At 37.5% G+C, this 72,089-nt stretch overlaps 2 protein-coding genes across 2 annotated transcripts in view; one reads left to right on the forward strand and one right to left on the reverse strand.

The window, feature by feature from the left end:
- Positions 1 to 1,843: 1,843 nt before the first annotated feature.
- Positions 1,844 to 54,037, forward strand: LOC373178 (kinesin heavy chain; the record flags this gene model as incomplete). Its single annotated transcript, NM_214463.1, is given in 27 exon segments — positions 1,844 to 1,931; positions 18,739 to 18,812; positions 19,135 to 19,239; positions 23,504 to 23,552; positions 26,837 to 26,980; positions 27,837 to 27,961; positions 29,050 to 29,154; positions 29,995 to 30,143; positions 30,595 to 30,743; positions 31,944 to 32,098; positions 32,651 to 32,824; positions 33,555 to 33,656; positions 34,712 to 34,861; positions 36,667 to 36,858; positions 38,380 to 38,497; positions 40,132 to 40,208; positions 40,808 to 40,917; positions 41,765 to 41,866; positions 42,649 to 42,709; positions 43,528 to 43,599; positions 44,683 to 44,793; positions 45,246 to 45,382; positions 49,145 to 49,224; positions 49,680 to 49,842; positions 50,324 to 50,394; positions 51,128 to 51,214; positions 51,943 to 54,037. Coding segments are annotated over 27 exon segments (2,973 nt in total), but the record flags the coding sequence as incomplete, so codon positions are not given.
- An 11,168-nt stretch (positions 54,038 to 65,205) lies between these two features.
- Positions 65,206 to 72,089, reverse strand: part of LOC588773 (endoribonuclease YbeY) — an 8,641-nt gene continuing 1,757 nt past the window's right edge. The window contains exons 2-4 of the mRNA XM_030990202.1: positions 69,703 to 69,831; positions 68,812 to 68,880; positions 65,206 to 67,945 (exon numbers count right to left, since the gene is read on the reverse strand). Coding sequence (XP_030846062.1) covers positions 67,805 to 67,945; positions 68,812 to 68,880; positions 69,703 to 69,831 — 339 coding nt within the window. The 3' untranslated portion in view covers positions 65,206 to 67,804. The remainder of the gene's footprint in view (positions 67,946 to 68,811; positions 68,881 to 69,702; positions 69,832 to 72,089) is intronic.

Here is a 72,089-nt window from a genome sequence, read left to right on the forward strand (position 1 = left end):
CGCATGGAATATTTTAGGGCTCCCAACACTTTAGAGGGCTTTTAAACAAATTTCAAGATTTTGAAGCAAACTTATAAACGGATATAGTCCTGTATCGTATCGGTAGTTCGTAATTTGTAGGTTAATTTAAAAGAATCTAGTACCTTAGAATACAAATCTAGTTTCTTAACGCTGTCACTGAAAATGGGCATTTATCACCATATGCCACCTCATATCTATGGGACAGAGAGCATAAAATTCAACCATGTTTTCTTCGAGTATAAAATTACAAAATAAAAATAAATGTGCAGCACAATTCGTCCCTATTTTCACGAAGTGACGGTAGTGAGGAAAATCGTAACGCAAAGTGAATGCAATTTTTTTTCACTACCGTCACTTCGTGAAAACAGCGACGAATTTTTACTCACTGTATCCATGCAGTGCATCTGACTCATGACATATGATAATCTCATGTTAAAAATTGGTATTTGGCCATCATTTTGAACTATTCAAGTTAATGTGTCTATAGAGGGCGCCATTCCGAATTATGCAAATTTGCATATCATTTGTGATCATACAGCATCGCAATTTTTATTTAGTGATGATTCTAGAAAAAAATTAAGATATTTGACTGCCATTTAATGTAGTAAAATGCTGTTAAAACTTTTTATATCATTAATTTTGGTTAAAATGGGGATTTTGGCGGCCATTTTGTATGACGTCACATATCTCAAATTGCTCAATGCTGACAGAGTGTCAGCAATCGAATTCTTCAAATTGATGGTCTAAGGAACTATAATCCGAAGAAAAAAAAACTATAGACCCTAAAACAAGGTATATCGAGATGGCTGCCGGACTATATGTACATGTACAGCGTATGTTTAATTAAGTTACAAAAGTTACACAGGATGAGAAACAAGACTGTAAAAAATATCTAATATGGCATGTGCATACAATACATGTACAGGTATGTACATACAAATTTCCTCTCTAAATATAGCACCATATGTTTTCAAGAAAATCAATAGATAAATGTTCTGTGAACATCAAAATATTCATGTACTGCAAAGGGCACTTCATGCAATGTGTCTAGTATAATATATATTAAATTTTTTTTTTTTCCTCCTGTTTTTCTACCATAAGTCACCTCAACAGTCATAATTTTTCTTTTTCACTTTTAACTGAAATAATTGGAGACAGAATTGTGTTTCAAAGAGCTTCCTGCATATATCCCACAAAGTATGTATTTCAATTTTGTAAGTACATGTACTGTACATGTTCATATGCAGGTCTAATTAATCCATTATTTGGTTAAAGGTAAAGACCAGTATTGGAAGCGCCCCAATTTCAAAAAATGAAATGGAAGCTCTTATTACCGATCATGTGAAAGAATATGTTTTGAATATTACATGACGATAACAATTTTGACGGGAAACCGCCTACTAATTGATATATTTGGTAAATTAGTATATCTATATACTGTTGAGCGATACAAATGCATGTGTTGCGCACGTGTGTGTAGTCCCATATACATATTTCTGTGTACAGTGCTTCTAACTTTATGAAGACAAATTTCTTATAATTTTGATGATTCCAGAACCTTGCCAAATTTCTTATAATTTTGATGATTCCAAAACCTTGCCAAATTTCTTATGATTTTGATGATTCCAGAACCTTGCAGTACATCTATGCTAGATGATCAACCTTTTCTGATCGATTTCACAACGTTTCTTTCACTATGCAATTGCATGACCATAACTGGTCTTTAGCTTTAAGTAATGATTCACAAGGTTTCATGTGCTATTGATGGTGGGATTACTCTTCATTTTGTTTTTCTTCTTTGTTTATTTCCTCTCTGTTACAGGGAAAGCTGTTCATGTTTGATCGTATATTCAAGCCTAACACAACACAGGAAGAGGTCTACAATAAAGCAGCAAGACAGATTGTTAAAGGTAAACACAAAGACTTCCTTCTTTTTATCCTTAATTTGTGATCATTGTTGATAATGGATACATGTACTGTACATAAACATGTCATTAATATGCAGCACACGTTCTATGGTATCTCTTTAATTCTTATAAGACGCAGACAAATCATAAACATTGTTGATTAGAGCAGTTTCAATAGAGATTGTTATTTACTGAGAAAATGTTTTAAAAATGGGTAAGAGAGAGAAGATCTACGCAGTTACATGTATGTGTTTGAGGATAAGGCCTAAAAAAAAAAATTGATTACTTGGCGTAACGGGTCACTGAAAATTAGGGTAGGTAGGGCGATTTTTTTTTTTTTTTTTTTTTGTTTTTTTTTGTTGTTGTTGTTGCTTATATTTGCATACATGAAATTAGCCATTCATACACATACATACATACAGTGGCGTAGATAGGTCCTCAGACCTTGGGGATGATCTGATGAGAGGGGTAGACCACAATATGTTCAAATAACTCCACGCACACACACACATATACGGACACACACATATATGGACACACACACTGTGTGAGCAAAGTATGGTGGCCCTGAAGGGACATCGCGAATAGACTAAATCGTGAAAAATATGCGATAAAATTCACGATATCGTCAATTTTATCGCATATTTTTCACGAAGAAATTCACGAAATTGACGATATCGTGAACTTTATCGTGAACTTTTCACGATGAAATTGACGATATCGTGAATTTTATCGTGAAAAGTTCACGATATAAAGTTCACGATATCGTCAATTTTATCGTGTACTCTATCGTGTACTCTATCGTGTACTCTCCTGACGGGCGCTTCGTAAACAAAACCAGCCCTAGCTGGGGGAGACAGAGAGAAGGAAAAAAGGGAAAGGGAAAGAGAAGATAAAAGGAAAGAAAGAATAATAAGAAGAAAAGAGGGAAACGGGGGGGGGGGGGGGGGCGAAGGGCTCTTGCCTCCTCCTCACTCCCCCCCCCCCCCGCCAAAAAATAAATAAGGAGAGAGAGAAGGGAAAGGGAAAGGGAAAGAAAATATAAAAGGAAAGAAAGAAGAGGAAGAAGGAAAGAGGGAAACGGGGGAAGGGCGAAAGGCTCTTACCTCCCCCCCCCCCCCGCCAAAAAAAATAAATAAGAGAGAGAGAGAGAGAGAGAGAGAAGGGAAAGGGAAAGAAAGAAGAGGAATACGAGGGAAACAGGGGAAGGGCGAAGGGCTCTTGCCTCCTCCCCCCCCCCCCCGCCAAAAATAAATAAGAGAGAGAAGGGAAAGGGAAAGAAAATATAAAAGGAAAGAAAGAAGAGGAATAAGAAGGAAAGAGGGAAACGGGGGAAGGGCGAAGGGCTCTTGCCTCCTCCCTCCCCACCCCCCGCCAAAAAAATAAATAAGAGATAGAGAGAGAAGGGAAAGGAAAAGGAAAGAGAAGATAAAAGGAAAGAAAGAAGAGAAAGAAGAAGAAGAAAAGAGGGAAACAGGGGCGAAGGGCTCTTGCCTCCTTTCTTTTCCTTTCTTTCCTATTCTCCCTCTTTTTCGTTTTTCTCTTTCTTTCTTCTCTTTCCCTTTCCTTCTCTCTCTCTCTCTCTTATTTATTTTTTGGCGGGGGGCGGGGGGACGAGGCAAAAGCCCTTTGCCCCCGTTTCCCTCTTTTCTTCTTCTTCCTCTTCTTTCTTTCCTTTTATCTTCTCTTTCCCTTTCCCTTTCCCTTCTCTCTCTCTCTCTGATTTATTTTTTGGCGGGGAGGGGGGGGGGGAGTGAGGAGGAGGCAAGAGCCCTTCGCCCCCCCCCCCCCCCGTTTCCCTCTTTTCTTCTTATTATTCTTTCTTTCCTTTTATCTTCTCTTTCCCTTTCCCTTTTTTCCTTCTCTCTGTCTCCCCCAGCTAGGGCTGGTTTTGTTTACGAAGCGCCCGTCAGGAGAGTACACGATAGAGTACACGATAGAGTACACGATAAAATTGACGATATCGTGAACTTTATATCGTGAACTTTTCACGATAAAATTCACGATATCGTCAATTTCATCGTGAAAAGTTCACGATAAAGTTCACGATATCGTCAATTTCGTGAATTTCTTCTTGAAAAATATGCGATAAAATTGACGATATCGTGAATTTTATCGCATATTTTTCACGATTTAGTCTATTCGCGATGTCCCTTCAGGGCCACCATAGCAAAGTGAGCAAGAAATTGTTGAAATCTTGATCACCTTGGGACCTGGGGGATGCATACATACACCTGCCCCCCCCCCCCTGCATACATACATGTACATGTACATACACCCTCATGCACATAAAATGCAAACATACAAACGCATTAATAGGTTTCCAACAGACCCCAGCCTGAGATATCTCAGACACTGTCTTCAACAGGATAAACAGGTGAATATGTAGGTTTAGAAGGGGCTGTTCACAAATATTAGTATTTTCACAATGTATTGACTAGCATTTTTATAACTTGTCTAGAGGTTAACATGTTAACATGTTAACATGTATCCAAAATCTTGAAGAATGAGGGTTGAAAAGAGTAGCCAATTACAACTTGTGAAAATATTTACAATTGTGAATGGCTCTGTAATAACAAACAGTTAAAAATGTCTCCAGTATTTCAGAATCCTTTATCAAAAAAAAAAAAAAAAAAAAAAAAAAAAAAAAAAAAAAAAAAAAAAAAAAAAAAAAAAAAGCGTAGGGTCGGCGATAAAAATAGGGTCGGGCGGGTTACGCCAAGTCATCAATTTTTTTTTTTAGGCCTAATAGAAGGATAGAGGAAAGAGGAGGCACAGAACCGTTTGAAAGAAATATGAAGGACAGTTGCTGTATGAATAGAGAGAGAGAGGCAGACAGACAGAAAGAAACAATGGCACTTGCAGGAGAGAGAGAGAGAGAGAGAGAGAGAAAGAGAGAGAAAGATAGAATACATTGTAGGTAGAATGAGACAGAGAGAGAAAGAAAGAGGAGGGGATCATCATCATATGGAGGAAAGGAGATGGGGAGGGGGAGAGAGATGGATGTAAAGAGTGAGAATAAGACAGACAGACAGACCAACATACGGACATACATGTAGACAGAAAGGTACAGAGTTGTACACAGGTAGAGATGTATTTAGACCGGAAAAGACACAGAGATATCATATAAAATGTATGTCTTATTATGATGTACCGGTATTAGAGAGGAGAGCTAGAGGAGAGGATGAGCCAAGACGAGTCTGATGCACAAGATGCTTGTACATTCAGTGTGTATCTTACAAGCAGACCCTTTGCCTCGCATCATTTATCCCATAGCAGCGAGCGCTGAGCGGCGCTGTGTTCGGGCGTTATGCATTATTGACAATGCATGCATGTAATAATGCTTCCGTCATGCCCTTGCTATTCCATGTTCTGAGATGACGTATGTGTGTAGGAAGACATTTTACCTTGCCTACATTACTTTATTGAGGGTTTTTGTTTTTTGATTTTCCTCTCATTTCCATTAATAGTGTTGCCTTATCAAGAATCAATTGTATCAATTTCTTGAAAGATGAACAGATTTTCATAAGGACATTTAATAAACAAAACAGTCAATATTTTAGAAGTAATAATTAGTCTAGTAATAAACTAATTTGTCTGTACATGTACAATGTAGTACATGTACAAGTATAAAGCAGCAGCCATAATTATCCATTAGGCCTACATGAGATTTACCTGTATATAGCGCCATTATCCATTTTAATTAAATGCACAAGGTGCTTCAAAAAATTAGGGAACACATTATATCATGACAAAGAATCGTGTACATTTACATAAGAAAGAAAATGCAAAATGCAAAATGATATACATGTACATACATCTGTAGAGCGCAGACACCATGATGCAATATGTGATGCAAGAGCTCCTGATGTGCTTAAGATTAACCTACAACATAAAGATTTAAAGAACATTTAAAAAAAATGTAGATTTCCTAATTTTTAACTTTGCCTTCCACAGTTTTGGGCGCGTGCATGCGTAGATGTATGCTCGATCTCCAAAATGCTTGATCTCCCAATATTCTCTGATTTTGCTTGTAATGAGATAAATTAAAATGTACTGGAGAAATGAAGGTTACCGGTAGGTTAAAACTGCTTCAGATTATAAAGGTCATGGCAAATTTGTAAGAGATTCAATAATTTCATAGAAATACTAATCACAGATACATGTACATGTACATGTACATGAACATATTGGACAGGTCTGGTATTGAAACACAGCGAGAATAAAATTGCAATTAGTAGTGTAGTCATTGCAATTTTGTATGAACTTTGTACCTGATGTTTGTGATGCATACATGTACATTAAATGTAGAATATTGGAAGACAAATAAACAAAGAAGAAGAATAAACAGAAAATGTAAATACAGGGGAGAGAGAGAGAGAGAGAGAGAAGGAGAGACATCTAGACGGTGCTAAAATGTAGCTGTGTGTGAACAAAAACTTGTTTATTCTTTTTTTAAATCCAGGTTATTTAATTATAGTTTACAATCACTACATGTAGATGCCCAATCACATACAGCAGAAACAGATAAAATATTGTTGCCAACATTCTCCAAATTGTAACAGGAGGCGATGTGACACAAATCAAAACTTTGTCTGGCTATCATGGCTTTTTTCATGTGCATGGGTTCAAGTCCTTCACTGAACAGACAAAAATGATTGCCGCCGCTTTGTGTGTAAGAACGCACCACCCATGTGTTCTTTGATGCAGGCTCAGGGTCTGGGGAAAACGCTCCGTTCCAAGGACGGAACGTTATTCTAGAGGCCCTGTTTGTAGGAGACTCGCACCCTGCGCAAGTAATACGCTAAATTTCTTGCAAAGAGTAGGGTGTAAACCCTGTGTTTAGTAGTAATCTTTCTAAAGATCGTTGAGATAGGCTCCATAGCCTTTTGAAGATTAACAGAAGAAAAGGAAGAATTCTTTATATAAGGAATTAGGATAAGAATGTATTTGATTTACTTTTATACTTGATTTACTTACCAATTACCAATTATGGTTCATCAAAACTTGGACCAATATTTTGTAGACATACTGTACAAAATGTACACTGACATTAAACAAGTGGGTCTGTGAAGTATTATATGGTGTGAAAAATCATCAAGCAAAGGTATTTCCATTTCTACATGTACATGTACATGTACATATGGAGACCTACAGTACATTGTATTTTGCATAAACTGAACATTCATAAAAAGCCAGAAATTTATCCATCAAAGAAATTTCTAGAATTCTTGTTGCAAGAGTTGATCAGAAATATAATACTTTTCACTCATTTTGGGCCTCCACTTCACCCTCAAGGTCTGTCCATGCCCATACTAGAACGGTCCCATGACTTCAACATCTGCAGTAGACAAGGGCTCCACTTGCCCACAAGTGGGTGCGCTACCCTTGGGTTTTACCCATGTTATGTTGAAGGAGGATGGAAATAGTACTTGACTTATGTGCCTAATGGCATGTCCCATGTATCCCATGTATGAGGTTCATAATGCACTCGCCCACACAATTCTGCAGCTTTCTGCTATGGCGTTTTCTGTATACAGTATGCTGAGTGAGAGTGTTTGTGTGTGTGTTTTGTGTGTTTCCTGTGTGATGTACAACATTGCATGGATCTTTGCTTGAAATGGTGTACAGAGGAATTCTGATTTAGCCTTGTGCATTCCAGGAATTCGATAATCAGTTTTCATGTCATTGTTTTTGGCACAGAAAAAATTATTTTGATTTCGCTCTCATGATCACTCTCAATGTTGTAAGTTAGCAATACATAAGATGAAAACTATTTGAAAGGAAGAGTATGATGTCAAATTTTATCGGACTTTTCTGGTTATGAAAATAGAAAAACAAGTACGAACTGAAAAAATGTATGTATGTAGTCAACATCCAAAAAAGCATTGTACACTTTCAATACAGTATTGGGGCAAAATTACGATGAGTGTCTAAATTTTCTTAATCTTTATTAATTTTTTACTATTGTAAAATCAGAATTATTTGATACTCTTTCTCTCATGTACAGTAGGTGCTTGTTTTTTTCCTAATTACAGTTTGGACCAATTCTGTGTCATGTCATCCTACATGTAATAAAGAACTATGAAAATGTGCGCAATAGCGTCATCTATTCAATTTCCGTTCAATAAAAGGAATCAGTAAGCTAAGATTTATGACCGTGGGCTGCCAATCAATTTTGGGAGCCTGCTTCATACATGAACACTACAGGTAATCAATCATGAACAGAATGCTTTGTATACAGATAAACTCCATATAAAATAGAAGCACTTTTAGAGATCATCAATTTGTCCTCACAACAATCAGGGTCGAGGATTAGTGGTGTTATGGCTTCTAAGAGCTGGCTTGGTAAATTTGTATTAATCATTTTTGTCATTGGGAGGGGGGGGGGGGGACTTTGAAATATCATGTCATAATTTTGTTTGCTGATAATTTCATATTGGATGTTTGATTTGTGGAGATGAAATGCATGTACTTCTCAAGTTCTCAATAGGGGAATATCCAGAATTTTGTAAAGGGGGAGGCAACAGGAACACAGTTTAAGGGGGGGGGGGGCATATGTTGCTTTTGTGTACTTACATGTAGGTATATGTATGACAAAATGGATTTTTAAGGGGCACAGGGCCAGTAATATCCATCAAAATGTTTGATGGGGGGGGGGGGGGGGAGGGGGGCATTGGGGATGCAGTTCCTCTAAAGGACTTTATTCACAGTCTTTTTCATCTTGGTCTGTCTTTATTCAGAGTGCTTTGTTTGGGGGGGGGGGGAGGGGGTCGAGCTTTCATGTGACATAGTGGTTGCAAGGTGAGGCAAACCCCTGCCATTCGCTGCATTATTGCATTGCAAGTAATCTATTAGATTATAGTAGACACGACTGAAGACAGTCAAGACACACATCTAAAGACAGCCTGTTCATGGGGAATCGGGAAGACAATCCTTGTGTAAATATTTATCAGGTGTGTACGATATGGTCTGTGCAGGCTAGATCGATGCCCTCTCTCTCTCTTCTTCTTCTTCTTCTCTCTCTCTCTCTCTTTCTTCTTTTTTTTTTCTCTCTCTCTTTAAACCTTTCTCTGTCTCTTCCTGTTTGTATGTCTGTCTGTGTGTCTGTGCAATAGTGTGTATGTGTCTCTATCTCCCCTCTTTCTCTCACTACATGTACATGTATGTGTATCTCTTTCTCTCCCTCTACATGTACAGTACATGTATCTCTCCATGTACACGTATCCCTCCCTATCTCTCTATCTGTCTCTGTCCCCCTGTCTGTCTCTCTGTCTGGCTCTGTCTCTCTCCATCTCACTCTCTCTGTTTCTCTCTCTCACACCCCCTCTCCTTCTCTTTCTCACACCCCCTCTCCTTCTCTTTCTCCCTCTCTCCCTCTGTTCCTTTGTTCCTCTTTTCTCTCTATATCCTCTTCTCATTTTCTCTCTCCATGTATTTCAACATTGTAGGACTATATTGAAATGTCCTTCCAATAACATACAAATTGTTGAATGAATGCTACCGTGACTATGCATGCACCGTGCATTAATACAGGAGTGAATAATGGGGTTTTATTTTAATGGGTCATGCCATGGTAACGTCCAATACACAGTACATGTAAGTGTAGGGAAATGTACAATGGCAACATATTTGATGGCCACTTACCCATCCCCATAGCTCAAAGAAACTTTTTGCATTTAAAAATCTGATGAAAAAAAAATATTCAGGGAAATAGATTCAGAGTGATAAGGGATTTTGCTTTGGAAAGCGTAGAGCTCTTAAAAACAATAAAAATAACAACAACAATTAAAGAGAAAACAATAGAGAGTTCTAGCAAAGAACAATACAATTATGTGAGTTAATTAATCTACAAGAGAAATAAAAAGACCTGTGAAACAGTGTGAGGAAGAAATATTTTTGTCACAGTCACTGTTCCGGAGACCATTCTCAAATGAGCATCGCTCTATAAAACATCAACAAATTTCTGTTTTTCCTGCAAGGGATGAGTAAAGCTAGCCGTGTCTTATCCTTGTTCAGCTAGACTACTAAAATTCATCATAAGGTTTAAATGCCAGAATTTTATCAGATAAGAATTGTATTTAATCTAAAAATATACCAAAACGAAGGCTCTTAGATCTTTAACAATGAGGTGTATATCTTTTGAACTTGATAGGCTTTACAGTAATCAATTCACATGATATCCAAGCCCAGGTTGGCTACCTGTTTAAAGACATGTACATGTATAATTGGCCTTTTAAAAATCTTATCATTAGTGTTGTTTGTCATAACCTTGTACTAGTTGTAGTACTAGTGCTACCATACTGTGGTTTGTTATAGTTACAGGTATCAGTCAGTTGGAACTACATGTAAGTATTGGAATGAGAGTATGATACTATGCAGGCCTTAAATTTCGTCATTTTTAGGGCAAGGCCAGTTTGGCCTTGAGTACCTCATATTTTTAAGGGCACCAAGGCCAAAATATTTTTACAAAAAGGGCATCGAGGCCAAAATATTTTACAAAAAGGGCATCGAGTATGAGGCCAAAAAAATTGATTCTATTTTTGTTAGATGTCATGTGTATTTATGAAACTTGTGCGGGATCAATTTCCCATGACTTTAGCACCAGCTTCTTCACAGAATGTAAAGAGGTCTACGGTACATACAAACAAGGCGGCGGCCCGCAAGCCTTAGATTTAGCAGCCAGGAGCAAGGGGTATTTTTTTTTAAGTTGCCCTTTGCCACGGGAATTTACCAGAGCAAGGGGCAATTTTCCAAAAACAGATAGGCCCCTTATCTAATCATAAGTTCAAAGAGAGTCTACAAATGTTAATTTCATAATGTGAATAGATCGAACGATCAATTTAATAACTTTTTAATCTTAACAATATGAACAGGAAAAATTGATTAAGAACATCAAACTTGCACATTAAACAGTATTTTAAAGTAACTAAAAATATTGATGAGCAAATGAATAAATAAATTGTCAATTTCACAAACATCGAAAGTCAGAAGGACTTGGCAAGTTTACCGGGCCGGGTATTCCAAATCAAAATCGCACCTCACACACAAACCTTCCGCCACTCTCTCGGTAGTAGGAGCAAATTTGAAGAAATTATCTTTTTAACTGTTGTATAGAAAGGTCTAGATAGGCCTAACTAATGAAATAAGATGTAAAAATGTCCTTATAGACATTCGACAGCTGAAAGTGACACGCTCAGCTCAGTTGCGTAACGTGCATTCACGAAACCAAAATCGTTCCTCGCACACACACTCTCGCCACTTTTGGTGGGAAGCTGTCGGGCTGGAAGTTTGCCAGCGAAACCGATGCACCCTCGGAATTTTACCGGGACTCGAAACGTTCGTCTTGGGAAGCTGGCGGGGTAGCTTTTTGAAGCGAGGTCGGCTGGTGGCAAAATGAGAGTAACTACGATCGAGAACATCGTAGGTGTTCTTAACTTATTAATAAGATAATTCTAAATTCTATTTGAGATAAAATAATAAACTAGACCTACAAACAAACCTCGACAGATCTCTAATGACTATTTGAATGCTTGTTTATTTCTCCATTTGACGATTTGTTTTCTTGATCCTGGCCGGCCTGGCCTTCGATTTGTACGTACGCACATGCGTGCGTCAACAGCATGCACCATATGCATATCATGCGATCGCATGAACGTACGTGCGCTAGCGCATTGCCTATATAACAAAGGGCGCATTTTCACGGCACTTACGCCTTATTAAAGCACTAAATACGAAGCTAGAAGAGAGCTCGTGGGCGGCAAACTGTTCGTGATTCGTGTATTTTTACTGTTCTAATAATTTATGGGCGCATTTTCACGGAAAACACTTGCGCCTTGCCGTCTAGTTTTAGATGATTATGGGCGCAATTGGTGGTTTTACGTGCGCAAATTTAAAAAAAAAAGGGCACGTCGGCCAGTTTGAAAAAAAGGGCACGGCCTTTTTGGCCGTGAATTTATCTTTTTTGGGAGGGCACCGCGGCCAGTCATAGGGGCATCGACGGCCTGGCCGTCGATGGCCGTCGATTAATTTAAGGCCTGACTATGTGGTGTTTGATGCGAGTCATAATGATAATAAGAAAGAATATATAGAGTAACATTAAAAAGAACATTGACAAGGCCTCCTATTTATCACCCATTGTCATACATTAACTGTACTACAAAATGAGACATTGTTGTGCAGCTAGCAAGAGCCAAGAAGGGCACGAAGTCATGGACATACATGTATATTTTGGTCAAAATTTCCTGTTGTTTAATGTTGAAATGGCAAGAAAAAGAATTAATGAGTGAAAACTTATTTTGACAGGTGAGGCTTATTTTCAATCACTAGAGTTCTGTCTGAAGGGGAGGTCATTGATTTGTAAGGGGCAAGGAGAAAGGGATGGGGAGGGTGAAAGGGAAGGGGATGGTAAAAGGGGGAAGGCAAGAGATGGATAAGTATTAAGGGGCGGGATGGGCTAATGTAGGTGTCTCTTGAAAGAACACTAACCCCAAGTTGCAATGAAAAGTAGGACATGTGCACTTTGTCTGATCAGCTACTTTGGTGAGATTGTGAATGTGTCATCAATTCCCTAGTGTTTGGTTGACATTCAGTGAAAGTAGTACCGTCAATACGTTGTACATCCGCCCAATCAACTTTAATGATTCTACAGAACCAGAAGCAAGGTGCTTGTAGATTTAGATGAGGTAGAAATGTGATTTTTGCATGCATCTCTTTGACCCAAATTCACAAAAGAAGTTATAATTTAAACTATGTTGTATCATCTAAACCTCCACTATGAACCAAATAAGAAAGCGTTTATTCATGAACATGTATTGCCTCTTCTTAATTGACAATGTCTCTGCTACGTAAATGTAGAGGATGGTCCAGACCATGGGGTAAGATAAACCTTGGGAACTCCTGGCTTTACATTTTGAAAACAAGAGACTACACCTGTATATCATCTATTATCATCGCCTTGATCACTTCAAACTTCATCTTTGCTGACGGCATTACGATGGCGCCAGACTCGTATCTTGGAGTGAGACTAAATCTTACTCTCAGGGATAAACGGAACAAGATTTTGGGAAAAGCTTGAAAAAACAAAAGGAACATTGTTCCCCTAGGGTGCTTCTGGGTGCCTATGGGAACTTGAAAGCGTTCTACCTCACTCTTAATAAATCATGCAAAACTGGGGCCAAAGCATGAAAAAAAGCAATAAAGTTTATGGAAATTTCATGCCTCTGCATTGTATACAAAAAAAATTACCACAGATTTTTGCATTGAATAAAAAAAAAACCTCAGGGCTGGTTAAAAAGTATTGTTTGTGGAAAATACAACCAGATGTTTCCAAAATGTGACGTGCAGGCCCTACAGTGTACATGTCCAGGCTTGATGTGCTGGATGATTAATGTAAGTATTTGATGGGGTTGGGCATACATTAATATGAACTTGATGCCTTGTAAGGTGCTTTTACATGTACCTGGGCTAGCTACATGTATGCAAGGGGATAATGTGAAAATTATGTAGACTGGACGAGATGATATTCGTATCCTGGAGAAAAATAAGCTTCACGAGTAGAGGAGAGCTCTTAGTCGACACCAACATAGGTTGTCGGCTTGTATGTCGATAGAGAGATTGAAAGTTGAATTGAAAGAGATGGGCAGATAGGAGGAGAGTGAGGTAATAGGTCCATGGGTAAGGGATGACAGATCAGGAGAAAGCTAGCATTACAGAGAGAGAGAGAGGGGGAGGGAGAGAGGGAGGAAGAGAGAGAGAGAGAGAGAGAGAGAGAGAGAGAGAGAGAGAGATGCTGTAGACAGAAAGTAGAAAGATGCGATGAAATAAATATAGAGTAATGTGAAAGGATAAATGTGTGTCTAAAATACAGACAGACAAATATACAGACGAAAACACAGACAGATGAGACAAAAAAAGATAAGGAAAAAAAAGAAGAAGAAAAGACTGGCACAGAATTAGACAGAGAGCCTTTGGGGATAATGACCTGGAACTCTGGAAGCACAATATTTCAATCAATCTTCTGAAATGTTGAATACCTGGAGCTACATGTACAAAGCCTATTGTTTCCTGCCAAGTTACCAGGCTTTTGTTTTCTGATGCATAAAGCTGTTCTTATTTTTGTTGTTAAAACGCAATAGATACTGTACATCATAACATTTACTACTGTATGCACTCAAGTTTACATACATGTATTATATTGGATTATTTCAGATCTATCAAGATGACCCAGAAAATTATATGTGCTCATGAATGATGTAATTTAAAAACAATATTTCTAAGTGTAGCTAATGCAGATATGATATCATCATATTTTCATCGAGCCTGATGAAAAATGCTATTAAAGGCCTTTAAATATTTTTACAGTTGAGACAAAATAAAGAAATCATGTAGATGTAATTTCAGTTGGCCATGCCCAGATATTGCATCATGTGTGTTAACTGTTAGCATATACTTATGGATGCATGTCGCGTGTGGGGTTTTATTGACACAAGAATTTAACCTGTGAGTATGGAAACTGAGCGAAGCAATTTAGAATCTCTCTGTGTTTGCTTGTCTTGTGATAAACTCTTGAAGGCAAGATTGAGTCATCTCTATTCTGACAGCAACTACGTGACATGCAACATGAAAGCCAGCTCATAAAGGCATATGCTCATTAATGTAGGTCAATTAATGGTTTAAGAGTTCACTGACCACGTTTGCAGATATGTTATAGAACATTCGTTCAGTTAAAATTCAAGCAATACTTTTAGGCACCAGTAATCAAGATAAAAGGTCATTCATTGACTTTTGATAGAAAAACAATTAATACGTTTAGGGCTTTGGGGGGGGGGGGGAGGGGGAGAGGAGGTGCAAGAGAGGATAGATAAATGTTATATATTGCAAACTTGCATTTGGATCTACCCCCCCCCCCCCACAAAAAAAGAGGAAAATAATTAATGATTTGGGCAACACTTTGAATGATTTAATGTGTAATATTCTTGAGAGCACAGTTACATGTATATGTTGCGGAATGTCCTGTCTTGTAGTGCAATTCTGAAATCAAACTATTTAGGCCGATAAACTGAATGGCTCGACACTGAAATAAGGACCAGGCAGCACTCAAAGCCCCCCAAATTTCACTGTTGCCCCCCCCCCCCCTCCCCAAATGACTTTATTCTGTATTCAGCGGGACCTGGATAAGAAGGACCCTTAATTTTGTGGACCACAACAAATTAAAAAGTGAAGTACTACATGAAAATAATTATTTCACAAGCCTATAATTGTGTCAGCCTGTAAACAAGAAACCAAAGTACAGTTGAAAATAGGGTGAACATTGTATCCCTCTGTAGACAATCATTGTTGTGTACTATATATCCAATGTTTTGTTATTGAATTGAATACATCTAACCCCTGTCTTTGAAATCAGTCAAAGCTTTAATTGATTGGAATGCTCTCTCAATCATTCACAATGAATGCAAAGAGGAACATGACCTATTGACGAACTCTCTAGATGACCTAGGCATTGGGTAGAGGAAAACCCCAAGCTCATTTCTCTCTTCCCCTCCAGACTCTGCAGTGGGTCATGTTACCCCTCTCAGGAGAAATGGAATATCCTATGACTGTACACATACATTATGAACATACAGTAGCATTAACATAAAGAGGGGAGCATGAGGGTGGGTGTTCCTGTATTTTAATATGCTGTAGGCTATATATGCCGGGAGGTACATGTACATGTACATGTAGAGTACAACATACATGTATATTTACGCTATCTGGCTTTTGTAAAGGGCATTGATATTATAACAATATTTCTTTTTTTCATAATAACCACGACTAGGTCCAGCTTTTAATACTCACAATAAGTTGACAATGATAATTTTTTTTCTATGCATGATATTAATAAAGCCAACCATGTAGATGAACAGCATAGGCCTGAAGTAGGCATACATGTACATGTATGCACATTGCATTGTACAGACTATTATTTTTCAGCTATAGGCTTGTATTTACATTTCAATAATGTCAGCTAGTTCACCATTTACAGAATGACACACTATATAATTAATAGACATCATCCCTTGGTGTAACTTTGTAATGTTGTCTGTTATCACAAAGTTACAGAAATTATGGTGTACAAGGGAAAATATAGTTCAAGGGAAAATATAAAAGTCTTTGGGGCTTTTTCTATCTCAACATACATATGAACATGTCTTGTAGATCCATTAAAAAAAATTACATGTATCAGTACATGTACACGTACATGGATTCAATTGCATTCTGCTTCTGAAAATGAGCAGTAAACTAATTTCATTTATACAGTACCAGGCTTGCGGTTGCACCATGTGAGAGAGGGGGAGGATTTAGGAGTCCTGAATTCATTTACTCTTTAAGTTGGCAATTTATTCTATTTTATGATCCAGTATGTCATTCAGAGGGAAATGATTCCTTTACTGGGGGAGAAAATGTGACGGATATAGCCCACAATTCTCTCCCCTCGGTCCCGGCTAGCTCAAGAGCCATAAACACATGTTTTGACATTGACAGTAGTAATGTACATGTGCATGACTCATATACATCGGATTGTGGTTTGTGAAAGAAGGCTAGCAAACTACAAGATCAATACTTCAAATATGTGCGTGTCATTGTAACTTGCAATGCAAATAGTTCAAAAGGACATCTGTTCTCTTAAAGGAAAAGTTCTGACTGACATTCGATCCTTCTTGATACTAAAGACTGTTTCTTTTAATCTCTAGAAATATTAACTAGATACAAAGATATTTACTAGAAAAGTATTAAATGACAGGCCTACAACTATACTGTTTTCAAAACAATTCTATATGTTCATTGGTAATTTTTGGTATGCTTTATTGTATAAATAATGGGCACTAATGGGTATCAATGGGCACCAGACGATAACCCACCTCCAAAAATACATTCGTCCCTGATTTATGTCCAACCTAGATATTTATGGTGTTCCTTTTTTGTAGGGGAAAGGGTCGGAGGGGGGGAGGGGGTGAAGACAAGGGTTTCCCTAGTTGAAATATCAATTGAACATTTTTACATAAGGAATCAAATGAAGTTTAAGAAAGTAGAAATTGGGAATAGGCCTACCGTATTTGCCGGCGATAAGGCCGCAGCGCCGTATAGGCCGCACCCCCGATTTTGACATTTAAAAAATAAAAAATAAAAAAAAATTGTCAAAGTTGGGATTTCATCTCTTGCGTATAAATGTTGATTTGACTAAAATCAACGCCTTAGACCGCTCGGCCATCCCGCACTGATGCTAGCTTATGTAGTTTTATGTGATGTATACATTGCGCCTCTCTCTTGTGTATTGAAATGGATTCAGAATAGCGACTTCGCGTGCTGGATGCTTCGCGGCAGCTCCGTTAAACAGGCCCTTCTTTTACTTTTGCAATGCATCGGCACGAACTTAGATCAAGATCTATCGGCAGATGTTGTTTTTTGGAAGTTTATTTTTGTCTTCATGTCAACAATGCGAGATAAAATTGTTGGTAAGGTGTGTGGAAATGTATAGTTATCGTACCCTTCGTAGATCTAGTCCCATATGTGCAAATTCGTGCTAGTTTTGACTTACTTTTTAATTTTTTTTTTACTCTTTCGTCGCATAGGCCGCACCCCGACTTTTTGATATTTTCTCTTCCAAAAATACTGCGGCCTTTACGCCGGCAAATACGGTACATGTATTAGTATTAAGATCTTAGCTCATACATACATGTAATTAATGTATGCTTATGATATAGAGATTGCTTAATCCATGGAAATGTAGCACATGAGCTGTATTTGAATGTTGACAGGAAATTCTGTCTTAAATATTAAAGCTGCAGTGGGATTTCAAGAAAGCTGTCTGCTTCCTACAGGGTACATTTATTTCTTTGCATGAAAACAGGTTGAACATTCTGCCTAAGGAATGAAATGGCTAAAATTAATTCAACTTGGCTAGTTTTAATGAATATTGTACATGTATGTACATGTAAATGTTCTTGTGCTGTGCCGAATAACCATCTTTATATGCCAATAATCATGTTGAAATTGTAATCCAGCTTATAATGGGGGCATTGTGGCGCTGTAATCTAGCCAAAAATGGAAGTTACAAACTGATTCAGCCGAGGACGCAGGTTCAAAACTGAGTCACGTCTTTCGGATGGTGACATTAAAAGTCAGTCCACAGACATAAATAATCATATCTGATTGATACATGTCTGTAAAAAATCAATTACACAAACACACACTTTGTTACTCATACCCAGGCATGGCTTTATATATCTATCATGTTTTTCATTGATTCTGTAATGTTAGTATTGTCTGTCTTTTGCTTGGTAATCGAGGTAGAATTCAGCACCTGTATTAGAGAAAGTATGCAAGTGTGTTGGAATGTTTAATCAGAAAGGGAAACTGGGAAAATGTTGGCTGCCTGGTGATTTGGTTTATGATGGTATCAGTTGTGTTTTATTCAGATTATTACAGAATTCCAGTAATTGAGAAATTTATGTATGACACTCAATAGGTGGGTGAACTAAAATCACACTCACTTCATCTGGGTTTGAACCTGGCCACGAACCTGGCCTCAAGTTGGTCCACTCTCAGAATAATTACCATTATCAGCTATGGACTTTGATTAAAATGTCATCACAGAGTCGGTGCTTAAAGACAACTTTCCCTTCTCTGATCAAATCTCATACAACTGTATGAATTTTCTGTCGTAATTCTCATTTTGTATCATGGCAATTCATTTGTTTTGTACCCTGAGCGAATTCAATAATGTTCAATATTTTTCTTCTTCTTTTTTTCTTTTTTCTTCTTCTAGATGTCTTGGATGGGTACAATGGAACTATCTTTGCCTATGGACAGACATCCAGTGGAAAGACATTCACTATGGAGGTAAACTTATATACTGGTTCACATCATTTAATGTCATCCATTGTTGTTATTGATGATAATGAGGAGGAGGATGGTGATATGATGATGATGATGATGATGAAGATTAGGAGGAGGAGGAAGAGGAAGATGATGATAAGGAGATATGATGGTGATGGTGATATGATGATGATGATGAAGATTAGGAGGAGGGTGCTAAGGATGATATGATGGTGATATGATGATGATGATGGTGGTGGTGGTGGTGGTGGTGGTGGTGGTGAAAATCATTGTAATAAAATATCTGTTGATACAACATTTATATATTTTTTTTCTCAACTTGCAGGGAGTTATGGGTAACCCTCAGTATATGGGCATCATCCCTCGTATTGTGCAAGATATCTTCAATCATATCTACCAGATGGATGAGAGCCTGGAATTCCATATAAAGGTATGTTAAGACACGCCCCACTGTTGTTGATCCCTGGGTGCGTTTATCATCCCTTTTCTGTGCTAGAATCAGCATTTTTCAAACGTGTTTCAGGCAAATTTGCATGATGATAAACGCCAGCCTATTTTCAAACGTCTTTAGATATTGGTATATTGAAACGCAGAAAAAAATTGCTTTTTGAATGTGAGAATGAGCCAGAATTTCTGGGAGGTGATAAACGCAAAGCTGTTTTGAAACACACATACATATTGGACCTTTCCAGGCTAATTTCCGGTTCTGAGAAATAGCGTGCGCCATGTGCTGTGCCCTAGTTGACCTCCGTGCAACTCTCTGCTTCCCGGGTCAAACGGCGCAAGGCAGTTGCGTAGAGACAAGGTCTTTATTTTGAATCGTGACCAGTTGATAACGCGACATCCTGCAAATCACATTCGTATAGTGGGGTTCAATATGTATGTATAGAAACACTGTTTCTGATTGGCAAAAATGATAAACACACCGCCTGTTACAGAGCATTCCAACCTGTGTAATGAGTTCATTTGTATGAAAGCAGAAAAATAAGAGAAACAGAACATTTGGCAAAAGTTTGAAATAATCAGAGCGCTAATAAGAAAGTTATGAGAATATGAAATATGATATCACTAAATCTAGATTGGAAACTCAATTTGGTCATTGGATTGCGACGTATGCATGGACATCTCCCATTCGTCTTGTATAAAATGTTAATTTCTGTTATTCTCATACATGTAAGTGCTTTCTCCCTAGGCGCACGGCTATAAATATATTATAGATATTTGTCCGATTTCATTCCAACTTTCACAAGTCTGCATCTCTGATTTGTCTGCTTTCCATTAAAGTAATTTGATACTAAGGTTGGAATTTCCTTTAACCTGTTGACTCCTGAATTATCTTATTCCTGTAGGATAAATGGAGGAACAACCTGATCCAATCCCTATTTTTCGTAAAAATCTACCCTCTAATACTTCATAATCAAATAGATCCTGCCCCAGTTATTGTAGAGACAGGTTGACATGCATGATTATATGCATGGAATTCCATTCCTGTAGCTATTGATTTTATTCCATTTTATGATGTCAACCAGTTTGGTCTGCTTTACATGTATGCTTTTAATGGACAGCCATTAATATATACATGCCTACTGCAGTGAATAAATAAAAGAAAAATATAGTTTGTTAACGGTTTGAAAATCTATTTAAAAAAACAATCCAACAGTAATAGGATGATTCTGGATGCTGACTATTGTCTTGGATTCCTATCAAATACTCCATGCAACTATACTGATGAGTTTACAGTTATTTACTAGGCTTACCTACCATTCATCCAAAAATTAAAATTCTTTGTGATGTAATGATCGCGATATCTCAAAGAACCACCAGTCAAGGGTCATATCCATCATTATTTTTAGATGATTTAAATTTTAAATAGATACAAGTGTAATGTCATTAGGGCACATTTCACAGAATTTCCATCTTAGTTTCCCGGAGCTCTTTTAGAGCTTTCAAATACACAGCTAACAGCCTTTTCACACACAGCTAAAATTCTATAAACATGATTAGTATAAACGTGTTTGAAACGTGTTTAAACTAATCACGAGCCTTTCACACACAGAAATTTCGGTGCGATCGTTAATCGTTTCGTGATTAACTACTGCTCGTAAAATGCGCAGTAGTGCCATTGCGCATTGAAGGTCATGTCATATCAATCAAAGCACACGCTCCATCCAGTTTAAACACGTCTGAAACACGTTTAAACACGAATAACCTTTCACACACAAAATGTCAAGCTCTCTAGATACGAACTTTGTATCCGCAGCCTGCTTTTTGGGGCGTATGGATCGCGACTTCGTATCTATCCCAACATCGTTTTCACTACATACACCCTTCTCCTTCCCTTTTCAATTATGATCACATTCAAAGATTGTTGTCTTCAAATGATACTGATGGATAAAAGAATTGTGTCATACCACACACAATTCCCTTCCTCTTTTAAAACTTTCCAGTCAAGAGCTAAATCACTCCCAAGCTAAATCACTCCCAAGCTAAATCACTCCCTTGTATTTTATTCCGTCGTTGCTGCTACAGATGTGTTTGTAGTTGCCCTTCCCTTGACAATCGCCCTTCCCTTCTACATACATGTACATGTACACCCTTCTCCTCCCTACTCTGAATATGGTCTTATCTAAAGATTGTTGTCTTCAAATGATACTGATGAATAAAAGATTTGTGTCGTACCAGACACAATTCCCTTTCTCTTTTAAAACTTTCCAGTCCAGAGCTAAATCACTCCCTTGTATTTTATTCCTTCGCTGAGCACTACAGATGTGTTTGTAGTTGCCCTTCCGTTGACACTCTCTCTCCTTCCTCGTACATACACCCTCTCTCTTTCCTAGTGTAACCATTTCCTCCCATGCACATGTAATGAGGTAATATGAAGAGGACATCCCTCTTCCGTGGAAATGCACCTGCCACAGTATGCATGTCAATATGGCTGCCCTGACAGTCGGGCTGTCACTGAGGTTCAATGTCACTCCTTGACTACATGTGTAGGATCAGGTTTTGTCTTAAATTTCATTTTGTTGTTTGGCTCAATACATTTTTAATCAGAGCCACCCCCCCTCCCCCCTCCCCCTCCCCCCTCCCCCCTCCCCCTCCCCCTCCCCCCTCCCCCCTCCCCCCTCCCCCCTCCCCCTCCCCCCTCCCCCCTCACCTGCACAAAAACAAAAGAAGACATGACTTTTCATCAATTATGATGGGGGGAAAACTGCCAATTTGAAGACAAAATTAAAGTTTTGTATTAAAACAATCTGTGTGATGAATGGGCTTGTATATTCAGTTTAATACAAAATGCAAGTAGGTTGGGGGGAGGGGGGAGGGGGGGGGGGGAGGGGGGGGGGAGATGAGAATAAAGTTTTTTTTTTTTAATGTGGTGCACCCTTTATATAATACTGTAAAAACAGACAACCCTCTTCCTTTCTTTTTTCATCCTACCTGCGCACTCGTCCAATCTTTAAAATAATATTAAACACTCATTGTTTAGTTTGAATGTCAAAATATGCTCATACAGTGCAACTACACTGTCTGTATACTTTTTAAATATTCATGCTTGTTTTATTAGGGGGTTTGTAATTTGCTCAGGGTCTTCATACCACAAATCCAATTTACATTTTTTTTTTTATTACATTACCATATAGATTGATTTTGCCATAACGTATCAGAAATTCGAAAACAAGGGCATGGAGTAAGAGATCACAGGAGAATGAATTTTGTTTGTCAATGTCAACTCATCAATTACTTATATATACATATTTATTTATTTAATTTCTCAAGTGCAGTTGTCCAGACAGCCTTTAAACCTCTGTCTGAAGTGATAATGACAAATGAGTAATGATCCAAAGCTGTTATTACAATGTACTTGTAAAGTCCCAGGATATGTAATACTCTTTAAAATTAAACAGTATGAGGGAAAGTTAAAAGACCTTGAAAAAGGGAAATGGTGCATTGTTTTATGGCACCCAATGACAAACCACAGAATGAGTTTTCACACGAAAGTTCATTGTTTTTATTGTAGTATTAGTTATACTATAGACTGCCAGGGGGATGACAGAGAATATTGTGATGGCGAACTGCCATACATACATGTAGATTAAAGTGTACCACTGTACAACTTGATTGAATTTCAGTTCGTGAATATGAATGTAAATGTAATAAAGTAATGGATTTAAATTGTTTCTCACTTATTTTTTCTATATCTTCCCCTTTCCTTTTTGTCTTGTTCTTTATGATGTCTCCATTCTCCCTGTCTCTCTCCCCTCTGCCTTTCTTACCTATTTATTTCTGTTTCTGTCTTTACCCTGTTTTTTTCTCTCCGGCTCCCTCACCATCTCTCTCCTTTGCCACTCTTCTTTTCCATCTTTCTCTCTTTATTTGGTCTATTTCTTCTCATCTATCACCCTCCCCCTCCTTCCCCTCCCCCCTCTCTCTCTCTTTCTCTTTCTCTTTCTCTTTCTCTTTCTCTTTCTCTTTCTCTTTCTCTTCCTCTACCCCCTCTCTCTCTTTCTCTACCCACTCTCTCCTCCCCATCTCTCTCTCTCTCTCTCTCTCTCTCTTCCTCTATCCCCCTCTCTCTTCCTCTATCCCCCTCTCTCCCCTTCTCTCTGTCTCTGTTTCTCTATTCCTCACTCTCCCCCCTCTCTCTCTCTCTCTCTTTCTCTCTTTCTCTCTTCTCTCTCTCTTCCACTGACCTACAGGTTTCCTACTTTGAGATCTACATGGACAGAATTCGAGATCTATTAGATGGTGAGTCATACATGCTCGTGAATAATCAATTCTAGAACAATATGAGATTTATGCAGAACAGCTCCGGGCTGTTCACCTTGTAGTCTGTTCAGAGCCAGAAGGGTGTTTAAATATGTGTTAAAATATACATATATGAGTTTACATCACTCTCCTTCCAAACAGATGTTATATTGAGAAGTTTTTACATACGGTTCATACTATTAAAGGTAATACAAAGTTTTGGTATGGGGTCATGAATTTGGTTAAAATGAACATATTGGAAGCATATATGCGATCCTACAATATTCAGTGATCGTTGTCGCGGTTAAAATCAAGTCTAAAGTTATGAAATTGTAAATAATAAACCCTTTATGTTGTATAGCTCCCTCTCAAGGTTAAGATATTAATTAAGCTATAAAACAATGTTTGTTGACTAAAATCGACCAATTAGCTATTCCCGTTTGGAAATTACATATCACAACTACATATTCTGTGATTTTCAGGGTCGCAGCTACCATTGTACAGCCGTAAGCGCTATTTGAAATTTATCAAAATTTACCGGGAGCACCGGTAAATTTTTATATTTATTTTTTCTCGAAAGCAGAAGTGTTTTAGGGGCTACATTTTCTAGTGCTTATAATACATCCACATGGGCATCCAAACATATAAAACTTGTAGAGAATCACTATCCACCCAATATTGAAAATTTCCCAAGACTTTGTATTACCTTTAAAGGTTCAACTCGGACCCCGTTCCAAAAAAATTAGTGTGTAGCCCTGATGAATAAATGAGAGCTGAGGTGATATCATACTGATGAAGTACATTTATGTGTCATTCCACAAAATACCATGTACATAATGCACATGTAATGTACCTTGCTCATGCAACGAAAGTTACATCACTATTGAATTATGGGGGTCGAACATGGATGAATTACAATGCAGTCCCGATTATAACTGCAAATCAAAGTTCAAACACACGACTTGTAGACCGATTCTATGTGGTTGGATGGAGATGATAACAACTGCAAATACACGGACATGTAGTATTGAAGTGTACTTGGGAAAAAATGATGGGACTTGAATTTGAGAGTAATGTTCAAGTTCAAAGGGCAGACTCTTCTACAAACATGTAGTGATCTACATGTACATGTATGAGTCATGTGACCTTGATGTTAAACTTTTGTCTTTTTTTCATGATGCAATGTATGCCTATTCTGCAATTCTTGTGAAATATCTGTGTTTGCAATGGATTAAATCGTAGAAAAGTTATAAATTAAGAACTGTGTTGGAGTTGGTATTGTGAGTATCTAAATGCTAGGGATATGAGTTAAAATGGGTAAATCATGCACAGAGTTAACATGCTTCTGGCTCTAAAGAAACAATCTCATCTTTTGTTGAGAGCTACATTTGTAGAGAGCTACATTTGTCGAAGTGCATTAAATCGTGAGCATGTAATTGCACTGACTCCAACCAGACAATCTTATAATTTATTGAAAACCAGAAGAGCATTAAATCATTTAATTTAATAACTCTTTAATGCACTTCTGGATCCAACCAGACAATCATATCTTTTTATTGAGAGTCAAAGGAGCTTTCAGCATACAATATGAAGCTTCCTTTATGGCATGGTGTTTCTATGATTGGGGGTAAAGAGATATGTTGAGTTATGGATGTGGTTATTTAAAGTGATAGATAAAGAGATGAAGCAGACGGGGTGACATTTAAAAGGCGCTCTCTAGGCACAAATTATGTGGATGGCATGGTTCTTAGGATAGAGAGGAAAATATAGAGAGGTTGGAGATATAAATGTGTGTATGAGGGAGAGAGAGAAAGAGAGGGTGGGGCGGATAGAGGTAGAGAGAGGGAGGGGATGGATGGAGGTAGATAGAGGAAGGGTGGAGGTAGAGAGAGAGGTAGAGAGAGAAGGAGAGATGGGGGGGGGGAGAGAAAGAGAGAGAGAGAGGGAAGGGGGATGGAGGTAGAGAGAGGGAGGGTGGAGGTAGGAGAGAGAGGTAGAGAGAAAGGGGGAGAGAAAGAAAGAGAGAAAGAGAGAGAGAAGGGGGATGGAGGTAGAGAGAGGGGGAGGGTGAGGGGGAGAGGGGGAGAGGGGGAGGGGTGGAGGAGAACTGGAGAAAGGGAGGGGAAGGATGAGTGAGAGAATAGAATAGGGTCCATAAGGAGTAACATCGGGAGGAGTTAAATGTTTGGATGAGAAATGGGGTGGGGGGGGGGGGGTCAGGGAGAGGGGGTAGATCTTTCATTACATGAAAAATACATTAGAGAGGCATTCATTCTCCCCCTCAAAATATTTACCCCAACATTCTAAGGGCAATGTAATATTTTCAACAAACGGAACGTATCACTTTAAAGTGTTTTTCTTGTCTCATAATGCTGTTGATGCACACCATCAATGATTAATGACATGGCTGAAAAACCAGATGTTTCTGTAAGACATTACTGCTTACGAGACAAGTACATGTACAAATGGTTAGGTAAAGGCGGTGAGGGAGGGAGAGAGAAAGAGTGATACTGGCATATAAACAGAGGAAGGGGGGAGAGAGAGAGAGGGGGGGGGGGGAAGAGAATGTTCTAGTAACTCCTCGGTTAGAGTAAACCTAGGAGAGAAAATAGGAGAGAGAGAGATAAAGAGAGACAGAAAGAAAAGAAAGATGTCACAAATTCCAAGTAACAGCTGTTTGTCAATTATTCAGTAAGTTAGTAATTTTGAAAATCTCTGTTCTAATTTAGGGTTACCAACACAGATTTGTTTTGACTATTTACAAAAAAAGGGAGGGGGGGGCAGATAATGTATGACAGAATGATAATATTGCTATCCACCTTTACATTATTGCACACATCTATCCCATAGAACTCTCAACATGCCTACAAGGTTCTTCTATGACCCTTGCTTTACCCCAGTTGCCCTAAAGTGCTGAAAGCATTCAAAGAATAATTTCCACCATGTTTTACTGCATCTGGGTTTTTTGAGGCAAATGTAGATCAGTGTCTATTATCTTGCAAGACGATTGGATTGCCAAGGGATTCGCTCCCTGTAAGTTGTGTGTAATAGTCAGGTGATTTATCCACTAGACCTCAACTGCTCAAAAAGAGAAGCATGTACAATAGTGGTAATTTCCTTCTCTTTCTCTATTATTTCTAAGATAATTATATTTATTATGTTGACTTTGTATATACTGTGAATTTCTGATTTTTAAGACTAAATAAGTAATAAATATTAATTAAAAAAATAAATAATCATGCATATTTTGTTTGTTGTTTATTTATTTATTTTTCTTCTTTTAGTATCGAAAACCAACCTGTCTGTCCATGAGGATAAGAACCGGGTTCCGTTCGTGAAGGGGGCAACGGAGAGGTTCGCTTCCAGCCCCGAAGAGGTCATGGACGTCATTGAAGAGGGCAAATCTAACAGACATATTGCAGTAACAAGTAAGTCAAGGGGGGTGTTTCACAAAACTTGTCATCGGAGACAAATGACAGTTTTTGTTTTAATATAAGCAACTGAAATCCTTGCTTCTGATTGGTTATCAGCAGATTTGTCACTGATTTTTGTCATTTGTCATTGAAAAAAGGCTCTGTGAAACAGGCCCCAGGGACAATGTATGATTCTTCTTTTTTAGCAAAATTAAGTAAGTAAAATGGATTAATTAGGAAGCTTCAAGTAAGAGTATCAGCTGCATGTTTTGCAAATAATGAAACAAGTTGTTTTTCTTCATTTTACAGAATTTTGCAGCCTCCCCCCCCCCCCAAAGTCCTGGGAGTTAAAGCAAAGCCTTTTTACATGTAAATGATTAATTCATGAAAATTAAAGTATGAAACGAGTTATGTAATAAAAATTATTTTCTTCATTCATGAAGTTACAGAATAAAGTAATTGTTTGGAAGGTTAAAAGGTTACCAAAGAGGATAATTGTTAGGTATTGGGAGGGGGGGGGGGTCTAGGATAGATGATGTGAGTGATAACTCGGGGCAGTCATCTGGAGATAACGCAAACAGTAGTTACAGAAGCATGAACCCTTATTCTTTATCATATGATTTAATATTTTCAGAAATAGTACTACTCAGACCTGTCTATAGCAACCACCCAAGGGAAACACAAAGAGTGGCCTTTGTAGGCAGCTTGTCTTTGTAGACAGGTTCCTTTAGTACATGATTCAATGAGAAACCATTTTCATGGGAAACAACAAATGTGGCCTTTGTAGACAGGTGGTCGCTAAAGAAGGTTTGACTGTAACAGTAGCACAAACAACTGGTTAATTTTGTTACATAATCTTACTCTTTTTCAGACATGAATGAACACAGCTCTCGCAGTCATAGCATCTTCCTCATCCAAGTCAAGCAGGAGAATATGGAGACCAAGAAGAAACTCAGTGGCAAGCTTTACCTTGTAGATTTAGCTGGTAGTGAGAAGGTAAGTCACATACTTAGTAACAGAATACACCAGTTTACGGTTACAACAGTGCGCATGCGCAGACATGGGCGCCATTTTAATTTACGAGTAAACAAAGCTGTTTACCCCACTGACCTCTAGAGGTCAATGGTTTACGCGTAAATTAATATAGCACCCATGCAAATATGATGTGAGCAGTGAAGCTACAATACATGCGCATCTGAAAACATTGATGACGCAATGTTTACGCGCATATTAAAATGGCGGCCTTAACCATAAACTAGTGTATTACCTGGGGGATGTTTCATAAAGCTGTGCGTAAAGTTACGAATGACTTTACCAATGATTTGAATATGAAGAACCAAATAGGATTCCCCAAAGTTTTTCCTGACATTTTAACAAAGTGTGACTGTATTTCCCATAATCTCAATTGAATTGTAGCCCAAAATACACTTTGCATTAAAATGTTTTGTTAATAATGATAAGGTTTGTCTACATCTGCATATTTTAACTTTAGCTTATGCAGTCAAAAGGATTTTAGAATCCCATTTAGCTCTTCATATTCCAGTCATTCGTAAATTCATGTGTAACTTTACCCACAGCTTTATGAAACACCCCCCCCCCCCCCCCTGCTTTCATGCCGTTTGTGCTGACAAAATAAAAAAAATTCTACTTGAACTGCTTGCTGTAAAAAAATCTTAAAAGTTTCCATAGCAGTTGACATTTGCAAACGTTTCATGCTGCGAAATAATTTAATGACATGGATTTTTTTGCAATTTGCTGAATTTTTTTGTGAAAATGACTGTCACACACAACATTTTCTTGTATAACAATCCTTTTGTGGAGACTTCCCAACAAAAAGCTGGTACCTATCTGTACAATGCCTCACAAATTAATGTAATTCTACATATTTGATATCCATAACATGAAATGAACAGAAGATAATTAAAATAAATTATTTTAGTTCATAATATTGTACAGAATGTCAATCAGAGTATGTATTAGATTGGCCGAGGCCAATCCCTAGTGAGATGGAGTTCGAAAAATATTTATATACACATCAAAGTAACAAATTAAATTGCTTGGTTTCTTTTTCATTCTCGCCACAGGTTAGCAAGACTGGAGCAGAAGGAACGGTTTTAGATGAAGCCAAAAATATCAACAAATCTCTGTCAGCACTGGGAAATGTTATATCAGCATTAGCAGATGGAAAGGTAAGTTTATAACCAGTTTCTTTTTTTCAGAAAAAGCTGGTGTATTTATGTATGTATACTTATACAGGTATATTAGTAGAGAGGGTATATTATTAGGTGGCGGGATAGCTCAGTCGGGAGAGCAGTGGTCTCGTAATCCGGTGGCCCAGGTTCGAAACCAAGTCGATGCGATAGTGCCCTTTGGTAAGGCATTAATCCTCATTACCAGGTCCCTCGGAGAGGACCTAAAGCCGTCGGCCATCTGGTTGCTTACTAACAAGCATTTATGCTTTCTTAGCAGTCGGGTAAAATAACCACCACCACAGACATGTTAGTAAAGAAGGCCTAGAGAATATTGCTTTGAAAGGAAAAATTATAGGAAGAAGGAGTAGGGAAGAAGAAAGATACTTTGGATAGACAGTCTGCAGAAATTGTTAGAAGAGAGAGGAGTGAAAGAACAGGGAGTGGTGCTAATAAAGAAGGCTAGGAGCCGAGGGTTGTGGAACAGCATGATTGCCAAAGTCATTTGATATGGCACTTACAGAGAGAGAGATATTAGAGTATCATTAAATTCATTTTCATTTATTTATGAATCTATGATTATTCTATGAATCTGTTTTTTTCAGAGAGTCCAGGGATTTAAACAAAAATCATTAACAAATGATCACAATTAAAAAAAACATATGAAAACAAACAAATCAAATCAGAAAAGAGGAAACGTAAAAGCATAAAGTAACATATATTTTGCGGCAGTCTACCGCATCATATCTGAACGAGCCTTTAGCGTGTTTGCTTGAAATCAGTTGTTTGTTGTATATACGTCTTTAACCTGAATCCGACTCTTTTTCTTGTCCCCCTCAGAAATCTCACATCCCGTACCGTGACAGTAAGATGACCCGTATCCTGCAGGAATCCCTTGGAGGTAACGCTAGGACCACCATCGTCATCTGCTGCTCTCCTTCCTCCTTCAACGAGTCAGAGTCAAAGTCCACCCTTATGTTTGGCCAGAGGTTAGTAACTGAAACAGAGAGTAAACAAAGGTCTCTCTCTCTCTGTAAGTGCCATATCGATTGACTTTGGCAATCATGCTGTTCCACAACCCTCGGTTCCTAGCCTTCTCTATTAGCACCACTCCCAGTTTTTTCACTCCTCTCTCTTCCAACAATTTCTGCGGACTGTCCATCCAAAGTATCTTTCCTCTTCCCCTACTCCTTCTTCCCACAATTTTCCATGTCAAAGCAAGATTCTCTAGGCTTCCTTTATGCTTTCTTTACAGAGGGTAATGGGTACAAATCACACAAACAATATTTTGCTGTGTTTGTTAGGGATTCCTTGTTAGTTGACTAAAATTATGAACTTCAAATATTTCACCGATGAAGAGATAATGCAGGTTTAGACACACTCTCTATATTCTAAGAAAACTGTTCTCATATATCATGTATGTGTCTTGTTCCATCTCAGAGCTAAGACCATCAAGAACACCGTAACAGTCAACATGGAGCTCACCGCTGAAGAGTGGAGGAACAGGTATGAGAAGGAGAAGGAGAAGAACGGAAGACTGAAGGCCCAGCTCCTGATCCTGGAGAATGAGCTCCAGAGATGGAGAGCAGGTAAGCTGGAGACAGCGTCATAATTAATTCAAGGGATCCGGTAACTTTGTCTCAGATTCTGAAACAAAATCCTGGATTTAGCTCATGCTACAATGATACCTTTAACCTTTAGGTCAGTCAGGAAACCCATAACTTTTACAAGCCGATCGCCTGTCTGATTATCAAGGTATTTATGATTGGAAATTGAAACCAAATTTTGCGTTTTCCTTACGGTTTTCATAACACTACAGTCTATTGGGGAAAAGGAGTATGGTAAATCGGGTCACTCAAAGATTTTTAATTTTTTGAGGCACTTCTTGATCATTTTGAAGCGCATTTTTTTTAGGGCTTCAATATTGCATCATATCACAGACACTGATAACATGAAGGGTCGTGCATCTCAGATTCATTCAAATATGCCAAACACTCCTTTAAAAAAAAAAAAACGCAAAATACAACCATTTTAATTCTTTAAGTGGGGATGCAAAATTTTTGTTTAGCTCCATGGAATAAAGGCCCCTAAGCATAGTCATTTCTTGCTATCGCAAATACCCCCAAATGCCCCGATGTTGACCTCTTGGACCGGTGTATACGGTGCATGCATGCAATTATTTCTAAACTACTTCAGAAGCATGTAATAATAATTACAATCTGGATTTATATAGCGCTTAATACAAAATACCGCTTCTATAAAGCGCTTTACAGATATTATTACCCTGGTCATGGGATTCATTCACACACAATATGCACCATCTCCACTCCCTGGGGAGTATTCCTACGGTATGGTCACCGTGAGGGCATATGGCAATTACTAACACAAAGGCTTTCGTCATCCTACCAGGTTCCCATATCTCTCCTGGGTATGGAGTGGCAAATGTAGACTAATGCCTTGCCAAAGGACATTAGTGTCATATTGTGTCATATAGTGTCAAATGGGGACATCATGTCATGATATTTTATGTATAATATTGTGTGTCATAATATTGTAATATTGTATGTATGTTTGAAATATGATACAGAAATCAATAAATCAAATCAAATCAAATCAAATCAATATTGTATATGCTTTACAAGAACCAAGAACCATCACAAAAGATTACAGAGAGTCCTTTTCAGGACTCCTCAATCCTCCCCCTCTCTCACATGGTGCACCCGCAAGCCTACTGAATAAGATTCAAATAGTTAAGTATTATCTTCCTTTCTTCTCATTGTCACTCTTAGGTGAGAGTGTACCGGTGAAGGAACAAGGAAACAAGAACGATGAGATCTTGAAAGAGATGATGAAGCCCAAGCAGATGACTGTCCACGTCTCGGAGGAAGAGAAGAACAAGTGGGAAGAAGAGAAAGTCAAACTCTACGAGCAGCTCGATGAGAAGGTAACAAAACTTGTACTGGTGTGAAGTACAATATATGAGTGACAGTGACAGTCACTAGTGATATAACATCATGTTGAGTACCTGGGACTGATGAAGAAAAAAAGATCGGAAGAAGAGATAATCAGACTCTTTGAGAAGGTAACAAAACTTGAACTGGTTTGAAATTTAAATATATTTCAGTGACAGTCACTAATGATATAACATCATGTTGAGTACCTGGGACTGATGAAGAAAAAAGATAGGAAGAAGGGATATTCACACTCTTCGAGAAGGTAACACAACTTTTACTGGTTTGAAATAGAAATATGTCAGTGACAGTCAGTAATGATATAACATCATGTTCAGTACCTGGGACTGATGAAAAGAAAAAAAAGATAGAAAAAAGAGATACTAGTAAAACTATTCTAGCAGCTTGATGAGAAGGTTACAAAATTAATCCTGACTGACTGAGAAACTGAAGCAATAAATGCTAGTGCATGAGGAGCTAATATCCCCCATGCTTAGAGACTATTCTCACTTTTAATATTCTTTTGATTTTATTCATACCACCAGGACAGCGAGATCGACAACCAATCCCGACTGACTGAGAAACTCAAGCAACAGATGCTGGAGCAGGAGGAGCTGCTCTCCTCCATGCAGAGAGACTATGAGCTCCTTCAGAGTCAGATGGGTCGTCTAGAGGCAGAGAATGCCGCCGCCAAGGAGGAGGCCAAGGAAGTTCTTCAGGTAAGTTCCCTCTTGAAGACGTACCAGGGGGGTGTTTCACAAAGATTCTAATTTGAACTTAACTCTATGTTGGACTTAAAAATTATGGAGAGCCATTTGTAGCCTTGAAATAAAATATATTCATTAGCAAAAGTTCAAGTATTTTAGACTTTACATAAATTCCACATCAAGAACATGAAATCTCCTTGATAATAGGAAATATGAATGATTTTGAATCAACATTTCATGCCTCTTAAAATACCTTTTACAAAATATTTTCAAAGATTCTAATGGCTTTCCATAATTGGCGTTGCAAGAAAGTTGCAATCAATTGCAAATCCTCAAAATCAAGCGTAACTCTTGCAATTAATTGCAAATTTGCGATTGATCGCAACTCAACTTTCTTGCAATGCCTCATTAGTAAGAGAGAGAGAGGGGGGAGATAACAGCTAGATCTACAGTAGTTAACTTAATTTAATTGTTAAAACTTTAATCCTAACAAGATCCTAGGAAATTTAGGAGACTAGTGGGGCGTTGCAAATATCAGTTGCAAATTTAGCAACTTGCAATGCCCCACAAGTGTTATAGTGATTAATTGTCTCAACATTTCAAATAGCTCTTCTTCACTCTAAGCTATTAAGAATTCTCGTACATATTGATGTTGTCTCTGTTAACATTATACATATAGTGGTACTGCATGTATATCGATGCTGAAGAAATACTCATCATTTGATGTTTGTTCATTGTTTAGGCATTGGAGGAGATGGCAGTGAACTACGATGAGAAATCCAAGGAGGTTGAAGATAAGAACAGGATGAATGAAACCCTCAGCGAGGAAGTCAACGAGAAGATGGTAAGAAAATGGTCTGTCACCTTCAGATGATGAGAACATAAGAACAGATTTTGAGACCAGTTTTGGAAACCCCCCCCCCCCCCCCTCTCAAAAAATGAAATGGAAGCTCTTATTACCAATCATGTGAAAGAATATGGTTTAACTAATATGTGATGATACAAATTTTGCCTGGTAAACCGCCTACTAATTGATATATTTGGTAAATTATCATATCTATCCGGCTTGGATAGATATCGCGATTGTACTACTTTAACATTGAACATTTGAGCATATATTTCTGCTTTTTTGCAAATTTAGGTTAAATTATTGCCATCTAAACCTCTGAAGGCAATATTTGAAGAACAATATTGAATGGATATTTTGCACCCAAAATCCTTGAACCGCAATTTTACCACTGCCGGTCTATATTTTTAAGAAAAGGCTGAGTGAGGATGTCTCTGGGTGGGAGATCATTTCTAGAAGATGTTTTGGTATTAAATCATTCTTGAGGTGGGGTTACGGTTGCTGTTAGGGAATTAATGCAGGAGATTAGGGTCTAGTCGTATTCATGTGATGAGAAGTCCCAAGAGATTGAGAGGTAATATAAGGACCACTGGGTGAGGAGGTTTATGAAAAAATTGTTAACATAAACTTTCCTGCTTATCATGGGGTTAAAAACATGGGGCTAGGATAGCTGTAATTGTTAATGGATTGGAGTTGTTAGGAGGGGGGGGGGGGGGGGGGGTTAGAGGGCCTTTCAATATTAAGATGGTGAAAAGTCCAAAGAGTTTGGATAGCTTGAACAGAATGAATGAACAAAGATCAAAGAGAAAATGGTAGGAGAAACTCTCCAGGTTAAAACAATTGCTCTGCTTATTATTCCACGGCTACAGGGTTAGGGTTTTCACTTGGGTTGCATTTGGGTTTTCGGGTAGGTAGTTTAGGGTATATAGGTACATGTATATATGAAGTTTAGAAGCAATCAAAGAAGCAATCGGTGTTTAAGCATGTGTCACAGAGCCCTGTTATCTCTCACCGCTCATGAACTATTTCTCATATCAATCTTTATTTGTCAGACTGCTCTGCACACGACCAGCACAGAGCTTCAGAAGCTACAGGAGCTGGAGCAGCATCAACGTCGCCGCATCACAGAGATGATGGCCAGCCTGCTCAAGGATCTAGGAGAGATCGGGACTGCTCTAGGTGGAAACGCTGCTGATATGAAGGTAAGGAAGCCTCTTCAGGGATGGTGGAGAGGTTGGTTGTTAGGGCGGTAGGTGTCATAGATCTATATTTGAAGCTTCACCGCATCACCGAAAAGATAGCCAGCTTACTCAAGGATCGAGGAGAGATCGGGACTGCTCTAGGTGGGAATGTTGCTGACATGAAGGTAAGGTGGTCCCTTCAGGGATGGTGGAGGGGTTGGTTGTTAGGGCGGTAGGTGTGATAGATCTATATTAGAAGCTTCATCAACATCACTGCATGAAGAAGATGATGGCCAGCCTGCTGAAGGACCTAGGAGAGATCGGGACTGCTCTAGGTGGGAATGCTGCTGACATGAAGGTAAGGAAGTCCCTTAAAGTAGTCACCCAAAGAATCAAAAGTGTTTTGAATTGAAGCCAAATTCATGTTGTTGCGAATGGGAAGCCTTACTGATCAAATATAACAACTTCCCTCTTCAAAATATGTTTGGGGCCCGCAGTAATCATCTCTCAAAAATGTTAATTTTGAGTTTCAGATTTTCTGCCTTCAGCAGTCCTCCGTAGAGCGTCAAGATTCGTGACGTCACATGTAAGACACAGCTAAACACAAAATTGCATTTTACACCTTTCCATGATATCTTTATCATTTTCCAGCAAATTATTCATGTTTTTCAAGAGAAAATCTTTCCATCCAATATAATTTGACCATAATTATCGGTTGTCGTGAATATCTTTGGGTGACTACTTTAAAGCTTGTGGGGGGTGGGGGTAGGCTAAATGAACTGATCTAACCCATGGTAACGGTGAGGAAGACCGCTTAGATATGGTTGATTGCTAGGTAGGTAAGGAATTTATTGGATGAGTTTACCAATGGGTTGGTGGGGAAATCTAGGAGAGATTGCCACCTCTCAAGGAGGAAATATTTGGGTTATGAAAGCGAGAGAATACCATGGTTTTTACATTGTTAGGTAGATCTGTTCTTGGAGGAAATATTACTGTTCTGAATTTTACTCCCAGAAATGAAGATGGCCTACAAATATTAATTTTTTGCATCTCTGCACCACCCACATTCTGAACAGAACATAGATGAGTTTTCCCCTCCTCTCGATCTTTACAAGAAAATAAGTAGTTGGTACTCGGTGATCAACAATTCAGAAGTAATGCAATTGTCAGTGGTTTTCAGAATGAAATTATACTTCCAAACGTAAAGATCACCTTTAACTGAAATCATCCTGTTATCTCTTGTTAACCCAACGTTGAGAACATCAATTAGGTAGATTTTGAAACCACAATGATCCCTCTCCTCATAAGAATAAACTTTCATCAGAATGTGAAAGCTGAACTATCATTATCCTCTTTCATTCTCCCCAGCCCAACGTTCAGATTGTAAAAAAAGGAAGACGAGGAATTCATGATGATCCATCTCTTGTCTAAGAATAAACTCAAGTTCTACCTTTTAAATAGAAATTTAACTCTCAAAAATAAACCATCATCATCCTATTTGAGAGGTCCATCCTTCCGAGGGGCCCCACTCACAAGCATAACTTTTTGGGGTCTCAATTTGGATCATGTTTGTTTGTCATGATTGCTATGTCATGTGTTTTTAATAAATAATAATAATTCTAATTCTCCCCAGCCCAACGTTGAGAACATCGAGAAGGTCGACGAGGAATTCACCATGGCCCGTCTGTTTGTGAGCAAGATGAAGACGGAAGTGAATTCATGATGATCCATTTCTTTTATAAGAATAAACTCAAGTCATTTACTTTTTAAATTGAAATTTAACCCTCAAAACTAAACCATATTCATCCTATTTCAATTCTCCCCAGCCCAACGTTGAGAACATCGAGAAGGTCGACGAGGAATTCACCATGGCCCGTCTGTTTGTGAGCAAGATGAAGACGGAAGTCAAGACCATGTCTCAGAGATGCAAGATCCTGGAGGCGAGCAACGCGGAGAACGAGACTAAGATCCGCACCTCCGAAGATGAGCTGGACTCCTGCAGGATGACCATTCAACAGGTAAAAAAAACTAAATAATAAAAACGTTGCTTATGAAGCGCTTACCCCTGAAGTCTCTAAGTGCTATAACAAACAAATATACAATGATAAACAATTTCATATTACAAAACAAAAAAAGTGCTAATAAACCTACAAATGATAATACATATGAAATACACATCACTGTGTGAACAGAGTAAGTTAATCATCAAAAGCAATTTTGAATAAATGTGTCTTCAGACAAGTTTTGAATTGGTTATCAGTTTGACAGTTTTTGACATTTAAAGGTAGTTTATTTCAAAGTTCAGCAGAAGGTAGGGTGGTCCTTTCAGGAATGAATGCTACAATAAAATCTGTATCTTTAGGGAAAAACACCATTGGATAAAAAACAACTTCTTATCCTCCTCTCTTGTATCCCTTGTTCTTAGGACTCAATTTCTGTTGTTGAGCATCCACCCATGAAACATTGAAGATCTAAAGTATTAGTATTGAGAATTAGACAATTTCTTGAGTTCAAAGTCATTATTTATCTCATTTTGAATTGAAGGATCACAAATAAATTATCACAAATAAAAACAGTTTGTTGGACGGTCTTTTAGTTATCAGGACTTTGGCCATTCATCATGATGCAAACATCAATCCTTGACAGTGACGGAGCTTAATCCATTTGTTAAATGATTGACAAGTGGATACTTTCAGTCAAGCTGTTGTGATTACATGTAAATATCCATCATGACGAAGTACGTGTGATTATGTACATGTATGTTACATGGTTTTCTTATGATATACTGTGTACCTATGATATACATGTATGTCTCCGGACCATAAAGACATATCTACACTCCACAAGCTACGGCATTCAAATCCATGCCACAGCACTAACGTGTCATTTGGCAAGACATTAATCCTTATCAGGGTATATTGTTTGTCAGGTAAAGCCAGGGTAAAAATCCCTTTGTACAGCATTTGAAAATAATAATAATAATAATAATATTCTGCTTTTATGTAGCGCCTAATACATCGATACAACGATGTGTCTAAGCGCTTTTCAGATATATTATTACCCCGGTCATCGGATTCAGGCTTACCCGCACACAATGTAAGCACATTGTCCACTCCCTGGAAGCATTCCAGCCAGGTGTCATTTTTAAAAGTGCATACTTGCTCATCTAACCACATTAACTTGGGTGGAGAGTGGCATATGTAGATCAATGTCTTGCCAAAGGACATTAGGGCTGCGGCGGGACCTGAATTACGGACCTTGTGATCCACAGTCCGGTGACATATCCAATCGACCACAACACCTCTAGGTAGGGTGATCCTTTCAGTAATAAATGCTACAATAAAATCTGTGTCTTTAGGGAAAACACCCTTGGATTTTGTCCCTGTGTTCTTAGGACTCAATTTCTTTTGTTGAGCGTCCATGAAACATTGAAGATTTAAAGTATAAATATTGAGAATTATATTATATCGTAAGTCAGGTAAAGCCAAGGTAATTTTTTATTTAATTGCACCACTTCTTTGTTGTGTCCTTCCTTGCAGCATGAGGCTAAGATGAAGTCTCTGTCTGAGAACATCCGTGAGACTGAAGGCAAGAAGCGACATCTTGAGGATAGCCTGGACATGCTGAACGAGGAGATTGTTAAGCTCAGGGCAGCAGGTTAGTCATCCACAATGACAGTTACAATGACACTCAGAGTGACTGACAATGACATTGACATTGTCAATGACATGGACACAAAGATACCGATTATGACATTGACATTGTCAATGACATTGACACAGAGATACCGATAATGACATTGTCAATGACATAGACACAGAGATACCGATAATGACATTGACATTGTCAATGGACATAGACGCAGAGATACAGATAATGACATTGACATTGTCAATGACAAAGATTAGACGATATCGACAGTGTGAGTGGCATTGACACTGCCAATGACAAAGATTGAAAGATACCGACAGTGACATTGACACTGCCAATGACAAAGATTGAAAGATAACGACAGTGACATTGACACTGCCAATGACGAAGATTGAAAGATACCGACAGTGACATTGACACTGTCAATGACGAAGATTGAAAGATACCGACAACGACATTGACACTGTCAATGACAAAGGTTGAAAGAAACCGACAGTGATATTGACACTGTCAATGACAAAAGTTAAAAGATACCGACAGTGACATTAACATTGACAGTGGTGTTAACAATGAGGAGGACAGTGAAGTTGACAATGGCATTGACAGTAATGACAGTATCATATATTGCTTTGATGATGAGAACATTAGTGACTTTGACAACATTGACAATGACAATTGAAAGACTGACTATGCCAGCAACATTGACAACAATGTTGACAATGACAAAAAAGCTTCATGGTCAATGGTACCGACTGACAACGACATTGACAATGAGAGGGTTATTGACTTTCACATTGGCAATGATAGTGAGAATGCCAATATTTATGAAAATGATAGCAACTAACATTGATTGATCAAGACAGTTTCAGTGGCATTGACATTAATGAGAATGATAGTTTTGACCTTTGACCTTGATGACAATGAATTTGACACTTGACTGTGGCAGTAGTATAGTAATGGCATGACGAATCACGGTGACAATTGAAGGAAATGTGGCAATACTGGTTACATAGATAACGACATTGCGCAATGACATTAGTTCCTTCCGTAGAGGGGGTTCCCTCTGGAACACATTGTCAATATTCTTTCCATATGTAAGATCGCAATTTGAATTTGGGAAAGTTCCATGAGGTTGTTTCCTTGCAATCCTTAAGGCTTCGAGGGGGCTAACGATGATGACATTGACAAGGATTCTCGCTGGTGCCTAATATCCTTGGGGGTTGCCAAGCAGGGGGGACCAAGGGAACAAGGGTACTTTCTCTCAGATAAGGGTATCAACATACAAGTATTCTTCAATCTATTCAAAACATCCTCCCCTGGATTGTCTAAGGGTCCCCTATTTTTACCAGGCACCTGTAAATGTTAATCTCTCTGTTCCGCCTGCGAAGCTCTTCGATTTGGTCCGTAGTCTAGTAACTCAGTTAAACCAGATGTGACTAGAATCATGTTAAACAAAGGGAAAACATAGTCTAGGCATCCCCTCAATCTTATTTCCTGTGTGAAACTTGACTTTGAAACGTGCTTAAACCCAGGGTTGTGTTTTACTGAAATTTTAATAGAATAGGGACTTTTGTGTTTTGTATGCTGTAAACACCCATTTGATCATAATATTTTATACCTCATTGTGTTTTACTTTGCAGAGGAAATCCGTCTAACAGATCAGGAAGATAAGAAACGTGAAGAGGAAGATAAAATGCAGTCAGCTACAGAGATGCAGGTAAGTTATTAAAGAGAAGGTCAGGTTCTTGTAAAGTTGAAAACTAATTTCTGAGATTTTCTGTTATTTTGATTTCTTAGTGTATGTGGAAGATAATGGTTGTGGCAGTGTGGACTATTATGTGGCACAGTTTCATTAAAATTGCTCTTGAGTTGTACTCATATTTGATATATGACAAGAAATAGTTAAGACCAAATTTTGATTCCTATGTGTGTATAGTCCCATATACCCATACCCATCAGGGTTGCCTTTAACTATATGTGATTTTTAGAAAGATGCATGAATTTGTTTTGATGATTCCATAAACTCAAAGTCCACAATTATTCTGAGGTATTCCCCAAACCTTCTAGACCATTTCTTTCCCAATCCAATCACTCAAACTCTTTTTTTAAAGTTTAAAACAAAAGGTTGAGGTGTACCAATTTCATCTCCAAGTTGAAAACGATAGCCTCGTAGAAATAAACAAAGCATTCACCAATTGTTCACGACGTCTTCATCGGGTGTGGAAAAATCCCAATCAAAGGGATCAAACAACAAACACATTTTGGTTGTGAGACTTTCTGACTAATTCAAGAATGGATTGTTGTGTTCTTTTTCAGGCCTCTATGAGTGAGCAGATGGAATCGCACCGTGATGCTCATCAGAAGCAGCTCGCCAACCTCCGAACAGAGATCAACGAGAAGGAACATCAAATGGAGGAACTCAAGGAGTAAGTCCTTTTTAAAAATATGTAGGGTTAGTGCTAAGAAGAGCTGGAGTGCAAAGGAAAATGATACATGAGATGTTGATTAGGCAGTAGAGAAGGCCTAGAGACTCTTGCTTTGACAGTGAAAATTGTGGGAAGAAGGAGTAGGGGAAGAAGGAGGATACTTTGGATGGACAGTCTGCAGAAATTGTTGGAAGAGAGAGAGAGGAGTGAAAGAACTGGGAGTGGTGCTAATAGAGAAGGCTAGGAGCCGAGGATTGTGGAACAACATGATTACCAAAGTCAATCAATATGACAGTTAGAGAGAGAGAGAGAGAGAGAGAGAGTGCTTTGTTTCAAAGTGTAAAAGTGTGTGTGTAGTTTGTTTTTACAGATGTGTATCAATCAGATATGATTATGTATGTCTGGGGACTGACCTTTAATGTTACCACCGTCCGCCTGAGCCAGTTTGTAGGCGAAGACAGAGAGCTGACCAAGTGAGCTGCCAGTACGGTAGACCATCTTGTCAGTCCCTGTGTTTAATAAATGAGAAGGAAATTCAGATTGTTAGGAACTCAAGGTGGTGTTGGTGCTTACTGGTGGTGTTTAAGTGTAACTTGATCAATAAAAAAAGAAAATCCATATTGAAGACTTGAGGGGCTAGTCTTGTCTGTGAAAGGTGCTAGTGTTTGTTATGATATTACACTGCTAAGTGTTTGATGTCAGAAGCAAAACACATCTTAATGTGCGAGTGAATTTTTTTTAAAACTCTAATAATTTGTCTTAAATTGCTATTTGTTGAAGATCATTGAAGAGTTAGTCCCCCAAACTTGTGACTGATTCTGTACATGATGTGATTTTTATTTGACAGTGTCAACCAGCGAATGACCCTTCAACATGAGAAGCTACAGCTGGATTATGAGAAGCTCAAGATTGAGGAGGCAGAGAAGGCTGCTAAGCTCAGAGAACTCAGGTAAGAATTAGCGGATATTTTTAAAACAGAATTTAAATCCCCACTGCACTACTTGAAGCTACGTGCTCCCTCTATATAGAAAACAATGCCTAAGTAGTGACCATTGGTCCCCCATGATCCCCTTTTTCTTATGTTATTTGAGAGCTGAGTTGATGAGATAATCACCTGTCAGTGACCAGCAGGGTGGTCTTATCCCTCCTAGCCAAACTAGTGCAGACAGGCTTTAAAATTTCTTGGACAAAGAAAGCCTTGCATTTATCTTTGATGTTCGAAATGATTTATAAAGTGACATGTATGTTGAACCAAGGAATAAAGTTTACATCAAGACAAAAATGAATGGAAAAAAAAATACAATGATTGAAGATTTGCCTTGTGATGACTTACTGTTTGAGCCAAACACATTCAAGGTAGTCTCCTCACCATCTTCCTTGCCTTTAAAAAAAAAAAAATTAGCAGATATGTTTTAAACAAAATTTTCATATTTATTTGACAAAGAAAGCCTTGCTTTTATCTTTGATGTTTAAAATCAAGTCGTGAATCATGAAGTTACATGTATATTCTACCAAGGAATAATTTAACATGAAGACAAAAAAAAGTACCATGATTGAAACTTTGCCATGTTTTTTGTGAATTATTATATGACTTATTGTTTTAACATTCAAGGCAAATCTATAAGTCTCCACACCATCTTCCTTGCTAAAAAAAACCCTGCAATACACTTCAAAAAATGAATGCCACCTGGTTAAAACTATTAAACATGTGATTTGTTGATCTCTCCACAGCCAACAGTTTGACAGACGTGAACAGGCCAAGCAAGACCTCAAGGGTCTCGAAGAGACAGTAGTAAGTACCAAAACAACCAAAAAAATTACACATCATGCCCTGTTGCATGAAACTTACCATTGATGGTAACAGGGCTCAACAGCCAATCAAAATCAAGGTTTCCATGTAGTTACCATTGATGGCAAAGTTATGATCAGTGGTAAGTTCTGTGCAATGAGGCCTTGGGCAGCTCTTTTTTTTATAGCTAATCTTGTGCTCTCGTAAATTGAATTACATCTAGAGAGAACTTGTTTGATGTAATTCAGAGTCGTTTCTTATGCAGTACAGTGTCAATAGGTTGTGTAGGTTGTTTAATCATAATCAGGAATTTTCTTGAAAAGAAGTGTTACAAAAACCACAGCATACTATTGCACATAGAGACCACATGATGAGTATATTGGTAGGGACCTTGAGCTCCATTTTCTTATCTTTGCTCAGTACTTTTTTTTACATTTTTTTAACCAAAATTGTTCATCAAACATTGTTTTATTGGTAGTTTTGAACCCCCAGTGTAAGTTTCGTTTGATTCTGTCAGAACCTAATAGCCTTTGAATTTTGTTTGTGTGACATATTTTTATTCACTTTACTTGTATCAAAGAGAACTGTTGCTGAGCTAGCGCATGAGTGTCCCTGGACGGTGTGTGCGCTCTATAAGTTTACACTATTATCATCATTTGCATGGGCGCAATCTTAATTTACGCATAAATACCACTGACCTCGGGTCATTGGCTTTGTTTCAAAGCCAATGACCTGAGGTCAACTGTCTGCGCATGCGCACTGATACAACCGTAAACTGGTGTATTATTATTATTTAAACATTTGATTCTCTTTCTTTGCAGGCCAAGGAGCTTCAGACGCTACACAACCTTCGCAAGTTGTTTGTGTCGGATCTGCAGAATAGGGTGAAGAAGGTGAGAACTTTAATTCAAATTCAAAGGGTGCCAGTCATCTTAAGGTCCACACTGCACTACTTACAGCTACTTGCGCCCTCTATATAGCAAACAATGCCTAATCGGTGACCACTGGTCCCCCATTATCACCCTATTTCTTATGTTAATTGAAGGCTGATTTGTCAGTGAACACGCTGGGTGGACTAATCCCTCCCGACCAAACTAGTGCAGATGGGATTTAAAGGCTAGTTGTGATATGAGGAGGTAAACCGCCGCGAACAAAACACAGTGGTTTTTCTTAACGTCCTTGAATGCCAACTGCGCGCAACAAAGCTCCTGTACTGTGTGTTCACTGAGCTTGTTGTTATCAGACACAGAAATGTGCAGCGTTTACACGTTACTTCATAATAAAAAAAATATTACAGTTTATCACGTCATATCTGAAAGGGGCATTAACTCCTTGATGGCTTTGGCCAACGTTTGGGACACACAGTCATCTTTTGTCACACGTTTTGTGTTCATATATATAATCCTTTAAAAATAGGGCAGTCTTCTAGGCTATTCATCCATGCGGGGAATATAGTTTAAAATGTTTTTTTCTGTCTAGCTAAAATGTATAAAATCAACCTCAAAAACTTTACCTTGTATTCTTTGGGTGGAAGGTTAAGAAGTAGGAAGGAAATAAAAGACAATATAAAAGCCCTTCCTGCCTAAGGAACCCAAATCAAGAGTCCAGGGGCCTGTTTCACAAAGCCTTTTTCAATGACAAATTACAAAAATCAGTGACAAATCTGCTGATAACCAATCAGAAGCAAGGATTTCAGTAGCTTATAAAAAAAACTGTCATTTGTCACTGATGACAAGTTTTGTGAAATGCCCCCCAGTTCCTTGCAGGCCTCATTGTGTGCTAGAATGGAGGAAAGCAAGTTTAAATTCTATGTAATGTCATAAGAGAACTAAGGGATGTGCATCCTATTGAAAGGAGATCATTTGTATATAGGATAAAAGCAACAAATAGCCTTGGGAGTAGTTTAGAACCCTGACCCTTCCTGAAACACGGACCCTTGCTCTAACCACTGAGCCATCTGTTCTTTACTCCATCAGGCTCTAGAGGGCGGCGATCGTGACGATGACTCTGGAGGAAGCCAGGCACAGAAACAGAAGATCTCCTTCTTGGAGAACAACCTGGAACAACTCACCAAAGTTCACAAACAGGTAAAACATTTGAGCAAGAAACACCCATGAAAAATTGTAATTGTTATTTGTTACAATAATTTACATCCTTTCACCGAAATAGAGGATGAAATATTCTTCAGAATACCATCTCCAGATGTAGATGTTCTTGAAAGAAACATTTAAAAATGCTGGTGGAATGAAGTATGAAATAATCACTTGATACAAGTGATAGAATAAACTGAAGATCGAAAGAACTTGCTGTTAGGTGTCAAAAGGAGAATAATGGGAAGGAGAGTTGAGAAGAGAAGATTCAGTAAATATGTATATAAACCAGCTTATTCTTTTTTTCTCTCTTTTTTTCATGCAAGGACAAATGGCTACAAATGTATGCCATAATGAGTTTGACTCCTTTAAACATGTAGCGCTATGTAAATGATATCTGATATTGCAGTCATGGTCTAAACCGTCATTATTTTTGTTCTTGATTTCAGCTGGTGCGAGACAATGCTGACTTGCGATGCGAGCTGCCCAAGCTTGAGAAGCGTCTCCGAGCCACATCGGAACGTGTCAAGGCCCTGGAGATGTCTCTCAAGGAGACTAAAGAGGGCGCCATGCGTGATCGCAAGAGGTTTGTACTCTATCGTTTTATTGATATTTGTTATTCTTGCCGATCACCTAAAGAATTAAAGTGATGATATTGTTAAACCTGAACCAATAGCAAAGTGGAGTCTGCCGGTTCATTGTCACTGTCAATCATAAATACTAATAATCATCAATTGACTATTAGATACAATTGAATGGGCATTAAACTAACTGGTAATTCAACTAACTGGCATTGGACTAAATGAACAATAGACAAAATGGGTAGTAGATATATTGGAGATTAGACCAGGGACTTGGGATACAAGGACTGGATTCTTTATTTTACGACCTTTCAGGGGTATTAAGCAAGCTTAGTTTGATGCAATTGATCCCCCAAACTCCTGATAAGCAACGCTCAGACAGCCGCTCGATACCCGGAGGCTATGAAAGTTACGCAACAATGAGCGCTGGGTCGGAAATCAGAGCGATAAGGCTGGGTTTGGCAGTGCTTTGAAGTCCGATGCTCCACCCCGCCGATTTTGGCATCCTTGTCATCCTTCCACTGTTTTTGGCAATACACTATATTCGATCTCTAACACCTTCTGGCTGCGCATTCACTCATCCTGCGCATATCATATGCGCAGTAGTTGTATTCCAATGAGTCGATAAACAAGGAAGTCCTACGCTTCCGAACCGTCAAATTCCGACCAGATATAGCCAAGTTACACGGACAGTTATGATTTCTTTGGACGATATGAATATGAATATTGAAGGACATTTACTCAACCTTGCGCTATGATGTGCATATTTTTATATATTTAGAAGGAAAGAGGAGATTGTAAACTTTAAACTGATACCAGTCCCATATGCGTGTTTTTGCGTGTTTTTTTGTGGCATGACTCTGAAGTTGGTCAAAGATCTCGAAACTTTGCATTTTCGACGGGACATCATTACTAAGCTAGTGACGTCATGCCGGTAAAGTGCAGGGTTCCCCTGTTTTGTATAATTGTTTTCTTGCTGATCTAGAAAGATAGTTTATTGGTTTCCAAAAAAAGTAAAACCATGCCACTAAAATTCTTTATCAAAATTCACAAAATCATATAGAATCTTGAGAGTAGAGTCTAGAATCTAAATCTATACGATTTTGCAATTTTTAATGAAGAATCATAGATATAAATAAAGAATGACCATTTCAATTAGACTGGATTGCCTTCACGATCATGTTTGTTTTGTTTTATTTGGTTTCTTTTAGTTTTAATTCCTTGTTTTGGTTGTTAAAATTAAACTGGATATAGGTCTACGATTGGAAAGGGGAGAAAAAAAAAGAAAATAATTTTGTATACTGCTTATCCACATTAGGTCCTATACAATTTTTATATTGAAAAAAGAGAGAAAGAAGCAGTGGCGTACGCAGGATTTTTTCAAGGGGGGGGGGTTTAACATTTTGAAATCGGGCCAAAGAATTTTCGAAACGACTCAGCCAGCCGCTGAATATAGAGCGGGGGGGGGGGGGGGGATAAGAGGACACATTTCATTTATTTTTTGGTCCCGAAATTTCAAAATTTGACCGACCGACCTTCTGTTCCTTCTGGGGGGTTGGGGGGGGGGGGGGGGGGGGGGGGGGGGGTTAGGTCATATTTTAGGTCATCCATTAGGATTTTTTAAAAAGAAGAAAAAACTCAAAGGGAGGGGGTGGTTTTCACAAAAAACCATATACATAAAAAAAACGGAAGGGGGGGGGGGGGGGGTTAACCCAAAGGCTTAACCCCCCCTTGAGTTTTTTTGTATGTATATGTTTTTTGTGAAAACCACCCCCCTTGAGTTTTTTTCTTCTTTTTTACCCCCCCCCCCCCCCCCCCCCCCCCCCCCCCCCCCCCCCCCTGCGTACGCGCCTGGAAAGAAGGAAATTAATCTTTACAAGAAAGGCGTTGGTAATTATACTCGTCGGTTCTTGAGCTTGACTGATTGATATTACAAAAAAAAAGAAGATATTATTTGTGATGACCATGTACGTAGCTGCTGCATGCAGGGTTGTGGGTATGTGGGCCGGGCCAGGAGCGATAACGTTGTTTCTTACAATTATTGACAAGGGAGTTTATAGTCTACAAACTAGATCTTTCAGCTACTTAAGAGTTCAGTAACTCAGATCTGGTTAGTATAGATTTTGTTTTCATGTATATGTACGAAGTTCGGACTTTCTACCGTCGGTCGATATTGTAGATCTATTCGTGTTTCCCGAATCAGGTTGATGAGGTTTCACACAGAAGTCGCATCTCCAGGTCGTATCTAGTTAGCATCCACTGACGAGAGCGCGACCGGCCGCTCAGCTTGGGGAGACTTTGTGTGAATTTCCGTTACCTCTTTGCCTGCACATTGGCGGTGATACCACACAATCGGACAATTTTCACCACCACATTGAATTAAGTTTTCCGTAGCAGGAAATCCACAGATACATACTTGTTTCCCAACTCTCAATTTCCCAATCTTTCAGGTAAAAAACCCAATCTTCGGCCTGGCTTTGGGACTGAATCTTAGCAGTACACACTGTTGCCATTTTTATTTCCTGTGCTAAGCGAGGGCGCATGCGCAGTGAGTTATTTGTGACCTCGCCTGTCATTTGCTTCGAAGAAATTTACGAGCGCTCGCGCTCGAGCGGCAGTAATTTGGATTAGTTGGGATAACATTCTGCAGTGTCGGGGTGGAGCATGGGTTCAAAGGGAATACATCAAGATTCCAGTCCTTGTCAACTAACAAGTCCCTGATTAGACCATGTGGAAATTAGAACAAATGCCTAATATCCAAAATGGTCATTCAAATTCAATTCAAATTCACATTTATTCGGCAAAAGATAAAAACATCAAAATGAAATCATTACAAATGAAATCATTATAAATACCGGGATTGCTAAAATAAGTTAAAAACTTGTAAACAAGCAACCCCAAACATAAAAACATACAGATACTATACAATACAATAAGATGAAATACGATACAATACAATACAATACAATAATAATAATGTTACATGCTAACAAAATATATGAATCAATTATGTATTTCAATAAATCAATAAGTGGCAAGTATTGTTCTTTTCAGTTTAAGTTTAAATGTGTTCTGGTTCTTAATACCCTTTAAATAACTTGACATGGAGTTCCATTTCTGAGGACCTTGATATCTAATTGATTTATTTTGCAAAAATGAGTTAGTGAATTTTGGTAGATGGAAGTCATTTTTTTTTCTTGTATTAAAGGAGTGGACATCCGAGTTCAAATGAAAACTGTCATAAAACGTTACTGGTAGCAAATTATTTTGGAGTTTGTACATAAATAATAAAGTCCGTTGAGAAAGAATATCTGGAAGTTTAAGTAAATTTAAGGATTTAAATAATGAAGAGGTGTGCGCCCTGAAGGAAGCATTGCAGCACAACCGAACAGCCCGCTTTTGAAGTATGATAAGGGGCTTTAATAAATTATTAGACGTTCTTGCCCAAACTAAATTACAGTACGTTAAGTAAGGATATATGAGAGTGTAGTAAAGATTATTAAGATATTATAATATTAAGATTAGCAAAAATGAACAATAGACGGAATGATTATTAGACCATGTGGATTGTAAACAAGTTGGGTGTAGACCACATGGGAATAGACCAAACAGCAATTCACCCAAGCAGACATGTTGTACTTCAAAGAACAGTGAGGCTACGGCTAGATGACATTGCTTGGCTTTTTGTGCCTATTAGGAGAAGAAAAACATTTAAATTCTCATTAATTTTTTTTTTTTTTTAAACTTTATCTCTTTGTTTGTACCAGGTATCAGCAAGAGGTTGACAGGATCAGAGAAGCTGTCAGACAGAGGAACTTTGCTAAGAGGGGTAGCAGTGCTCAGATTGGTAAGTAAACAAACAGATATTGAATAATAATAATAGGTCTATTTACATAGCACTACTACTATATGAATATACTCTACTGCTCTTTAATAAGACAAAGTATCACATTATTACCCGGGCTGTAGCTGAGCTGCCATGATAAGGCGCTAAAGCATTCAAGGAATTTCTTCCTACTGGGTCTCATTTACATCACCTGATTAATGTGTTGCCAAAGGAAATTAGTGCCACAGTGGGACTCGAATCGTGAACCTTGTGATCCACAGTCTGGTGACATATCCACTACACCACGACACATACCTCTCATTATCAGAGCTATTGAATGTTGAATATTGATTATTTTGAATGTCATTTCGATGTTTAAACTTACAACATCCCTTTACTGTAAAAGCAGGATTCACCATGGTTACAACCGATTTTAAGTATTCCTTTGATATCTTCATGTCTTCTCCCCATTTCAGCCAAGGCAATACGAGCTGGTCACCCGCCTCCGTCCCCCGGAGGATCGACTGGCATCAGGGGTGGCGGCTACTCCGGTATCAGGGGAGGAGGATCCCCCGTCATCAGGCCCCCTTCTCATGGGAGCCCAGAGCCCATCTCACATAACAACAGCTTTGAGAAGTCGTAAGTTGATAACTTCCATTTTTTATTTTTTTTATATCTTGTTTGCTTCATGTGCTTTGCATGTACAGATACGTTTTGAAACAGGAGAGAGCATATAAGAATTTAAAACGACACGGCATATGATGGACTCAAGAGTTGCTGAACTTGATCATATAGGGTGGTGATCACAAAATCATTAATCTTTTTTTTTGGGTGTGTATAAAATATAATAACAATAACAATCAGTATTTATATAGCACTTAATACGAAATACGGTCTATAAGGGCATGGAGTGTCTCATGTAGATTAAAGGCCAAGTTCACTCCAAAATCGGATATCTAATAAGAAAGTTATGAATTTTTGAAAAGTATGTAAAACTATGGAACAATGAAAATTACAAGACAAATTGGAAATTCACTCATGAGTCTGTGACGTGCATCTCAGATTTAACATCGTTAAACGATGCCTTTAATTATAATCCTTTTTCTTGTTATGTCTACAGACTGAATCCCAACGATGCTGAGAACATGGAGAAGAAGGCCAACAAACGCTTGCCCAAACTGCCACCCGGTGGTAAGTATTCTGCCTAATGTGGTTTTGTTCTATTCATGAGTCTGCTTGTAGATGAGTCACGACAAGCATTAAAGGGGTTGTAGCATGGCAAATACTGGTTAATGCCATCTACGACTTCTTTTGGACAACTGCACGTAAACGAATGGACTTGACTAACGGTCACCGCGCGCTTGCGTTTGCGAAACAGACCGAAGTTCTCCTCACGCTTTGGCTTTGCGTATGTTGCACGAACATGAATACTGCAGTTGTGTCATCCGTAGTCGTATTATACCCGAGGGGCCCCGAGTCAGGCCACGGGAAAGACACATAGTCTCGCCTTGCTATACCCCCTTTAACATTGGAACAAAAAAATGACACTGAATTTGTTTGTCTCTCTCATGATTTGGGTGCATCCATATTTTATTGAGGAAGATTCAAGTTTGATTGTCCACATGTTATCTATACATATACATCTACAATGTGAACATAGACCAAACATGGTATTGCATGTAAGACAATTTCTCTATGAATATATTGGAATTTATATTTATATTGAAACTGTATTTCCCTCTAAATTTTGTGAAGTCATGTATTTGAATAAACATTCTCTTTAGAAATGAATTTTCATTGTTCAGTGATAGATTTTGTAATACATGGCTTTGTCATGTAGTAATTAATGAACCCTGAATAGAAATTTATTTTTGTTGTTGAGAATAAACCACTTTTAATAATGAATTGTTTTGTTGTTCATCAGGTAACAAATTAACAGAATCCGACATTGCTGCCATGAAGGCACGAAGCAAGGCGAGAAATAACACACCTGGGAAAGCCCCCTTAACTAGTAAGTTGATGACACTATTGATGAATTATCTTCATTTTAATCATAAATATGATTTTTTTTTTTCTGTCTTAGGTTTGCTGAAGTTACCTAATGAATGCTAAGTTTCTTAGCTAGTAAAAGCAATCAAACTTTGTGGAATATTAAAAGATGATTTTCATATTTTTGCATTTGAAATGAATGTTCCATTTTACCCTTACTTGGGTATTAATCTCTATTGTCAAGTACAATGTAGTGCAGCTTGATATTATTATTACTATTTTATTAATATTGTGAATGTATTTATTTATTAGTATTATTATCATTTTGTGTTTTTAAGGGGGTTTCTGGATCCAACAATATACCTAACTCTGACCCTAACCTACACTTGTCATGTAAAGCCCAATCCTTACCCTAACACTGTATAGCCTGGAGAATATGTCAGATCTTATTAGATAATTTGAGCTCTTTTCACAGTCCATTTCATGGACTTGAACTTGAAATTAATGCATCTTTTTTTCTCTCCCCTTGTTCGTTTTATCTCTCCACCCCCTCTCTGTCTCTCTGCCCTCTCTCTTTCTATCCCCTTGTCTATCCCCCTCTCCCTCTCCTTTTCTCTCTCACTCTCTCTCTCTCTCTCTCTCTTTTCTATCTCTTTCTTTATCTTTTCAATCTCCCTTCCTCTCTCTCTCTCTCTCTCTCTGTCTCTCTTTCTCCTCCTTTCTCTCTCACTCTCTGATAACATTTCACAGCTAGCGGAGAGCAAGGGAGCTAATGCGTGAGCCCCAGTTTTCATCTGAATCGATACTCATGGAGTAAGGATTCTACCGATACATCATGTGCAACCGTTACTTAGGTAGTAGTGATAGAGAATCAAAGTATATGCATTGTACATTGTAAACACACGAATGGGTGTAGCGCTTGTATATTATATGAAACTCACTTGTGTTCACACATTAAGATACTGCATTAACACTTGACTCATGTTAATACTGTAAGAATAAGGTACTCAAAGTTGTGTTCATATGCAGAACATTGTATTAACACTAGATTTATGTAGTGTTTTAGGAATAAGGTAATGAAATTTTGTGTTCACACATTCACACTTGGCTCATTATAGTGATTTAGGAATAAGGTACTCAAAACTGTGTTCACGCATTAAGATATACACTTGACTCATTGTAGTGCTATAAGAATGAGGTACAATGTACTCAAATTTGTGTTCACACGGCAAAATATTGCATTTACATGTGACTCGTTGTAGTGCTCTAAGAAAGCAGTACTCAAATTTGTGTTAACACATCAAGTTATTACATTCACATGTGAGTGTGTGGTATTTCAAATCCGTGTTCACACTCTTTATTCCATTCAGCGATTGTAAGACAACATGGAAACATGTTTGATTGTAAGAGATTTGGGGTGTAATTTGCAGTTGGGATATCAAAATGTGTAATATTACAGATTGAATGAAGTCTAGTTGGTAATATTGAATTTTAAATACAGGTCGCAGCAAAACAGATGAGTGTAATATGTAAACTTGAACTGAGTTGTAGTTGTTGTTGAATTAGCTTTTGATTATATCTGCTCTGTATGATGGCTTTCAAAAGACAAATAGAAAAAGAAAATTAATTGAGAATTACATGTACAGTAGATCAAGCAATTTCACTGGAGATCATTTTCAAACATTTCAATTTTGTATTGTGAAACGATTGATTGTAGTGGGTATTATGTATTGTAGTGCAATATAGTTGGTCCCATCCAATGCTTTATGATACACCATCTGATATTGTACATCTGTGTAGTGTATACATCATTAATGTAATATTATATGTTGAAATAAGTTGTTATACATGTATCACCAGTACACTATGAAAATTAAGAGCATACAAGTCTATTCCATACGATGTTCCATTTGAGGTGGGATTTTATAATTGGGCTATTTGATACTTTAGATGGCTCTTTTGTCCATTATCTAGTAAAGATGTTTCTAAGATGTAATATTACCCCTGTCATTTGATTCAGGCTTGCTTACACGTGCTCAATGTGTGCACATTCTCAACTCCCTGGGGAGCATTCTAGCCAGGTGCAATTTCACAGAAGCTCGCAACGCTGAGCAAACTACAATGACTTACGCATCCTACCAGTAACCTTTTTAACACCTGGGTGGAGAGTGTCAAATGGATTGATGTCATGCCAAAGGACGTTGTGTTTGGCTCGGATTGAACCCTCAACCCTTTGATTGAGTGTCAAGAGAATGAACCACTATACCACGACACAAAAGGCATGAAATGGAAAAGGATAATTTCATGATGATATGGTCCTTGTTTCTTCATTAAAAAAAAGTGATTTATATTTGATGGATAAATATAGATTGCTACTTTGCACCCCATAGATAAATGGATTAACTCAGACAATCAGTATACCGGTAGCACCAGTATGTTTGAACCTAGCCTTAAATACCCAATTTCAAAAATACAATCCTACATATGTTCATGCATGAGTTTAATCTCCTTACGTGTAAAGATTTTAATTCATTTTTCTGATATCAATTGTATTGTCAAGTGTTCATGTATATCTAAAGTGTGCTCTGCTTTTTGAAGAGACAAATTTGTATAATGTTGTAGACAGTAAGACTAGAAAGGCATTATATTTTGTTTTCATTAGAAGAGGTAGAAAAAGATTAAACCGAAGTTAGAAACCCGTACGCCATACAGGTATGAATGATTGTCAGCTTTTCCTTCGTTAGAGAGCATTCTAGAAACAACGCCCAGAAGATACAGCATTCGCCATTTTTCCGCACTTCTCTATCTTTTTCAATTGAATGCAAGTTTGACACCTGTTTTTTAGAATTCACATCAATTGTCATTTTATTTTCAATTTTGTCAGCATTACGATATGTAATCAGCTTTAAATACTGATTACTTCTTCAAAGAATAGATGTTCTTCAGAGAATAGAAAGAAAAATTGTATCTCTCTTGGTTGTTTTAGTTTGGGCAATACCTGTATAACAAATAAGATCAACATAGTTAGGCTTGTCAGTCAGGAGTTTAGTTTGTTCCAGTGCTCCAGTGAAGCACCTTTGGGTGTGTCGTACAAGAGCCTGGTATCAAGTCTAACCCTGCTGATATGAACTATATTCAAACAGACTCATTTATTTTCAAATCTCTCTTTATTTTTTATTTTTTTTATTCAGGATACATACATTAAAAAACATTCCAAATACCGGTAAGATTTTTGATAGTATGAAACTTATTTCTTACATTTTTTTAATTATTTTGTTTAGATTGAAAAGTGCAGAGAAATGGCGATGTATGGCTTATTCAATTAAAAATTATATTGTTCAGGCACTAAAATCCTATCAATATACAATCATGGCAATGGTCAGAAGTGAACTGGGTCACACTTATATACCTCGGGATGTTCTCTCAACACTATATAGAATTATGATATACATCTATTTCATTCATACGCATTCTAAAATTAACGATGCCTCATCTTGTAAAGCTATGCTCTTATTCTGTGTGCAGAGGTGGTGACATAAATGTATTATCAATGTTTTGTGAAGAAAAATAAATGTCTATATAAGAAGAAGTCAAGGTCGTTCATCGACCTTTGAACTTTGAACTCTGGGAGGTGGCCAGTTGTACGTACTCTAGCTCTAGTTGTGTGTGTGTTATTTGTATGTATATATTCTCTACGATCAGCTCACAAATTATGTTACGTTCTTCTGATAAATATTTTCAAAATGATATGTGTAGCTACATCTAGGTGCAGTTACACATGAATTTAGCTTTTGAGGGATAGACTTTCGATAATTGGTATATGCAGTATATTTCAAGGAAAATATGAATGGAAATTTCGTCCTAGGCTCGTATCTGATTGCAGAGTTGTATCAAAGCATGGCTGTGATGTCGTTGGTGATAACTTTCATAATGTTTACTGAGAGGCAGAAGGGTATTAACTCTGCTAAATTTGATATGAGGTAATATCCTTCTGTATCTCAGCTAATGAAATGTTTCATAACGTAGAAAAGTAGTTAGAATTTGATACAGATCAATTCTTAGTCCTATGAAAGCTTGATCAGTAATTTAATTTGTAGGAGAGAAAGTTAACAGAAAATTCAATTGATGATGAAGGGACCATTTTGTTTTCTTCTGCGTAGTAACTATAATCAGCCATGTGAAATAATGAAATAATATTCCTTTGGGAGAACACCCAAAGTCTTAGTTCTGTATGCTATATGATAGTTGAATCCAAAGATTAGTAGTTATGAAATATGTAGCCATATACACGTAGCTCCCCTTAATTATTTTTTCGTTTTTAGTTCTTTATATTGTTCTATCACAATATTTTATTTAGCAAAAATTTATCCAAAAATGTCATATTTCTGTATAAGCAGTGAGAAAGAGAAGAAAAAAAGGGATTAATTCCAATAATATTGTATTAAAGTAAAATGTATATATAAGTGTGATTGTAATTTTCCATATTTAACAATCCATCAATGAGCTGTATAAAAAACATCTCCTCTTTCCTCCCAAAGTAGCTATTGACTGTATTGATATATTTCCCTGAGTTGTGCTATTGTAGGCTGTATATTTTATAGTACAAACTCTACTAGAATAAGAATACACTATTAAATAGGATTGAATTGTATATATATTTAAGTCACAGATTCATCAGTAATTCACGCACAGTCTCATATTCATGTCGAGCGCACCATATACTTAATTTTCAATGTGATATTAAAGAGAGTGACACATTGCTGTACATAAAATGTGAATCCCTTCCATTGTGTGTGCGCGTATTAGAATTTCTGTACTGCATATGGAGTATGTAACACTCTGTGTCTGGTTAACTATTTTAATGCATATTCATGTAGGATGCATATTCATGAAGTTGCACTTACGAGCTGTTGCATATTCATGCTTTCTCTTACAGGTTTATTTGTTAGTTCATTATTCTGCTGAACACAATGTCTGATTGTAGTGGAGGTGACAATGAAATACTTCGATCCATATTTCTAGCATAAAGAGAAGACGGTTTCTGAAGGAAATCTGATTATCGCAATGAGATGGAATTACAGCGTGTGGTATTGTAGAAAGAAATTGTATTAATTGCAGTGATATAAATATTTCAAGTGTATACATTAGTCTAAAAGATATATTTCCCTCTGCTTCGAGGTTTATGTGTACATTTACTGTAAAGAAAGAAAAGAGAAAATAGACTTTGCTAAAAGCAGTGTAGGCCTGTAGCAATGTAAATGTAGGATAGAATTATAGCATAGTATTTGCAAAACAAGAGAAGGTATGTACATTGTGTTGTAAATTACTGCCATTTATTATGTTCAGTTTATTGAATTATGTTCAGTTTATTGAATAATGTCCAGTTTATTGAATTATGTTCAGTTTATTGAATTATACTCACTTTTTTCAATTATGTTCAAAACGATTATTACATGTTCTCTAGAATTATTTTGTAATGAAAATGCTGAATGTCAGTTGCATGAAAGAGTACAAAATCGAAGTGAAAATGTGATCAACAGTGTTTTGTGTCTCCGTCATTTAAAAATGACCCTTATTGCAAAGACAGTAAATAGTCAAAGTGTAATATTTGTTCCAAGCAAATAATATTTTGTGTTTTATTCGTCAAATTAGTGTGGGTTATTACCATTTTTTTGCTTCCTACGATGTTTCAGTACATTCACACATTTATGTAGAGTGCAGTAAGCGACCCGGGGTCAATAACTTCAATTTTAAGTGTGTTGTCAACATTGACATAATTATTGATTGTCCTCAAAGATTGTACTTTACTTTTTATCTGAAAAAAGCTAATCTGTTAGTTTATCATTATTTTCGTGATTCTTTTGGCTAAGTGAGGCAAATTTCTGAAAAGGAAACAGAATTTCACCGTTCAACGAGGATACTAAGATATCTGTCGAACAGGATATGATTGCCGTAAACCATTTATCTCATCTTGTTTCTTGCCGTACGCAGACATCAATGTCACTTCCAAACTACAAACTCCAATACAAGACCCTATATTGTGTGATGAGAGCGAGAAAGACCTTAACTCGTATCATTTTATGTCGCATTAATGCCCTTCTGGCCCTCAACAGATGATGTAGAGTCTTCAACAAGAAAAAAAGGAAATCATCAGTGATACCCAAACAGTATCAGTCATTTGGTAATGTAGTTAGAGCTAGCTCTACACAGTCCAATCTGAACTCAAAATAATACTTGACTCTTAAGATGTTAACAATGGTGGGGAGTTAGGATCATGGGGGTGGTATTGATAATTATCATTCAATCTTTCTTTTATATTATTTATGATTTTTGTTTCCATGATTTATTCTATGTTTGATTGAAGATGGGATGCCCACTGCAGACCAAAGTGAATAAAATCTGATCCTCTGTGGGATCTGTCAATAAAATGCAGTTTGCTTTTTGTTCTTTTAATTTGCTTTTGTTTATCCTTGTCACTTTCATCTTGGATTATCTCATTAATTGTTTATTTTTGTTCGTCTGATATTACATTTTGTGTGTCACTTTTGCATGTTTTTCTCCTCTTTGCCTGCTTTGTGTTGTTAATGGTATGGCATTTTTAACTGTCACCCCCCCCCCCCCACACACACACACACACACACACACACCCTTAGTATAGCAATGTATAGCAATCCCCACTTCTCCTAACTCAAACCTTTAACTTTAATCGAACCTTTAACCTAAATCTATTCCAAATGTTGACTCTGATACCCAAAACTTAAACCTTATTGGGAGCGCCAGGAGCGTCAAATCTGACTGACATGAGCGCTATACAAGAACCCATTATTATTATTATTATTATCGTAACCCTATTCCTAAGTCTTGGATGGATAAGATACTGATTACACAAAGATTTTTTGTTGTTGCAAAGTAAAGTGCATATCTGTAGTTGTAAAATGCAGTGTGTATACATTATCACTGAACAGGTCTATGTTGTTTGCACAGGTCAACAGTAGATTGTGAGTATGCTTGTGATAATATGAAACAAAACTGCACCCAAACTGATCAGCCAAAAGCAATCACAGAAGGCTAGGTAAAGAATCGGATCAAGAAGAAACCAGATAAATGGTCCAGAAGCTCAGCCAAGTAAGGAACTAAATTTGTCATCAATGAAAATTAAACCAAGGAAAATACAATTATAACATTAATTACAATTGGGATATGAGCTGAATAGGATCTAACAATAGAGAATATACATTAAAGACCTAAATCACAGTTGCTAATATTTAATATAGGGAATAAAATTTTGTAAATAGGATATTGATAAATAATAATAGTGAAAACCTCTAGCTAAAGAAAATCAGTTGTCAATTTGTTGAATGTTGGTGATTTGTAATCACTATAGGCCTATTTCTTCAATATTTGCTTCAATATTGGTATTTCCATTGTATAAACATCACACAAATGTTATCTATACCAGTAATGCATAATTAGGATTAATCACCAAATAAAGCAAACTTGAACCAATCATTACATGATGATTGATTGATGAATATTCATGGAAATACTGAATGAATATTCATGTTTAAATGTGGATGAATATTCATGTGTAATGACATGTTGCTCCATGTTGCAATTGTACATTGCTATCCAAGTTTTGTGTATTGGTATGGAGTCGATTCACACTCGCATTATATTCACTGTTGTGTATGAGATTTGTTGTTCCCTAAACGTTGTTAAGAGGATGATGTAAACAGCTGAATAAACTACAAGCAATTCATTTATCGGTTGGGTGTTCTTCTTATTTAAAATGGATGACGAGAATACAGCCATCACAAATGTATATAACACATTTCAGGAAGAGTGACATCTGATAGACCAGTTTAGTAACATATTCAAATTTTATGCATACCGGTACTTTTAAAAAGTTGATCTTGACAACCTGAAAGATTGTCTAAGGATTGCCTTACATAGCAACACGTCATGCATGGAAACGGGTTTCCAAGTATTTGAAGTTCATTCAAATGGAATAACTCATCACTAGCTCCAGAGGAAAGAAACATCCATCAATTTTAATATGTTGGTAAACCGATCCATTGTCGTTGAGAGCACACAAATACATGTGCAGACAAAAGCTTGTTATATAAAGGGCTTTGGGACCAGCATAATTACTTTGTTTCATGTATATTATCGAGCATCTCATTATACCTGAACTCTTTGTAACAAGTTCCACTTATCGTGAAGTATCATCAATCTAAGAAGTTGAAGTGACTCTGTTAGTACTATATCCTCTATTTTTTTTAATTACCAGTATATCTCTTTCATTTTTCTTTCACTTTTTTCTCAATGTTTCAAATTAAGCTCCCCCTTCTTGCTCTCTCTCTCTCTCTCTCTCTCTCTCTCTCTCTCTTCTCCCCCCTTGCCCACCCCCTTTCTGTCTCTCTCTCTCCCTCTCACTTTTTCTTATCCTCTAAGCCCACATCTCTCTTTCCCTTCACAATATTCTCCCTCTTCAGAAACTCCAACTGGATCCAAAAAGTCCAACAAATTTTCCTCTAAATTTGGAAGAATTTGTCTATATTATTAAAGTGAACAATTTCTACAAACAGTACAAGTGTGTCATGACTTTGATTAATTTAAATATTTTCTTTAATATTGCTAAAAGCAAAAGCAAGTAAAATACAGACAGAAAATATATAAGTCATCTATACAACATAAAAAAATTAATTCCTATTTGTATGCAAAATACAGATTTACTTCATAAACAAGGTTTTAAAAAATCACACAAATATGATTCATAGTAATCATTGAAATATTTGATGAGTATTTCGATTCCTAGGTACAGCATGACAAACATGACAAATATTTCATTAAATATTTTGGTTTAATAGTTTTTCTAAACTTTGAAATTCTACCAAGAGAAATTGTTCCATAAAAGCAACTACAGTTATAACCATGAAAGACAAATAAATTTGATTTCTAAAAAAATGTACATGTATGAAAAGAATTAATATATGAACATTTTATTTGCATGCATGCACTAAAGTAGAAAAAATGACTAAGGAGACAGAATTCTTGAACATTAATGAATTTAAAAATGCACATTAAATGATGTCCAGGGCTTTCCCATTTGCTTTAAATGTATTACACTGCTCCCTATAACATTGTAGATATCTACATTCTTATAGAACTTTTACAAATCATTCCAGTAAATAATACATATATTAAAAGAACTACCATAAAAACAACAAAGCATTCTTATGATTACCTGATATATCATTTATGCATGACTAACAGTACCTGAAAATGAAAAAAAAAGAATTGGAGAGGAATAGTAAATGAGTTGCATTTAACACGTGAAAACTCAAAAGGAGCTCTTGTGAAAAAAAATTCACACTGCATGGTAACTGGTGTGTGACTACTTAATACAATTTCCTTGAGACAAGTCTAATATAAAAGTGTATGTGGTGTAAATATTCACAATGGAATGATACACCCCTAAAAACTAAAAACAACAACAACGTGGGGATTCTCACTACCCCGATAATACGCCATATTTGCCATTGATGGAATGCACTTTTAATATCAAAACTATAAAAGTGGCAATGCTAAGGAGAACCGTATCACACTACCCTGTTTGATGTTCATTTTGAATATCTTCTGGAACTGTCCGAATAGGTAAAGGGGAGAAGAACAATTTGGAATTATCCAGATGAGGATAAAAAAAAATAAAAGTGCATTTATGAGAGAAAAACTGAAGAAATAAATAAAGAAGAAGGCAATACTGTCCAACAAGAAGTAAAGATAATTCAATACACGATGTGATCGTAAATGCTTTCACACACTTTTTCTTCTACCTCAAAGAAAATTGAATACTACATGTAGCAAAAGTATACATTCACACACATCATACAGTACATTAACATATAAATTAGTTCAAAGTCAATATTTCCACAACATTATTTCATAATCAAATAAAAAAATCTGAAGGCACTGAAAATAAATACATGTAAATCTTCTGCTTAGAGCAAAAAGGGGGTCAACTCTTATTCTTTAACAAGAAGGTTCACATCTTTTTGGATATAAGTGATGATATATGGAAGAATAAAATGATTCCCACAAAGGCTTTAATAAATATAGTTCTGCCTCTGGAACACAGGAACATATACTGTTTAATAATGATCATAATAATGGGTTCTTGTATAGCGCTCATGTCGGTCAGATTTGACCCTCCTGGCACTCCCGATTGTTACCCTGGCATTAGCACGGCTGCCATACGGCGCTCTAGCATTTCAAGGAATAAATTCCTACCAGGTACCCCTCTCTAACAATATTATTACTCAACATACAGTCACATAATATAGCAGAGAGAGAGAGAGGGTCAGAAAAGAGAGAGAGAGAGAGAGGGTGAGAAAGAGAAAGAGAGAGAGAGAGATAATGAGAGAGGGATTTGAGAGTATGGGACAGAGTGAGAGATGTATGGGACAGAAGTGTGGTCCTACTCAGCGAAGTGTGGGACATCGCCATTCGTTTATGTACTGGCCCATACTTCCTATCAAAATTACATAAGTGTAGACCGAAAGGCCCACATTAACTTCCTAGAAGTTTGGGGCAAAACCCTGAAGAAATGATATTCACCAGTCTTTTGATTACGGAAAGCTTTTTTACTACTATGTATATCAAACACGCTGACCTCTACAATTTGAATATATACATATGTATGTGTGTATGTATGAAACATAAGTTGTTATATCTTATGTTATTCACACTAGGTCGAATTGAACGACATTGTCCAGTATGTTATGCACCAACAGGAATGCTTGCAAGGCATCTACGGAGGAAACAAAAAAAACCTAAATGAAGAGGAAATATGGTGCTACATACATGTATACCAAGCCAGGAAAAAGTACCGTAAGCATGTATCATTAAATAAATCATGATTAACATAGTTTGTACATTACAAGATATCTCTGCAAAATTGGAAAAATATTTGATTGAATAAGAATATAAGATAATTTTATTGATTATAAACATTGAGTTTATTATAACACTTCTTTGTAGTATTTGTATTGTTCATCCAAGTAGTGATGCTCATTTTACCAACGATTAAACATTGAACAGTAGAGAGTTTGCAAATATGAATTGAGATAATTTATTTGTTTTTAACTTTCTGTTTTGAAGTAGGAGATGTTATTTATATTTATGTGCTTGATATTTTCTTTATTTATAGTCCCTATTCAAAGAAAGTCTTCTTGGGGAAAGAAGAGGTATGGCAAGGACTGCCCACTGTGTCAGGCAAAGGGCCTCGCAAAGCTCACAGATCATCTAAAAAGAAGGCACAAGGCTACATGGCTAGATGCTGGAGGACAGAAAGTTATTACTCTATTGTAGCGAAATTGGGTTGCCCCTGTGAGGATCGATTGTATTAAGGATGGGATGGGTGGTTGCCCTGCTTTGGAGGACAGCACAGCCTAGCTCGGTACATCCTGACAGAGCATTGACGAACTGGCCAAGGGAATCAAAGAGAAAGGGCAGACTGACTTGATACTACTGGACTTCAGCAAAGCCTTTGACAAGGTCTCCCACAGATTGCTCCTACACAAGCTGGAGCACTATGGTGTACGTGGTACAACTCTTCTTTGGGTCAAGGACTTCCTTAGTTAACAAATTCAACAAGTTCTGGTTGATGGCCAAGTCAGCACACTGGCAGATGTTACTCTTGGAGTCCCGCAAGGCAGCGTCCTCGGACCACTTCTCTTCCTAGCGTACATGAACGATCTCCCAGACCTTCACAGCAAGACTATTTGCTGATGACTGTGCAGTCTACAAGAGAATCACATCACCTCAGGATGCTGCACTACTTCAAGACGACTAGATGCCTTGCAGAAGTGGGAAAGAAAGTGGCTAATGGGGTTCCATCCTTCCAAGTGCCAAGTTGTTTTGTATTGTAATAAGAAACCTTGGGACATTGTATTCTTTTAAAAAGGCAGTTAAAACTATGTTATTGTTTAAGTATTGATCATGTCATGTGTAATTCTACTGTATTCATTTTCGTGTGTACATTGACTGTATATTCAACAATGATGTGTAATCGTCCATGACCTGGCATCGTTTTTTTTTCCATTCATGAATGAACCTGCATTCAATCAGCAGATGTATGAGATTTATTGTATTATTACCAACACTTCTTCTCTCCCCTTTCCTTTTCTTCTCTGCAAGTCACTCTTTTTTATTTTTTATTTGTATTGTTGTATCTAAGTTGAGGGCTGCGGGCACGTCAAGCTACTTTTGCTTATTTCTGTAGCCCTCCTGCATCTAATGTATGTTAATTATGCATTCAATATATTTGTTTAATATCGTTTATTATCTGTATAAAATTATATACACTTGAAATATTGTATCAAGCCATATTATGTTCATGAAAATGTATGATGAAAAAAAGAAAAAAAGATGCAGAAACCAATAAATCAAATCAAATCAAATCAAATAACAAACAAGCGCAAGCCTAATTCTTCAACTTACTCCATCCATGGATTGATCCATGATGAAGTTCACTCTGCCAAGTATCTCGGATTTAACGTTGACAAAAAGCTGTCCTTCAACACACATGTTGACATCACCACCAAGAAGGCTAACTCCATTCGAGCTCTTCTCCAAAGCAACTTCAACAGCTGTAGCCGCAAGATTAAAGAGGCAACATACAAGACATATGTGAGGCCAATATTGGAGTTTGCAACAACTGCATGAGACCAACACACTCAACGAAACATCAGGGAACTAGAGCAAGTCCAAAGAAGCAGCACAAGATATGTCACCAGCACTTATGACCGCAGATCAAGCGTAACAGCATTACTGAAGGATCTACAATGGCCAACTCTCCAGAGTAGGCTATGCTCTACAGAATCCGCTGGGACCTAGTACATATCAAGTGGAAACAACATCTCACTGAATCTACGTCCATCACAAGAGGTCATGGCTCACGTTTTCCGGACTCCGTACTGCAGCTCCCAAGTGTACTCTTCAAAGTGTACCAGCAAAGAATGGAACTCTCTGAAGAAAGACCCAAGAGAGTTTTTCTCAGTCGTTGCCTTTAAAGTGGCATTGAGGGATGGCACCGTCTAGCATGCAGACAAGCTACTTTTTATCATTTGAACCTCACATCACAATTCTTGTCTGCGTACTATTGACTGTGCGCGCATCAACCCACAGTGCGTTATTCTTCATTTCATGAAGCCTGCTAGGAAGAAGAAGAAGAAGTCTTTGGTAATGTGCTTATTGAATTAATATTATTTTCCGTCTTGATTCCAGGAGCCAACAATTAATGAGCATTATGTTTACATTTTACCTTCCCTTTTAAAGCCACACAGACGAGTTTTGACAGATTCCATAAGTTTGCCAAGTTTTGCTGTAAGGACAAAACAAGTGAACAACATGTTACACAGCTGAGGAATATGTCTGAAATGGCAGGTGGCCTCAATATCCTGTTCAACGATAAGGACTCAATTTACAGGTAACTTTGCCCCCAAACGAATTGTTTAAATATATGAAAGAGAAGCTTTTCAGCTGTACATTGCACCAACATTGAGAGAAAATAATACTGCTAGCTAATGTTAATCAACAATAACTTGCCTGGCACTTGACGCAGATTTAATAGAATATGTAAGTGATAACTTAAAAGATCATTGTGTGGTTCATACTTAATCTAAAAAAACATTATTCAAAATTAAATGAACCCAAAATATGAATTTGAATGACTCAAAGTTTATCTTACCCCGTCTTACTCTTTGGATATTTGCACTTGAAATAGTGCAGAATTTTCAATGACTACATGTGGTATTAAAGTGGTAGAGGAGCTTGCTGTGTTCCTATCACTCTGATCAATCAATGAATATCTCATTGTCTGCTTTTGATAAATCAAATCCACCTTTGATATTGTTTCCTTAAATGTTCTTGAATTTGTTTTGCCAGAAGTAAATGTTTTTAAAAGAGAATACAGGTAAAAGTCAAACTTGACTCCAACCTTGAAATAATGTTACCATAATCCCAGGGTTTATGAAGAGCTGAAGGCACAGTTCAGACCAAAAACAGTCAGCAAATATTTATCCAGCTTTGCTAAATTTATCGCTATGCTGAAAGTCGAGTATTCTGATGCAGAACAACTCAAAATTTCTTCAAGAGAAATTCAGCGAATGGAAGGACTTCTGATTCAGCTAACAAAGAACACTGCTCTTGAAATCAAGGAAAGAGAAGCGGAATCAAAAGACATGTTGATGGCAATGTTGAGTGGTGCTCCGAGGAGCTGTGTGCTTACGAATATGACTGGTGAAGAAGTGGCAAATGCTACTAATTGCTCTGGTAAAAGGGTCATTAAGGTAAGAGAAAAACTTAAATCTTCAAGGAAGAAAAGGAAATTATGCTTTAAAAATGTTACTTCTTTAGTACTGTTTTTACCCTCAGTTAGATGAGTATTTGTAGATCTGAAACAGTTACTTAATTCATAGAGATACTAGGAGTTGAAAGAAAGCTAGCAGAATGAATGAAGTATCTAAACTTGCAATAAACCTAAGAGAATTAAACTGTAGGATACACTTTTTTAAAGCCAGATTTTGTACTAAATGGTTTATGGTGGTATTTCATGTCAAGGAAGCAAACATTTTTTATATGACGATGAATAGTCTACTTCTCTGCAGGTGGGGGTTCACAAGACAGCCCGTGTCTATGGTAAGGCACAAGTGATCATTCGAGAGGATCAGTGGAAGTATTTCACTGTGTATGACGAAGCGAGACATCTTTCTCCTGGCGGATCACATTCAGTGGTGAACATGCAGGCACCATAAGATTCTTTCTGCCATCCAAGGGAAAAGGAGTAAACAAGCCTAGTACTGCACTCAATGAGTCTTGAAAGGACTTTGGCCTGCCAGGTAAAATCTCAACAAGGGCTATAAGGAAGACTGTGGTGACAGCAGTAAGTTAAAGACGTTGTTGTACTTCTTTTAAAAGAATGTTTCTCTTTTTGTATCCCTCTCATTTTTATCTGGAATTTCGAATGGAATTTTGGATAATTCATTTTATGTACCCAGTTATTTTTGCTTGTCCCATGAGCATAATGAAAAACAACTAGAGCTTACACTTATGAACTTGATAGATCTTGACTGTTAATATTTTAATATTTTGAATTGATTTGGACTCTAGTTTGCAGATTTCTTTATTACTAGAGGAATACATTTCACGCAGAGTTTGTCCTTGTGGGATTCAGAAGTCGTATTTTTGGATGTATCAACCATGCCACGGAAACTTAAATCTAAGGGTCGGGATGAAGCAGCAGTGTACACCATGGCATCAACTCCGCCAAAATCGAGCCCCCAGACACCAGCTAACCCACCTTCCACATCTACAGACCTAGTAAGTGCACAAGAACATTGCACACCAAAGAAAACACCACCGTCTACCCCAACCACCAGTCATGACATCGAAAAGGATTTCATGGACAGCGACAGTGATGAGGAGCTACTGAGCACTTCACTAGAGCTCTTTGAGAGCCAAGAGACCCCAAAGAAAAAAATGAATTCAGAAAAATAAACATAAAGAAATGCGGCTTACACACAGTGCTTCTATGGAAATAGTCTTATGTCACATGCACCTTCACTTCTGATCACTATTATGCTGCAAGGTATAAGACTACACAGAACATCGAATGTAGAGACCAAGTCATGGACATGCTTGTTGGAGAGACCTTCACTTCTGATCACTATTATATGCTGCGAGGTATAAGACTACACAGAACATCCAATGTAGGGACCAAGTCCGGGCCATGCTTGTTGGAGAGGTAATCATGTGTTAATTACCCATGTTTCTTACATCAAAAGTATGGCTGGTTCCTTCTTAATTAAGATATCCATGATTTTGCCTGTTAATTGCCACAAAGTGCTCTGTGTGCACTTTTATTATACCGAGATGAACTTGAGTTTGATTGTGTCCAATGTGAATTTGCTTATCAAATGTGAATTCACTTATCAAATTTTCATGAACAAAGGCCAATTTTTTAAAATGTATTCATACTTTATGCATGATCTCCTGATGAAAAATGTCTCCCTATGTACTAAAAAGCTTGTTGGGGATTGTCAAACATTGCAAAAGCTCACATATTCATGCAAATTGCATATCTCCCAAATGTAACGTTGTAAATAATGTTCCATGCAGGGAACTACAGTTTACCAAGTACTCTACTTGCAGAGAAAGAAAATGCATGAATTTAAAACATTATGAAACTTGTCTGTTGAATGCAAACTGAGAGCACTTTTGTTGTGATAGATTTGGCCTAAATTGATTTTTTTTAATAAGCTCAATACCATAATACAAAGGATTTTAAGAGTAAAAACAAAATTTGGACCTACAATATATCTTGTAAAAGAAAGGCGTAATTGATGATTCCCACACTTCCACTAGTGCACAAAAAAAATGGGCGGAGATAACACGATTTTTAAGGTGGAAGACCGTGATCCTTTCTCACCTTGTATTAGTCCCACACTTTCTCGCCCAGAGAGGGGGGGGGGGGGGGGAGAGAGAGAGAGAGAGAGAGCGAGCAAAAGAGAGGGAGAGAGAGAGAGAGAGAGAGGTATAGATTGCACTGCTCTTATGCCGGAGTAGGTTGACTGTGAGGTTGTGGGTCTGTATGATGGGCCTGAAGGAAATCGGACCGTCCAGTCAATGGCTGAAGATCTTGACCGGTCAGCTTTTTGAATTGTTCCAAGATTTGTAGCTCTCTGTCATGCATCTGAAATCCAAAACATATAAAAAATAACAATATTTTCTTTGCTTTCTTTTCTCACTATTTGACTAGTTTTAGACTAATTTATTTTGGCTAGGGAAATATTACATTCTTCATGTGTTATTACATACAAAATACAATACATGAAGTTGCATTCCTTGTTTTGCTTTGAGAGATTTCCATTTTATTTCTGTGGAAGGTTGGCTAGTATGCATTGGAATGTTATATTCCTTTTGTCTATTAAGATTCACGCTAAAAACAAATTTAATTCAATACAAGCAGGTTAGACCTAGACGATAAATCCCTAGCAGTGGACCAGCAAAGCACAGGCACACACAGTTTCCAAGCTAGAGACTATTACGACTAGCTACACGTACCTCGACCGATTTAAAGCCCCACTGCACTACTTTAGCTACTTGCGCCCTCTATACAGCCAATAATGCCTAGTACCTGTTGATCCCCCATGATGCCCTTTTTCTTATGTTAATTGAGAGCTGATTTGATGAGATAGCCACCTGTCAGTGACCACACAGGGAGGTCCAATTGTCCCTGGCCAAACTAGTGCAGACAGGCTTTAATTAAAGAACCCAGCATTGGTGTACATGTACATACAGTATAATCAAATTTGGTGGAATGCCAAAAATACATCCTACAACAACAAAACTGCTGTTTATTGATCTATATGCAGCAGCTGTTATCGTGGCTTGCAAAAATCTTTAGGCACAGCATTTGGATTTTACTGAAGAATGAAGTCATTCATTTGCACATAAAATGGTTTATTTTGCAGTGGCACTTGTTAGTTCTTCATCCATTTTATTACGCACGTATGTTAGAACCAAGCTTCAAACTTCAAAGTGTTATATTAATCCTACCATTTTCCATTGTTCTTGTGTCTTGTGATCATAACCGATAAGATGACATAGGCCATGAGTGATGATAACCTACAACAAAAAAACAAACAATCATAGCAACAGAATGAAACAGATTAGTGTAGAACATGTGCGGTGTAGAAGTTTGAACAAATATTGATTAATGCACTGTTGATTGATTATAACCTCTGAAGGTGAATTTCATAGTAGAGCTGGTATAAAAATCTGAATGTAATTTTCAACCTCTCCATTTAATCATTTTATTCCCACAGGTGCCAAGTGCAGAGTACAGACTGAACAAAAACGTGCGTATTTGTTTTTAATGTCTGAAGGGATGTGTGAGATTAAACTGTTTTTTTTCTCTTTCATTTTTAACACTTCAATATTGCTAAACGTGATCACAGTGTAGGGACATGTGCACTTGAAATGTCTAAAGGGACGTGTGGGATTATTATTATTATTATTATTATTCTATTTGGCAAATCAAGTCATACAAATACAACAATATGACGAACATGAATTGAGACAAAATAGAAAACGTGTATAGATATTGCAATAGCAGGTGCATCCGGTCAAGCTGCCCGGGTATTAAAAAGTTAACCTACTGTAATAACTATGATCTGCAGACTTTCTCAATAAATGTTTTTTTCTCTCTTTCATTCTTCGCTCTTCAATATTGCCAACTGTGATTATAGGGGAACTTATAATGCCCCCTCCCCCCCCCCCCCCCTCCCCTCAGATAGCAAAAAAAAAAAAACGTGACAAAACAGAAAGAGAAATAAATAAATATGCATATGAGGAGGTAACATTAAAAGAATTTAGATGACTCGAGCAACCCTCTCCTAATCTCTGCTCACTAGAAGGCCCAGTTGTCTAGGGAAGTTCAGTACTTACCGGTAGTACATCATCAATGTCTGCGTTGTGCTTGGTACAGTCCCTCTCGATATACCCCATCCCCAGGAACATGTCTCCCAAGTCTGCTAAGTCACTCCAGGGGTCTGGCAGGCGACCTGGCTTCAGATTCTGAGATGGAGAGAGAGGAGAGAGAGAAGAGAGAGAGAGAGAGAGAGAGAGAGAGAGGGGGGGGAGGGAGAGAGATGGAGAGAGTACATAGAGAGGGAGAGAGGGAGAGGGAGAGAGAGAGGGAGAGAGAGAGAGAGAGAGATGGAGAGAGACACACAGGTAGAGAGAGATGGAGAGAGTACAGAGAGAGGGAGAGAGACGGGAGGGATAGAGAGAGAAGAGAGATTGGGAGAGTACAGAGAGAGAGGGAGGGAGAGATAGAGAGAGATGAATGACAATTGAACATAAGTGAATTTTTAATGGATCATATTCAGAAATAATTTTTCAACAAATTCTGATTTCTTTTCTGCTATATCCTAGATCTTTTGCTCAAGACCTGTATTGCTTTTTATCTCCAGTGCTGAATCTTGATGTTTCTACAAGGTCCATATAATTCATTAAACAAATTAAGTACAGTGTACTCTTTGTAAACAATCACCCCTCCCCCTCTCTCTATCTATACCAGGAACTGTTCCTCCCGCACCCCTTCTTCTTTATCAGCAAATATTTGTTCCCAAAGATTCCTTACAATCCTCTTTACCTATAAAGCTTCCTTGCTATAGGCCTCTTCTTACAAATGTTGGACGACTGGACACCTACTGTTCAATTCCAGCCAATCAACATTATTTTGTTTACTGCTTACACATTAGTCATTACTGTACATGTATTTTGTAGGCCTACATGTATATGTTACGATACAATTGCTATGCTACTGTAAGCCTGCTATACCCAATATTTAGAGCTTACAAAATTTTATAGAATTAGTATATGACCTTTAATAGAAACTTGGCATCTACAGCAGAACTTTGGCAATGAGCTTGTTGTGTGTAAACATGTACTGTGTATAAGAAAAGATATCTATGAAACAAATATCATGTCGTATAATAGATATTATACAGTAAATCTGTACCAATCAAAAACTTGGATTTGATTTTGTTAATGTATACCTTACCATGCAAGTCTTTTTTAACTTAAGTCTTGTCATACAGTGCCCTGACTGTCATGCTGGAAAAGGTTAATCTTCTTTTTAAACATTTGAAGTGCCAGTATCTTCTACTTGAAATTTTTTCTCCAGGTAGATAAAATAAAAAATGTAGCCTATACAGTACAACTCTTTATCATTTTAATCACTCTGAAACTACATGTACACTACTTTCATTGCTATTTTCACGACCACCCTTTCCTTCTTTCAAACAAAATATTTTGTTTATGAAGCTTTATAGCTTGTCCTATGTAGATGTAAAGAGGTTCTCTCTTTACATGCAGTCTGTATTGTGTGGAGGTGTGTGCTTGACTGACCAATCACAAAGCAAGCATCTGACACACCCACTGTGTATTTTTACAATGTCATGAAAGTCACTACAAAGTCACAGTCTGTATTCCAATACAATACATGTACATGTAGCCTGTAGGGCCTACCGGTACTCCTTTCTGTGTTATCATCTGGGTACACTTTATATCCGTTTTATAAAGTAGATTTTTAAAATTCTTCTCAAAATAATGAAGAAAGTATTACTAATTGATTCATGGCCAGGCAGATATTTCTTGAAGATGTTATTCTCTTATAGATGTACTTGTTTATCCATGACATTCATGAACTATATTTCTGTTCTAAACTTCTAACCATAACAATGTACATGTAAAATAAAAAGTGAGATAATAATTAATGTACAAGTAATAATAATATTCTGCTTTTATATAGCGCTTGATACATCGACAATGTCTCTGTTAAAGCGCTGTACAGAAATCTTATTTCCTCACACCAGCATCCAAGCTACATGTATATTGATAAGTATAGCCCTATTGGCCCGAATTCACAAAGGAGGTTTGTGGACAAACCTCCTTCTGTTTCGACAAACCTCCTTTTGTTATTTACAAACCAGGTTTGTAAAAAACGTGTCAAAATGCGTCATATGACGTACATAAACCTCTGTTTGTCGACAAACCTCCTTTGTGAATTCGAGCCAATATGTTTGTGTGTGGATGCACTATTAAATATACAGTGATTTTTCTTCTTTTTTTTCTGTTAAATCAAGACAAATTTGAATTTTAATAAACTATTTATATGAAAATTAATAATTAATGAAGATACAGTATTAACAAAAAATTAAAAATATTTCAAATTTCATAAAAGATTGTGAAATGTCATGCAGGCAATATGATACAAATCATATAACCTGGGCAAATTAGGCATGGGGAAATCAAGTTCTTGGGGATCA

The sequence above is a fragment of the Strongylocentrotus purpuratus genome, unplaced genomic scaffold, assembly GCF_000002235.5.
Source record: "Strongylocentrotus purpuratus isolate Spur 01 unplaced genomic scaffold, Spur_5.0 spur5_scaffold_19, whole genome shotgun sequence".
In the NCBI taxonomy this organism is placed as follows: Eukaryota; Metazoa; Echinodermata; class Echinoidea; order Camarodonta; family Strongylocentrotidae; genus Strongylocentrotus; species Strongylocentrotus purpuratus.